At 35.9% G+C, this 72,089-nt stretch overlaps 4 protein-coding genes across 4 annotated transcripts; 2 read left to right on the top strand and 2 right to left on the bottom strand.

Moving 5' to 3' along the window:
* Nucleotides 1-13,329: 13,329 nt before the first annotated feature.
* On the top strand, nt 13,330-14,523 carry LOC126845397 (uncharacterized). The gene has a single exon (XM_050584051.1). It carries the CDS (start codon nt 13,330-13,332, stop codon nt 14,521-14,523), a length of 1,194 nt encoding a protein of 397 aa, XP_050440008.1.
* A 10,674-nt stretch (nt 14,524-25,197) lies between these two features.
* On the bottom strand, nt 25,198-26,145 carry LOC126845355 (elongation of very long chain fatty acids protein AAEL008004-like). Its single transcript, XM_050584012.1, has one exon. The coding sequence runs from the start codon at nt 26,143-26,145 to the stop codon at nt 25,198-25,200; it is 948 nt and encodes a 315-aa protein (XP_050439969.1).
* Nucleotides 26,146-42,299: 16,154 nt separating this feature from the next.
* On the bottom strand, nt 42,300-48,938 carry LOC126845396 (testis-specific serine/threonine-protein kinase 4-like). The gene is made up of 5 exons (XM_050584049.1): nt 48,837-48,938; nt 48,546-48,727; nt 48,294-48,443; nt 47,129-47,405; nt 42,300-42,407 (listed from the first exon to the last, which is right to left on the bottom strand). Exons 1-5 carry the CDS (start codon nt 48,936-48,938, stop codon nt 42,300-42,302), a joined length of 819 nt encoding a protein of 272 aa, XP_050440006.1.
* Nucleotides 48,939-51,478: 2,540 nt separating this feature from the next.
* LOC126845395 (laminin subunit beta-1-like) lies at nt 51,479-59,960 on the top strand. The gene is given in 2 exon segments (XM_050584048.1): nt 51,479-51,511; nt 54,948-59,960. Coding segments are annotated over 2 exon segments (5,046 nt in total).
* The last annotated feature ends 12,129 nt before the right edge of the window (nt 59,961-72,089 follow it).

Below are 72,089 nucleotides of genomic sequence, written 5' to 3'. Positions count from 1 at the left end.
CGGCGAATGCGCTATAAATACCGGCGCTATATATATATATATTGTCTTTCAATAACCGGAAAGTTCATCTTAATACGCACGTTTTCAAACCTAACACACACACACACACACACAGTGAAAATGAATCAGTCTTGTGTTGTATGTAAGTACACGTTTGCTAACCGAAGGAATATGCTACGACATCAAAGACAGTTCAACCATTACTTAGGTATAAACGAATATGGAAATATGATTAAATAGATTAATATCACCCTGACACGTTATTTACAGTTGGACCGCATCAACCCGGATCAATTCAGCAATCCCCCAACGAAGGTAAGGAAAAAAAAATAGATCAGTATTAATTTTAGATATATGATAGAACAATAATAATAAGAAAAGTGAAATATCATTACAGCGACCGCGCCTCAACACACTGATCATCGTCAAGTCCATGTTGATGATGAAGGTAATTAAAAAAGAAATATAATAGTATAGGATGATTCTATTTGTTATTTAATTACAGTATGGATAGACTTGACTACAGAAGAAGAAAATAGGGAAGCAGACAATTTTAGTAACATCGGGGAAACAGGTAAACAAAAAAATTAATGATTTAAGGTAACTAATTCAACTCGGCTAACACGGTCACAATATATATGTATCAGAAAGAGTACCTATTGAATATAATTAATATTGTTTATTTGGTCATGGATAAGTAATAAATATTATATAACCTTATATGGTATTATAAGTGTACACTGAAGAAACCATGAGTAATATTTAAGTTGTTTATACAAGGACCAATTACGACTGTAACCTAGATTGTATAGTATATAAGACATAGTATTAAGGTGTTGGATTTACCATTCTATTACAGCTGCTGTTATAATTGAAACGTACGTTGTATATATATATTATTCTCTATAATGTGTGTGTTTTTTATATTTAATAGTATTGTGTTAAACATATTATTGTTGTGTTTTATTTTCTACTTAAATACTAACTTCCACCAAGATATACAGGCGTATATCGCAATAGGTTATTGGCCCAGACACATAGTCTCAGGCACAACAGTGAAGCATCAGAAGGCTAAGTATTTTATGTAGTTAAAATTCACTTATTCCGATTGTTCAGTAAGTACTATTTTTAAGTACGTTATCTTTTAACTATGGACGAGTCACTGAAGATTACAAAGCTGAGTAACTCGGAAGGCTGGACACTTTGGAAATTTCAAATGAAGGTAATAATTAATTCATTTGAGATAAACGGTATAATTACAGGAGATTATAAAAAGCCAGTATATACAATAGCAACCTCCGAGAAAGAAGAGGATGCCAAGAAAAGGTTTCAGTTAGAACGAATAGCGTGGTCAAGGGCTGATAGTAAATGTCAAAGATTAATCGTCACGTCATTGGAAAATGGACCGTTACAATTTTTGCTAAATTGTAGTACAGCATATGATATGTGGAACAAATTATTAAGTATCTACGAGCAAAAATCTGAAGCAGGTATACATTTATTACAAAATAAATTTTTCAGTTATGTAAAAGAGCCTACAGATGACATTTCGACGCATATCAGTAAACTACAGAATCTTCAAAACCAACTCGCTCTATCGGGAGAGAAAATCTCTGACAATATGTTGCTAACTAAAATTCTTATGACTTTACCGCCATCTTATAAACATTTTTACAGTGCATGGGACAGTGTACCTCAAGCAAGTAAAAATTTAAATGAACTTACATCTCGGTTGTTAATAGAAGAATCGAGAATGTCTCAAGGAGGTTCAGAAGTTGAAGCAGAGGAATCCAATGCTTTGACTGTCAAAAGATTTCAAAAGAAATTTTTTAAGAAGAATGGTGGTAATGTTGGTAATGAACGTAATTTTAGTAATAATAATACTAAAAAGATAGGTCCCTGTTTTTGGTGCAAGAAACTAGGTCATCTCAAGAAAGACTGCAAGAAGTATCAAAAGTACCAGAAGGATCAGGGTGAGGCGAAATCAGATTCGCCAAGTACAAGTTTAACAGGTCAAGCGTTCTATAGTGAATCTTTGGTTACTGATCGCAAAGAGAATCAATGGTATTTGGATTCAGGAGCTACTGAACACATGACAAGCAACAGAGAGTGGTTTGTGAACTATAAAAAATTCAGATCGCCAGTGAAAATAAGGATTGGCGATGGTACAAATTTACAGGCAGAAGGTTCGGGTAATATTAACATAATATGTTATGTGGGAAATAACATGAATACAAATTATTTGTCTAATGTGTTATATGTACCAAATTTAAAGTATAATTTATTTAGTACGGGCAAAGCATTAGATAAAGGTTTGAAATTGGAATCAGATAGTAAAAAGTGTATTTTTTTGAAAAACAATAAGGTCGTTTGCACTGGTGAACGCAAAAACGGGTTATACAATATGAACATTGAGATTGTACAGCAAATAGCCGACGACATGACATTGACCGAGCAAGGTAACGGACAAATGGAAGTGAATGCGGCAATCGCGGATTCCATTCAACTTTGGCATGAACGACTAGGGCATCAATGTAAACAGTACGTAAAATCTTGTTTGCTAAAACATAATATAAATGTAAGCGGTGATTGGAACCAGTTATTTTGCGATGATTGTGTTATTGGGAAGCAAACGAGAAAGCCATTTAAGAGTCGTTCGACTACATCGGGTAAAACCGGAGAATTAATTTATGCAGATTTATGCGGACCGATGGTAAATAAGTCTCTGGGCGGGTCCCAATATTTTTTATTGTTCAAGGATGATTACACACATTATCGGACGGTTTTTTAATTGAAAAATAAAAATGAGGTCAAAAATAAATTAGAGTTATTTATAAGATCTGTTAAAAATGATTCTGGGAATAAAGTAAAAGCTTTAAGAAGTGATAATGGTTTAGAGTTTGTTTCTAAAGAAGTAACAAGTATTTTGCAGAAATATGGCATTCGACATGAAAAAACAATAGCGTACACACCAGAGCAAAATTCTGGGGCGGAACGTGAAATGAGAACTATTGTGGAAGCAGCACGAACATTACTTCATTCAAAGAAGATGGACTTATCATTTTGGGCAGAAGCAGTTAATACATCAGTGTATGTACTCAATCTTACTGGTAAGAGTACTGTTGAAGGTAAAAGTCCATATGAGCTTTATTTTAACAAAGAACCAGATATAAGGCATTTAAGGGTATTTGGAACAGAAATGTATGTTCATATTCCAAAGGCCAAGAGACGAAAATGGGACGCTAAAAGTAAATTGTGTATTTTTGTCGGATATTCTTTAGATAAACGTGGGTATAGGGCTTATTGTCCAAAAACTAAAACTATAAGAGATTATAGAGATGTTGTGTTTAAAAAAGAAATAAATACTAATGAATTAACATTTAGCGAAAGCGTAAGTCAAGATTATAATGTCGACGAGGAAACACCTCAGGCGGTAGAGGTACAACCAGAAAAACAACTCGAAGTCACGCCAACAGAACTACCAAGTTACAATCTTCGCGATCGAGGTCAATTGCGTAAACCGGCCAGATATGCATGTATTACGTCGTGTATTACAGAGCCGATAAACTATAAAGAAGCAGTGAGCTGTCAGAATAAAAATGATTGGATTTTAGCCATGGATGACGAGATAAATTCATTGCATACTAATGACACCTGGACGTTGGTGCCAATTCCAGAAGGAAAGCAAGTATTAAATAATTCATGGGTTTACAAAATCAAGTACAATGGTAACGGGCAGGTTGATCGATTTAAGGCTCGATTAGTTGTTAACGGGTCTCGACAGATACATGGGATAAATTATAACGAAACATTTTCACCTGTAGTTAGATTTGAATCTATTAGAACAATTTTAGCCATTAGTGCGGCTCAGAAATTGGAATTATGCCAATTTGACATTCGTACAGCATTTCTATATGGTATGTTAGAAGACGAACTGTATATGGAACAACCGATCGGATATAACGACAATTCAGGACGGGTCTGCAAATTACGTAAGTCGTTATATGGATTAAAACAATCTCCACGGTGTTGGAATACACGGTTTAAGAATTTCCTTTTGCAATTCAATTTAAATCAAAGTAAATATGATTCGTGTGTTTTCACTAATCATGATAATAATGAAAAATTGATTTTAGCTATTTTTGTTGATGATGGTCTTATTGCGTTAGTCAATAAAACAAAAATACAGGTATTATTGTCTAAATTAGAAAAAGAATTTGAAGTTAAACATGGTAACTTAGATTATTTTCTAGGAATGGGAATTAAGAAATTAGATGATGGATCATTATTTATTAATCAAACTAATTATTCTAGAAATATTATTAAACGATTTAACATGTTAGATGCAAAGGATATCTCAATACCCATTGGTAAATCAACGACATTGGATGTTCACACGGATTCGATAGTACTAAAAGAAGGTCAAGTACCGTATCGAGAAGCAGTGGGAAGTTTATTATTCCTGTCACAATTAACAAGACCAGATTTGGCATTTGCAGTTAATTTTGCATCACGATTTTTGACAAAACCAACTAATGCTCATTGGTCGATGGTCAAACGCATTATACGTTACGTTAAACATACAATTGATTATGGATTGGTGTATAAATCTGATAATAATTTAGATTTAAGAATATTTACAGATTCTGATTATGCTGGAGATTTAGAAACAAGGAGATCAACTTCGGGACATCTATTCATGTTGGGTTCATCTACAATATCTTGGCAAGCTCAACGTCAAGCAACGGTCTCTCTTAGCAGTACGGAAGCGGAGTTCATTGCAGCGTCGGACATTACGAAAGGACTAATTTGGTTTAAAAGTTTCTTACGAGAACTCACTAATAATAATATGTATGATAAACCTACATTATTCATTGATAATCAAAGTACCATTCGTTTAGTTAAAAATCCGGAGTTTCATCGAAAAACCAAGCACATTGATGTACGATATCATTTCATTCGTGAAAAATATGAAGAAGGTCAATTCGAAGTTCAATACATAAACACAGAAGAAATGTTGGCAGATATCTTTACAAAAGCACTTCCAAAGGACAGATTTGGGATGATTCGATCAAGCATCGGAATACAGAAGATATCACAGTAGAATAAGTTAATTTAAGGGAATATTAATTAAGGGGGTGTATTGAATATAATTAATATTGTTTATTTGGTCATGGATAAGTAATAAATATTATATAACCTTATATGGTATTATAAGTGTACACTGAAGAAACCATGAGTAATATTTAAGTTGTTTATACAAGGACCAATTACGACTGTAACCTAGATTGTATAGTATATAAGACATAGTATTAAGGTGTTGGATTTACCATTCTACTACAGCTGCTGTTATAATTGAAACGTACGTTGTATATATATATTATTCTCTATACTGTGTGTGTTTTTTATATTTAATAGTATTGTGTTAAACATATTATTGTTGTGTTTTATTTTCTACTTAAATACTAACTTCCACCAAGATATACAGGCGTATATCGCAATAGTACCGGCTGCAATGAATTCGGTCAACTACAGCAGTGTCTGCGACGACCACAATTACAGCAGTGTCTGCGACGATCAAAATATCGGTAAAAAGAATATTAATAATAATAATATACAAAACAATAACAGGGTTGATCAATTTAGAATATATCGACGTCTGGCCTCCGTCTCCGACACACCACACAGGAACCGCCGCCGACACATCGATAAGAACTGGTGGTGCCATGACAATGACCGGTATAATCAATTACACTAATTAAAATAACGCGTGCGGATAAGTACTAATAAATGGAAACATATAGGTCAAATGGACGCTACCGATGTGCCGAGTAGAATCACAACAACGGCTGCTACAGACGGCCGCAATACCGATAAAATGCAAATACAAAGTCCGAACCGTAAGAATACAACCAATACAATTAATAATATGATAATACGTAAATGATAAATTAATTTAAAATAAGTAGTAACATGATAATTTAGTTATGAATTAATTTAAAATAAATTTTTTTACATGGTATTTATGTTAATGTTGGAATTTAAAATAAATTAACAAACCGTGACACACACACACAAAATTCAAAATCGATTGTCGAAATACGACCACCGACATTAACGAGTTCTTGGTCCGATCGGAAGCTAAGGTGTTGAAGGTGTGGGATAAACAGCTCGTTTGGTACGTAGCGCTGAAAGTGAGTCTGGGTTTGTACGCGGTGTACGAAAAACAGAAGCAGCCGGCTGCTGGCGGCGCCGACGTGTATGACACATGTGTGCACGATCACGCGGCCGGTCCGGTCATACTGACACAGGGACAGGATCAGCACACAGTGTATACACAGCTTGCTGATATTATTCGTACGCGCGCCGACGAATTTGAACGTGGCGATTCGGGGTGGGCGTTTCGCGAGAACGTATACCTCGAAACGTCTACGTACAAGTATAATCCGCTCAGGGCATCGTGCACAATTACTCTGCCTACCTCGCTGTTGCGGAAGAGCGCCGTCCTGAACATCGCGAACACCGATGATGCATGTTTTTTTTGGGCGATCGTGGCGCACATCCACCCTGCACCGGCAGGTGTTGATCCCACGCGTACTACGAGCTATCCCCCCTACAACCGTATACTCCAAACCCGCGGGATCTCGATGCCGGTGGCGTTAAAGTCCATCCCAAAATTCGAAACCGACAACGAGATCAGCGTTAACGTGTACGCTTGGGAGGATAACAAGATCGTAGGGCCGCTTTACTATACGACCGAAAAGCGGGTGCGCCACGTGAACCTGATGTACGTCACATCGGTTAACCGCACCGACGGCCATTATGTGTTGATAACCGACTTGGCGCGCGCCGTGGGGAAACAATTGTCTAGGCGCGGGCACAGAGCGTTTCTGTGTGACGGTTGTCTCCTCACGTTTAGGAACCAAGCGGCGATGGATCAACACGAATGCCGGCGGTGTCGCGTTGTTCTCCCATCGGACGATAAAAATATCGTCGAGTTCATCAATTGGAAAAACATCGTTCCCGTTCCATTCTGTATTTACGCAGACACCGAAGCTATCCTCAAACCGATCGCCCCGCCCCCGAATGCCGGTGGGACCTACGACATCGCGGAGCACGTAGCGTGTACTTTCGCTTACTTTGTCAAGTGCGATTTCGATTCGTCACTTGACAAGTTTGAACTCTACCGGGGCGCGGATTGCATGTCGGTGTTTGTGGAACGGTTGGAACGGGACGTGAAGGCCATAGCTCGACGGTATTTTTCCCCGGTGGATATGACCCCCCTTACCCCCGCGCAGCAGGCAGTGCACGATGCGGCGACCGTGTGCTACGTCTGCCGACCGTACATGCCGTGTTGACGCCGGCCGACAAGGTGCGGGACCATTGTCACCTGAGCGGACGATACAGAGGCCCGGCTCACAGCGCGTGTAACTTAAAACTGCGAGTACCGAACTACGTACCGATCGTGCTCCACAATTTTTCGGGTTACGATAGCCATTTTCTCACCACCGCCCTCGCCGACGACACCAATCAAATCCAAGTCATCGCCAAGACCAAAGAAAAGTATATTTCGTTGTCTAAGTTTCTGCGGTTGGACGACGAAACCGGCGAGAGTCACACAATCGTCATGCGGTTCATCGATTCATACCGGTAAGACTGATAAAAACAAAGCAGTACTTTTGGTCTACAATAACGGTATTTCTGAACAGGTTTCTGCCCTCATCGCTGGACGAAGCCGCGCGGTCGCTGACCGACGTCCAGCTGGTGAACACGAGAACCCGGTTTCCGGACGATGGACAGTTCCGGTTAATGAAAACGAAGGGGTATTTCCCCTACGAATACGTAACGAGCGCAGAGGTGCTTGAGGAAACGTCGTTACCTCCACTCGACGCCTTCCGGAGTCAGTTGACGTTGTCCACCATCACGGACGAACAATACCACCACGCGCAGACCGTGTGGTCAACGTTTAACTGTCAAACACTAGGCCAGTATAGTGACGTATACATGTGCGGCGACATGTACTTACTGGCCGACGTGTTTGAAACGTTCCGGAAGTTTATCCTCGAGCACTACAGACTCGATCCAGCTGCGTATCTGACGACCCCTTCGTTAGCCTGGGATGCGATGAAGCTAATGACAGGGGTCAAAATAGAGCTCATGACGGAGCACGATCAGGTGCAATACGTCATGAAAAACATCCGTGGGGGGTTGGTCCAATGCAATCAACATTATGCAAAGGCCAACAATAAGTATATGGAGGACTTTGACCCGACGGAAGAGCCATCGTACATCATGCAGTTAGACGAAAATAACCTTTACGGATGTGCGATGAGCCTCCCCCTTCCGATTGGTGAGTTCCATTTCTTAACCCCCGCGGAGCTTACCACTTTTGACCCCCTCACCGTTTCGGACGATGCGGAATTCGGCTATTTTGTGGAGGTAGACCTCGAATATCCGCACGCCGTCCACGACCGCCTAGCAGATTTACCGTTCTTTCCGGAGAACATGGTTCCACCCGGAGGCAAACAGCCAAAGCTCATAGCCAACCTGATCAATAAAGAGAAGTAAGAACAACGGGGAAAATGTGTGTGTGTGTGTGTGTGTGTGTGTGTGTGTGTGTGTGTGTGTGTGTGTGTGTGTGTGTGTGTGTGTGTGTGTGTGTGTGTGTGTGTGTGTGTGTGTGTGTGTGTGTGTGTGTGTGTGTGTGTGTGTGTGTGTGTGTGTGCTTTTGAATGCCTTTGACGTACACAGCAGTGTAGCGGCTGTTAATGGCGCCTAGGACGCGCGCCAGCTCCGAATACGGTATGTGACCGTCTGTATAGCGGATACCGTGAAAGTGTGTTTGCAACCAAACGTTTACTTTCGTGCTTTGCGGTGACAGCCGAAAGGTAGGCGGATGTTGAACCAACCAATGCATCACGTGTGTAGCTCTTTGCGCGTCAGCTATGTATATTTCTTTGATGACCATGTGAAGGTCCGAGTCGACCACGCACTGAACGTCAATAACCGCTGAAAGCATATTGTCAAACTGAGCTATCGGTTCGTTTGATCCAAGCATTATACTTGACGGGTAACCCGACGAATTTCACGAACTGCTTGCCCCCCTTCCTCCGGACAATTTTTTCTATTAAATACGTGTTGGGATAACGCGTCCGGTTCATCTCTTGCGCGTAGAACGTTCCGTTAACCGGCGCGCCGCTCTTATCGCGCACTGTATAAACTGTAGGCGCTGTCCGTCGTACCCCGGACACGGTGAAAATTTCGTTTGACCAACTTTGCGCATAACCCTTATCAAATACCGTTTTATGTTTGCTCAGGCGTACGGCATCGCCCACGGCGAATTTAGGTTTGCCGCCTGCCGCCGCCGGTTTCGGCAACCGGTAGAAAACAACACTCCCGGGCTCGCGGGACGCGTCGTTCGGCGTCATTCGGATGGACGTGTGCACGGTTGTGTTGTAAGCGGCGACTAGATCATCAACGAGCGGCACCCATTCGTGGTTGCCGTGCGCTGTAAACGCTTTCCACATCTTTTCTTTAAGCGTTCTGTTCCAGCGTTCGCAAACGCTCGCCTTCAGCGGCGTGTACGTTTGATAATGGTGTATATTATACTGCTCGTACACGCGTCGTGCGTCTTTATTGATAAATTCCAGACCACGATCCGTGTGCAGGTGACGACATCGTCTGCCGCTGGACTTGATTATGTGTTCGAGGGCAGCGGCCACGGTCGGACCAGATTTATTTTTCAACGGTACGGCCCAGCCGTACTTGGTGTACACGTCTATAACTGTCAGGAGGAACGTGTGATTTTTATTTTTTTTTACTTTGGAAAACTTTTTCATGTCTACGAGGTCGGCTTGCCATAAATCGTCTTTGCCATCGGTGCGCACGACCCGTCTGGCAAACCGCCGGATAGCCGGTCTGTGTAGTTCGGTTGCGATGTGCTCGCGAACGGTTATCATCGTCAGCGGATCACACCTATTTCCCTGAGTTCCTCCTCGCACGCGATAATTTCGTTGTGCACGGCGGTATTGCCCGTGGCTTGCGCGGCTCTGAGCAAAGCGAGGCGGTCGACTATTTCGTTGGCGTCGTCCCAGTAAACATATTCTTTGTCCTTCCCCGTAACCGTCAACCGCGTAATCCCGTCACCCGTCTTGGCCGCGGCGCGAACTGCGGTCAGGTCGCGTCCGTTCTCGTTGAACAACTGTTTGATAATGTACTTATACTTGTATCCGCGGTTCGTTTTCGGTCTACCGGACGACAGCAAATGACATCCTGTGTGAATGAGAAAATTGCGATACGTGGTCAGATCGCTTTCGGTGATGAATTGCATGCGGGGTACCGAGCTGCACACCAATTCTTGGAGTCCTTTTGTGAAGGGTGTTTCGGTTAACGTGCCCACTTTTATACGGTTCTTGTTGAACTGTACTGCTTTATCACCCATCACCCATGTTCCGTCTGGTTGTAGATGAATGCCGTACGACGGATTGGTTTCGGTAATACGGAATTCTTCTGCTGCTTCTTCTTCTTCAGACTCATCTTTCCGGGCGCCTCGCGCTTGCGTCCGCTGCGCCGACAACTCGGCTGTTAATTTTGTCAACGGTTCAACGATCGGCGCCGCGTGGGTTCGCACGTATTCGGTCGTCACGGCCAATCCGTGCCGCAGCTCGTCTAGTTTGCGTTTTATGCTTTTCTTAGCACGTATAATTGCTTCCGTCGTAGCCGGCGATTCCATGGTTACATTTTACTGAACGGGCGCGATGCCGTCGCGCCTTTTTATATACACGTCGAAACCCATTCGATAACGTCCGTCGTTTAGATCGAAGTCCTTGACAATTGTTAAAAACGAGTACCGGTCGGTGTTCCAACACTGCGAGCACATGGATTTAAAGTCAGCGAACGTCATATCGGATTGACAGTGTTCCTGGTAAACGTGCCGAACGTTAGTCTCGTCCTGTTTGTACAAAACTATCATCGACGCGTTGTCCCGGATCCCGTGCTTCGGCGCTTTGACATACGTTTGCGTCAGGTAAAAGCTATCGATCCCGTTGTGCCGTCCGCGGCAAAAGTATTCGGCGATGTTTCTTTGTTTTTCAAATGCGACATCGTCAAAAACAAACACCGAATTAGTCTGTACTTGTTCGGGTGGAGGCACATGATCCCCGTCGGTGTACACGTGCATTTGCGCGCCGTCAACGCCCTCCATCACCTTCTTTAACATTATATATTTTGGCTGATCAGGTGTCTTCGTGTACAGGTATATGTGTTCGAAGCGCAGCCCGTTTTCGTCTGTCAAAAGGTTTACCATCGCCGTCGTCTTGCCGACGTTACTGGGCCCCGCGATAATACATCTGATTGAGGAGGGTAGGAGGGGACCGTGACGGCTGTGGTGGTCGTCAGCAGCGGCTGGGTCGTCGTCGAGCCGCAGAACGGTTAATTTGTGTTCTTGCGGTTCGAAAAACATTATAAAGGTGGTGTCGCAGACCAATGCCGTGTCCAAACGTAAACGGTGCGTCGTCGTCGAAGGTTCTCAGCGAACAAGATCGGTCGGGTTATCGTCACTGCGGTTATAAGCTCACTACTGTAATGCCCCGTGTCAACCGACGTAAACGGAAGGGACGGCGGTCTGCACCGAAAACCGGAGGCGGGCTGCGCTTCGGCAGTCTCGTAGCTGCCGCTCGTGCTGCGATGCGCAAAGCGAAACCGCTAACCGTCGCTGCGGCAGCGCGGAAGGCGTTATCCGCCGTCAACCAGGTCCGTCGGAAAGCCAGGGGAAAACCGGTTCTCCGACCGCGCACGTTGGCCGTGCCGAAAATCGGCGGCGCGTTCGCGCTTGTGCCTTTTCTCTCAGCCCTGTCAGCGATCGGCTCACTGCTCGGCGGTGCGTCCGGAATCGTGCGTGCGGTTAACGACATCCGCAATAACAAAAACGCGAAAGCCCTGGTGAAAATCGGAAGTGGCTATTTGTTGCACCGCAAGCGAAACGGATCCGGATTCTACCTCAAACCGTACCAGCCAAAAAACTGATAACCACGCTGCCCAGATCGCGGGCGCTGAGCGACGTGGATATTATAAATTACGCGACAAAGTTGGGCATATCTCATTTCCGCGGTGTGTTTATGCGCGACACGTTACCGGCTGCGCCCTTGCGGTTTGAGTGCGGCGTCGTTAATCTTGACGTCTCTACCGGAAGTGGTACACACTGGTGCTGTTACCACAAGCGCAACGATACCGTCTTGTTTTTCGATCCGTTCGGTAACCTCCCGCCGCCGCTAGAACTTCAGCGTTATTTCAGCGGTTGTCTCGTCCAATATACCTACGACCGTGTGCAACGATTCGCAACATCCGTTTGCGGCCAGCTATGTCTCAAGTTTCTGTACGCTCAATGTCGTCCGCGCACCGCTCGTTCACGTTAACCTTTCAAGGTACCGCGAGCGAGCTGGTCAGAACGTTTTTCCCCCCTATCCCGTTGCGGACCGGCGCGGAGATCGCGTTGCTCGACGTCATAGTGTGCAATTCCCGTCCCAACGTCGACGCGTCTAACAACACTTTGCGCGTGCGACGGTTGCCAGGTGTTCAAAAACGCGGTGCCAACATCGATATGTACGATGACACTGTCGCCACCGGTACCGGTTCAGTGCAGATCAAATCGGACGCGCCGTCGCCGTTACCAGACGATGCCTATGACGACGTCGTGATACCCGTCGGGTCGTACGAGGTGTCCGCTTTGGCTCGCGTGCTCAAGTCACTAGTCGAAAACCTAAATCCCGATTACCGGTTCGCGCTTCATCCCAACGTCAACACGTTTGAATCGGAACTCCTGTGTAATCGCGACATCAGCTTCGCGGCCCCCAACAGCGTCGGCCTTCTATTGGGGTTTGAGCGGGTCGAGCTGCCGGCGAACACTTTGCACCGATCCGGTCGTCTGATCACCATCGATCCGCTTACGTGTATAAGAATCACATGCAACGTCGCGGCAGGTGCATTCGTCAACGGCGTTCGTAGTCGCGCGATCTATGACTTTTTCCCATCCGTCCCGCCCGGGTTTCAGATCGCAGAATCACCGCGTAATCTGATTTATTATCCAATAGCGACGGATCGTCTCGACCGCGTGCGGGTCACGATTACCGATCAGAACTCGAAGCTGGTCGACTTCCGCGGTGAACCAATCACAGTACGTTTACACGTGCGCGATGGGGTTGGTGTTTAAAAGCGTCCACACGCGTCCGGTTCGGTACATTCAGCCGTCGACACGTTCCAGGTTAACTCGGCAGAGCTTGCAAACGTTATCGGCGCTCGGCTACAAACTCGCCGCGAATCAAACCACCGTCAATGGACGTCGACGTTTTGGACATCACTCGGCGAGTCGAATTCGACGATCGCATCACTAAATACGAGTTTCACACTTATCAACCGTTCTCCAGCAACAGTCTAACGAACAACGATGAGATCCGCATCGCGATTCAACACCAGGACCTCTACACACTCCCTAGCGAATCACTGCTATGTCTGCAGGGATCCGTTGTCGTCACCCCGGCCACTGACACATCCGACGTGACCATCGTCACCAACGGATTGATGTTTTTGTTCGACGAGATTCGCTATGAGCTGAATTCAGTCGAAATCGATCGGGTGAGACAACCCGGCGTTGCTAGCACGCTCAAGGGGTACGTAACGATGCAGAAGACGGTACACGGTCGGTACGCGAACGCTGGTTGGTCGGCGAACACAACAAAAAAGTTTGATGTCGTTATACCGCTCAGGTTGATATTGGGATTTTGTGAAGATCACAGAAAACTCATAATTAACGCGCGACAAGAACTCGTTTTGCACCGTGCGAGCACCGACAGTGATGCTCTTACAACGAACGCGGCCGCCGCAAGCGTTGTGTTGGATCACGTTACGTGGACAGTGCCGCACGTCAATGTAAACGATTCTGTTAGATTGCAGTTGCTCAAAGCGTTGGACGCGAAAAAACCGTTATCCATCGCTTTCCGTAGCTGGGAGCTATTCTCTTATCCGTCGCTCCCCCGGTCGAACAAACATTCCTGGGCGGTTAAGACGAGCACGCACACGGAAAAGCCGCGATACGTGATAGTAGCCTTGCAGACCGATCGGAAAAATAAACTCGCGACGAACTCCAGTCAGTTCGACGGATGCGGGTTGACCACGTTGAAAGTATATCTCAACTCTGAATCGTATCCGTACGATACGTTAAAAATCGATTATGCCGGTGATAAATTTTCGTTTTTGTACAACATGTATGCGAGTTTTCAAGAATCGTATTACGGCGTTCCGGTCGGAGAACCGTTGTTCACCGCAGCAGAGTTTAAGTCGACATCCCCCATCGTCGTTGTAGATTGTTCGAAACAGAATGATTTTGTTAAGAACGCACCGATTGACTTACGTATAGATTTTGAAACGGCTAGCAACGTGGCTGACAACACCGCTGCTTATTGTTTAATCGTACACGATAAAATTTTTGAATATAACGCTTTGACTAGCGAAGTGCACAAAATTTTGTAATACCAATTGATATAACAATACCTGTTTTTTTTTTTGTATATATATTTTTTTAAATTTAATATTCCTTTATGATTGTAAATATTTTTTAAAAATAAATAATCATTGCGTTAAAAATTTTTTTTTTTTTTTCCTTTCCTTTCTTCGCTCTCAGTTATCAACCTTTTTCTTTTAACCATTGATTGGACGGGTAACATACAAAATGAATACACAGTTTTTTTTTTTTTTTTAGGTACATTACACATATTCATTTATTTTTATCGTTCGTCAAGATGATATATAGTATAACAAACACACATAATATTAATCATATAAAAACTGAATTCGTTGTTACATTTTTTATTTTTTTTATTTATGTGCCTGCGAAGCACAGGTCCGTCCGCCCGCCGTTTAATGCTGCTGTTGCTGCTGCTAGCGTCGTCATTTTCTTCTTCTTCTTCTTCTCCCTCATAATCGTCATCGTCGTAGTCAGTGTTGTCGTCGTCATCGGCACTACTACTACTACTACTACTATTACTACTTTCAGTCTCTTCGACTGTGCTCTCCGCGTCGCTGTCGGGTAGTTCCATCACACTTGACGTGGACGACGATCTGCTCTCCTCCTCCTCCGAAGACATCGTTAGATCTGGTGATAATGTAATTGGTAAATTTAGTTTTATACACTCACACACACACACACACACACACACACACACACACACCCAAGGTCGATGTACTTACCCACTACGTCGGTTAACGAGAACACCCTTTCTATTCGCAGCTGTATTCGTCTCACAGCTTCCGCTGCTGCCGCGTCTACCACCTGTTTCACATTTTTTTTACTATACGCTCCTTATATATATATATATATATATATAATTATTCCCTTAATATAAAATCGACTTACGCTCATCGGTAGTAACTCTGGCAACCCGTTGTCATCATCATCGTCGTCGACGTTATGCACCCAATTGGTACTAAACGGTGGCGGCGAATTTGGCGGCGATGGTGGTGAATATCTGTAGTGCATTTTGATTTGGTTGTATGTGTGAATGTGATTAAATGGTTTAGCGTGTTCGTTTATATATGGTGTGTGTGGTTATTTCGTCCCTTCATTTTCTTTGTGTTATCATTGTACGCGGTCTAACGGGAAATAACCTTATCAGGTTTCGACCGTCATGTCATCCACACTATCGCACGGTGGTGGTGGTGGTGGTGAAGCAATGCTCCCACCGTCTGACTTGGTTACTGGTGTAGTACTCGTCTTCTCCTCCTCCTCCTCCTCCACCTCCACCACGTCGTTCCTGTTATAATTACTATGTACTAAAATATAATCAATAGGTTTTTTTTTATTTTACTTACTTATCTGTGTAACCGTCAAGTAACTCTGCTAAATTCCATTGTGAGTTAGGCATCATCATCATCGTATTAACATTTTCTTCCCATATTTCGTCGCACAGCCGTTTGTATTCTATGAACGCGATTTCTTTGTAATAACTTGGTTCTCGCGGTGGTAATCCGTGTACAGGATGATTCATCATTGCGGTGTACACCTCATCGACCGACATTGTTGCGTATCGATTTATCACCTCCACCGTCATCGCATTCTTCATCGTGCCGTATTGCTCCGTCAGGGCTGTACATATTTTCGCGTTATCATCAAGTGCCCGTACGATTGCTTCGCGATTCCACTCCAACGTTAACAAATTTTCTTCGGTCAGCGTAAGGCGGGTGTGCGCGTCGTTGATGATCAGGTATGACTTTGAAAAACATCTGGTTTTTTTAATGATATTACCGCGGTTGTACGTGGAACGCCGCGCGTTGATTGCTGCCCACGAACCGCGTGAGATCATTAATACCCGTTACCAGTCCGACGATTTGATTTAAGCTCAAGTTCATAAATCCGTTGGAACACACAATCATCGCTGCCGGAGCATATCCCGTCTCCGTCCACGCGCATCCTATGTGTAAGAATTTTCTCTCCTTAAAACTTATCGTTATCACTTTGACCGCCAAGAGTTTCGTTTTCGGCTCTTCGCACGTCCGCTTACGTCTGCTGCTGTTGCTCATGCGTATACCTTTCCCCTTTCCGACCATTGTCGCTGTGGCAGTTCACTACTGTGTCCGTCGAGCGTTGACGCTATACTAGCGCGGTTCCGTCACCGCGTTCACCCGTCCCCACCATGTGTGTTTGTGTGTGATACCAGTAGTGATAACAGGATTGTGATACCAGTAGTGAAAACAGGATTGTGATAACAGAATCGTGATATGGCCGTATCGAATCCGGTTATCACGACTCTGTTATCACGCCCTGCTATCACGCCCTGTTATCACGCCCTACTTAAAAAAAAAAACAATTTTATAGTTAATTGTTTTTGACATTTTCATGTCTTAGCTCCGACACATAACCCTGGCAAATAACCGAAAAAAGCGTTACCTAAAAAGCGTTATTTACTTAGTGTTACCAAAAAAGCGTTACTTTTGGTCAGATAATAAACACTACAATTTTAGCCAGAAACTTGACGTTTTAATATACTGGCTTGTTACCGCTCGTTAATATACTATATCATTATCTATAATTCCACCACTACTCTACATTTATTCGGTACTTCAACGAGACATGAAAATGCTCTATCATAGTTGCAGGCTCGGCTGAAAAATGGCTGATTTTTTTAGCCCTAACTATGTCTTCAACTAACACTTGCAGGTGGTGTAGAGTGTTGAAGTTCGTATTAAATGAGTTGATAGAAGACACTGTATTCATTTGAAGAAATCCAATAATAATAAAGAAACCTACCCAAATAAAACCTTATCATCGATCTAAAAGATTATTAAAGCATAACAAATGTATGCTAAACAACTGTAACGCTAAATGGTGGAAATAAAAAGAAATCATAGAGTCTAAATGTTTTTGTTTAAATTAAATATAATTTTATCTTATAAAATTGTTTTTATATTATTGAAAATTCGTTTTTCATAATTATAATGTGATTATGTGAATGTCTCGTTGGTTTTATGTGGGCTGTGAATGATCATTAGATAAAAGATTACTGTGAATGACCTTATTACTACTACTTACAAGCACATACAAAATATTGTGGTGCAATTTGAAGATATCAAAACTTTAATGTTATACCATCTAATATATACTTCACACCAGATGCCTATCATAATGTAAAGTTGGCTAAAAATGCTTTGGAAACATTTGGAGCATTTCAAGATGAAGATGGCAACCTTATAGAGTGAAAATATATTTATAAACTGTAACAGGTACAAATAATGTAGGCTTTAAATTAGGGAATAAGTTTAGCACTGCTCAAGTGAATTGGAAATCTAATAGTATGAAGGTAAAACTCGCAGCTCAGTAGTAGAGTTATTTCTTCACCTGTCCCAATCTTCAAACGACTTCGGGAACTGCGGTGCAACAATAAAATTCATAAGAGTAATAAACGAAATTTTCAATTTTTTAACTACAAAAATCCATTTGCCAGAGGATTTAAACAGGCCATTAGAACCCATCATTTTAAATTTATTAAATATGATAAAAAGACAAATAATATAAAGTACCTATTTATGTTCTGCATTTATATTCCATACACAATACACATTATTATTGTATTACATTATTCAGCTTTGGTCATTTGACATTCGAACATTATAATTCATATTAATATATTATAAATAAGTAACAACACGATGGATTCCGTTTTAATAAACTTGCGGGCGGGTGAATTCGAAATCCGTTCTAGATTGGAAACTGACAACTAGGTAGGATATTAAATTTTCGTTGTAAATTATCAAAAAAATTTAGAAAAAAACCTTATACAGAGCGGTATGTCAAACAACTTTCGCTGGGAAATCGGGTAAAAAAATTGGTTGTCGAAATTAAAAATGGATAGGATTGTTGGAGCAATCAACGGCTTATCTACGGCCGTTAACCGCCGCCGCAGTCCGGCTTGCCTCTTCTTTGCCGTCCAAGTTATGTCGCGGTCGCCGCTTGTTTATTCTGCCCGTCGTGTATGCCCACATCGTCGTTCATGCCTGAGTTGGCACTCAGGTCTTACGAAGGGATCCACCAAAGTCGGTATCGTTATTGTTCAGTCGTTTCTAGTTTTGTTAATTATATAAATGCATAATTACACCGTTTGTGTGGATTATTAGTTTTTAAGTTGTCATGTGTAACAAATAGAATTCTGGCCAGATAATTATCGATAGTGATAATTATTCACTTAGAAGAAGTGGACTAAGTCATTATTAGAGGATACACAGGTAATATATAAAAATAATTTATTAAAAATAAAAAACAGTAATTTTGAATTGAAGTAAAATAAAATTGCCTTTATAATTTGGAATTATATTTTTTTATATAAAATAATACAAATATTTAGTTTTTGAATGAAAATTAAAAATCTAGTATTCAAAAGCAACGAAACCTTTTTTAAAAAGATTGCTGCAATTAAAAAAAAATCCTTATGCACTCTCAACTTTAGATGATTCAGACCCAGAAACCAAAATAAAAGAAGTGTATAAGTATTATAAATAAAAAAATAATTTTATACTTTTTTAGATGCCAAAAAAGATTTCTATAAATCTGTTACCCATAAAACGAAAATTCCAACAGCTTTAAAAGAAAATGTAAATAGTGCTGAGTACAGGCAACTCAAGGCATCTATAGGAGGTACCATTGTACAGTCTATGATGACTACTTTCTCTCAGCCGCTCAAGATAATAATCAATTACTTAAAACAATTTTTAAGCAATATGAGTACAAATCCTTAAAACTAGAACAAATGAAACTCTAATATATGTACTGTTGAAAAATCATTTTTGTGATACACAAAAAAAGCTGCTAGCTTTGGAAATAAGCTTGAAAAATGAACCTGAATTTCACAAATTAAGTACAAATCGATAATTTTCTTGTTTCTTTAAATTGCTAGATTTGTATTTAATTAGTAACAGTTTTTTTTTTTTTTTTTTAGTGTAATGGCGTGAAAAATGTCATGGTTACAAAAAAGAGTCTTCATTTAATTATTGCTCGAGTCTTAAAAGAAATTGTTCACTCTCGAGTCCTTGACAAATTTTACGTAGCTCAAGGATTTTCGTAAAACAAAAATAAATTTGTCTTGGCTGACATTTTTAAATGTATGAAAGGTAAATTATCATATTTCTATCAATTTGTCACGTAGTTATATATATATATTATATATATATATATATATATATATTATTATTATTTTATTATTTGGAATTAAAATAAAATACGTTTGTTACAGATGCCATTATTAATGAATTCAAAAGTTCAGGAAAAAATACGCCCATAGATAGATAGAAACAATTTTAAAGCAATATGAGTACAAATCCTTCCACAACTATTACAAGTGAAACTCCAATTTATGTACTGTTGGAAAAAATATTTTTGTGACACACAGGAAAAGCTGCTAGCTTTGGAAACACGCTTGTAAAATGAACCTGGAATTTACAAATTAATTGTAAGTACAAAATATTATTTTCTTGTTTCATTTTATTGCTTGATTTTTAAATAATTGTAACCGTTTTTTTTAAAGTGTAATGGCATAAAAAACTTTATTGATCTAAAAAAAAGTCTTCATTTAATTGATGCTCGAGTTTTGAAAGAAATTGTTCATTCTCGAGTCCTTGACACATATTATGTAGCTCAAGGATTTTGTAAAAATAAAGATAAATTTGTCTTAAATGACATTTTTAGGTGTATCAAAGGTAAATTATCATATTTCTATACATTTGTCACGTGCTTTACATATATACATAAAACAATTACTGTTTGAAATTAAAATTTAATACGTTTGTTACAGATGCATTATTAATGAATTTATAAGATCAGGAAAAGTTACACCCAAAGATAGCGAGTTTAAAACAGCATTGACCCATGCATTTAATCTGTCAAAAAATTGGAAATATCTTGGCGATGGAAATGGTGATGGTGGTGTTTGTCAGAAAAATTAAAGTTAATCTACAAAGCAAATTATTCAACATGATGCTCCTGAGAATTGAGAAATGAACTTTATTAATATTTTAATTTTTGTAAATAAAACTATAATATATAATTCTTATTCTAATTTAATATACATTTAACTGTATAAAACCAATTCCTAAGTTTTTTTTATACTTCTTTATTTATTTTTTTATCCATAATGAAAAATAGTGAGAGTGAAAACAGCGTAAAAATAATGTCTGTTTGTTTTCTCATTACCAAATTTGTGTTTGCCAATGTTATAATTTGTTTTTTTTGTATTTATTATTTGACAATTTAGATGGAAATAATGTTGCGTATAATGATCAGTCTGTATTTCCATTTGTACATATAAATTTAAAATATAAGAAGACCCATTATTCATGTTTTAATAACATTATATTTTTATTATTTTTTTTTTTCGCCACTTTATACTTGCTATATTTTTCTCTTCTTCGACTATTTCTAGTTATTGTGTATTATATTTTATTATTATGTATTATGCACACATATGTAAACCTGGGTTATGCCCGTAAATTATAATAAATAAATAAATAAAATATACAAAATTATTTTTATATTTTCATTCGGATTTTGATATGACTTTCTTATATTACTTTGATCCGTTTCCAGTATTTAACTGGATCCAATCTAGGTATTTAATCGGGTCAGATTCGAGTAATTAATCGGACCCATTTCGGATGGTCCCTAATTCGTTCCGGATCCGGTTTGCCTTACAAGGTCCGGAGTCGTGCCGGCGTTACATTTTCAATCCGATTCTGATCCATTCCTGACCGAAATTTCCACTCGTGTTGCGGCGATTTTCGACCCTTTCGGGCTAATAGGTCCCATTATAATCAGACTAAAAATCATAATGCTAAAAGGCGAATGGGACGAACTAGTACCTTCTGAATTTTAGACCTATTGGAAGGAATATCGCGGTTCGTTTGAAGTGATTAACTGTTTGTCGATCGATTGGTTTCTTTTTGTTTCGGTAGAAATAATTGATACTCGATTATATTACATTTTTTACAAGTGATAACAAGTGATTATAATACGCTATTTTTGTTCAAAGTTTTTTAATTCCTTTCCGTGAATGTTGGTCGTGGCCGTTGTAGTACATATCTGTTTTTTTGTGCTCTATCTGCGGTATTGTTTTCCAACTATTTCGCTGAAGGTTGGCTTTACAAAAAATAATTAAAATTCGTGATTCGTATTTTTTGTTTTGGCTTATCAATCGTCTCTTGAGAGCTTCGCCCAAGGTGGATTTATCAGGTGTTAACACTCTGCCGATTTGCAGATTGAAAAAAACGCACCAGTTGAATTCTCCGCTAGATGGCGTTGGATACCCGATAAAGTCTCAAAATACACGAGCTTTTGTTTTGAAAATCATCCCTTTGCGCGCTAATAATGCTGCACACGTTGTTCAATTAAAAATTTTTGTAGACTTAGACTTAGTTACGTTTTTTAACCAAAATTCCCAACAAATGTTTTGTACCCGGGTGCAATACTGGATTGCCCAATGATATTAAATCATACAAAAATGAAAATAAAAAATATCCTTCTATGTCTCATCCTTCGCAGGTATTATGCTAACTCAAATATTTTGTTAACTCGATAATGATTTAGGATGCTTCGGGTTTAATTCTTATGACATGGTATTCGTACAGAACTTTATACTATCTAGTAGTTAGTTTTTAACAATATCCTGTATCTGTGTATTATTACTCTAATTATTATAATTGTAATTGTTATGTTATTTGTGTAAGTTTTAGTTAGATCATAAGTTAATGTTTTCTGTTACGCATATTGTGTGAAGCATTGTAATTGGATAATATCCGTATTAATAATAAAAAAAAAATAATTAAATATGCATACTTTACAGAAAAAATTGTGTATTAATCAACGTTCGTTTTGGTCTTTTGTCAGTAGCCGCCAGATAGGTCACGCCATTCCTGAATAAGTACGCTTGGATGCTGTCAAGGCTTCGGGCAATCAAGTAGCTACTTTGTTTGACTCTTACTTCTCATCTGTATATAAAGCGCCTAGGATTGTTTCAAATACCCTATTAGATAGGTTTACCTCAAGTCAATTTTCCTTCCTTTCGTCCTCTATCTCTATAACCTCGACGAGGTGAATGCTGCTCCTAGCTCGTTGGCTACCACTCGAGGTTCAGGGCCTGACGGAATTGCCCTATTCTTATATCGTTGTCGCGATATTCTTTGTTTACCAACCTACTTAATTTTTAATCAGAAGTTTAAAAACGGGTGATCCGACTGACGTTAGAAATTATCAACCCATTTCTGGTTTGCCCTTTTTAGGTAAAATATTTGAGTTAGTTGTTTTAAAAAAAACATTGACCGATCTCTTTTGTCAACCATTTCCACTGATTAACATGGTTTCTTTCCAGGTCCCAGGTTTATTTCTTTGTTTCATGCCGTGTTCTACTTTTTGCTGACCATGCCAAGATTTTTTATGCAATTTAACTACATTTTAGGGCAGGATGCCTTATGCTACAAGCTGTTTTAGATAAATTTTCAATCTGGTGTAATTCGTTAGGTATTATCCCTGAATAACGACAAATGTAAAATCATGTCCTATTACCATATGCGGGCGATGTTGACATTTAACTATTCTCTAAACGGGATGCCTGTCGTACGAGTTGGCCAAGTAAAAGATCTTGAACTTCTTTATGTCCCTTCCCTAGTTTTGCGATCCCATACAGATTTTGTTAGGTATCAGTAGAGGGTTACAAGCTCTTGGGTTTATTAGGAGACATTCGTCAGATTTTAATTATTCCGGATTCCTGTCTGCTCTTTATAGCTCTATAGCTCGTTCTAACTTAGAGTATGGCGCTGTCATTTGGGCGCCATATACTGCATGTGACAGACAAAGAATTAATCGTGTGCAGAATAGATTTTTGAGTTTTGTTGGTTACTGCCTAAAAATCTTACACCCACCTCATGACTACAGCCCCATTAATAACGTTCTTAGACTACAATCACTAGAACAACGGCGCAATGTCCTCAGCTCTCGCTTTATTTTGGGTTTGTTAGAAGGCCGAATTGACGCCCCTCGCCTTTTGCAACAGCTGAGTATTCGCGTCCCGACCAACACCAGGCTCAAACATTTTTTTTTACCTTCCAATTACCAGATCCAATTTTACCAAAAATGCACCTCTAAATCGCATGATGGAAATTTATAATAACACAATTATAAAAAGCCGTTTGGCGCATATTACTAAAATAAAATATGGCTCTTCAGATGCGTCAGTGGAAGCATACGGTGCTTGTTTATACGTACGAACAGTAAATATGGCCACATAGATTGCTGTTCGATTGTTATGTGCCAAGTCACGCGTCGCCACGCTAAAGATAATTACTATTCCACGTTTAGAGCTCTTAGCGGCACTACTTCTTACCCGGTTGTTTTCGAACTATGCTTCAATATTAGGAGTAACAACTTTGCGAATGAATCGCAAGACAAGTGCACGAGGAAATAGTAGAGACTACTAGGTGTTAAATGAACGAACTCTCGAACTTCAACCTTGTAGACGGACAGCGACAACCGAGTACTCTTGACTGACATGTGATTACGGTAAAGTCGACTGACAAAATATCATTGAATTTAAATGTCTTATATTGTTTTACATTTTGCAACTAAGCTTTAAGTTAATTTAATTGTTTAGTTATCAGTCTCGAGTCGTCGGAAGCACTGCTCATATTTATTTTTATAAATTTAGAGTTAAAAAAATGGAGTTGCACTTCCGGTGTCTAGCTGCTCTCCAGAAAGAACTTTTTCCAAATTAAAACTTGTCAAAACACTATTAAGAAGTACGATGGGCGAAACAAGATTAGAAGATTTACCACGCATAAGTTGTGAATCGGATATTCAAATAGATAACGAAAAATGTAATTGATGAATTTACTGCAAAAACTGTCATTCTAACTAAACCTTTGAAATATTAGTTTATTTTATAATAATCATTATTCGAATTTTTTTATTATTATTATTATTATTAAAATAATGTGATTATATACCAATATATTACAAGCCAATACGATTATAATTCACAAGAAGAATATAACTTTTTCATTTATTAACAATAGAAATCATCCAATAAAATGTATTTTGAAGAAAACTACAAGACGCAGGTTTTGTTTTTATGTATTTTATTAAATATCGATGAATAATAGGTACCTATTATTATTATTATTATTATCCAATTATTATTATTAATCGAGTTTAAAAATAATTATGTTACTATACTGCAATTTATAAAATTAATATTTAAAAAAAAAACTAAATGAATAAAGTAGTATAGACAATAAAATAAAAAATGTTTAATCTGATAGTTAATAGGTATTTTGAGGGGCATGTGGTTGGTTATACAATTTTAGTCTGTTAGCGTATTTTAAAACGACTTCGGCGCTAACTTATCAATGACCTCGTTCTCATCAAACCAATAATTGCTTAGCAAGTTTAAATGACTAGCTAGAAGAATTTGTTTTTTGTAAGATTTTATAAATCTTCCGAACAGATTAACATAAATTATTATGTATTTATTTTTATTATATATTATTATTTTGTATTATAGTTAATTATTATTTTTTATTATCTTATGTGACTGCTTGTTTGCTGATTGAGTTAATTAACTATTTTCTATTGTTTAGGAACGTTGTGTATAACTCGATTGGGGTCGGTGTTAACTACTTGGTCTTGGTGTCCTCGGTAGGCTTTAAGCCGTTGTTTATACCGTTCGAATAGTACACCACGATCTCGTGATTGTTGGACGAATACTTGCTGTAGTTGTTTTCGATTGGCATGCAAGCTTGCATCTTCGATTGGCCTGCATTAGATGATCTGGGTTCGCCGTCTTTGGTGTACTTGGATTTGTAGAAGTCTGAGAACAGAAGCAAGAACATGACGCCGTGCAGGCCGATCCAGATCATGAAGCTCTTTGGATAGTTGCACTCGACGAACAACAGTTGGAACTGATGGACGAAGATGCACACGAACTGTAACATTTGGAACGAGGTGAGGTACTTCTTCCACCAAATGTATTTGTGGTATTGGGGTCCCATTGCCGACACCATGTAGTAGAAGTACATGAATATGTGCACGAAAGTGTTGAGCAACGCAAAGAAAGTACTATGCCCGCCTGGTGCGAATTTCATTCCCAGCCAAACACTCATGGGCATGCACCCGTGGTGAATGACGTGCAAAGTCGACACCTGTTGATTTTTTTTTCTCAAAATGAAAAACAACGTGTCGAAGAATTCGGTGAACTTGGAAATGTAGTACCACCAGCACGTGCGAGCCATCCGCAATGCCATCGGGTCGTTGGAATAGTCGACAGGTTGGCATTTTAGACTGTACGAACCTCCCCATCCGCTCATTATGTACTCGTAGAATATCCAAGCGCTGAACGCAGCCTGTATGGAGTTGTATACTATGAGTATGGTTCTCATCTGAAACGGTTTTCGGTTCTCCATCAGTCTGGGTCCGAGCACCATGGCGAAGTACACGTAAAACAGGCATACGAACAGCGTTGGGAACGGACTGGATAACATGGGCCAACCGTTCACTCTGGAATCACTCTTGTTGTCCATTATATCATGGTAGTGATCGATAATGTTTAAAACTAGTTGTGCCATTTTGTAGCTTTAGATTAAAGTCCTTCGTTTCGTTGAAAATCGCTAGTCTCGTCTCTTCGAATTCGACAATTGCTGTTGGACTCGATTTTGAAATGGTTTTTAGATCCGACAAGAGATCCTGAAGATGACTTGAAATCCTCGGGATCGGCCTAAGATGACGCTGTTACGGCTACAGGCATGGTCGTGGTCGTCCAAAATTTGCCGGATCCACAGAAGTTCCTTTAAACGGCCAAGTAAAAAAGCGGGGGGTGTGGTGGTGATAGTTTCGGTCGCCGTTCAGGCACGAAAAGTTATGATTTAATGATTAAATTGCATGTAGCCGAACGTTTTAAAAAAAAAACTTCCAAATCAAAGTAAATAAAATTATGAGAGGACCATTTTGCACAAGTTTCAGACACAGTTAATCAGTAGTCTAATAAGTACGTTAAAATTCTTATAATTTAGTAACTATGTGTAAGGAATTAAATTAAAAAAACAAATTCTATACTAATTTTCTAAACATAGTGACCGTTGCTTATATAAATCTTTGTTTATTATTTTTGATTAGTAATGCTATATTTATAACCCTTTTTTTTACAATTTCGTTTAGAACCTTTGGAACTACACAACTAAACCTAAACACTACATGCTGGGTAGGGTATATTTATGTAAACATTTAAATTTTAAAAAAAGATTCATATTAATAAATTAATAATCAATTTCCTATATATAACTAAAGTTGCACAATTTTTTTCTAGATTATTAATCAATTGCCTTTTAAAAATGATCTTCTTCAAAGCATTAATACCATTCTTCGTCATATATCAAATTTTCGACTGGTGACTGGGTGTATTACAAGGCTCATAATTTATCGAACGCTGACAAAGGTTTCTATGCGGGGTTCGCGCAGATATAGCTAGGACCTGTCCGACTGGTGGAACGCTTAAGCTCAGGTGTTTACCTCACTGACCAGCGACCACCCCGGAAACTTCACGTTTCGTGTCTGAAATCGTCTCATCTGGTGGGTAAGGAGGACCTTAACAGGCCTCATTAGCTTACTCATTGCAGAAGATATTGAGACTGCGTCAATTAATATTTTGTGCAATTTTCAGTATGTCTCAACCAATACGACCAAACAACAGCAGCAACCTCCTTTATTCCATGGTGCAGCATCACCTTCGTGGGCAACAGCTGCTGCAGTCGTTTGGGGCGACCATACCCAGCTCGACTTTAACGTCGAACCAAGTACTCACAGCTCCCCAAAGCGAGCTACAGAAGCACCCCGCTTTGTGGGCGGCCTTCACCCGTGGGTGGCAAGCCTGCATGACAAGCGTCCCGGCACCACCTCCACTGATCAATTAGCCGCCAACGCGACCTACGGTACGTCAGCCCACGCCCTACGCTGGCAGGTCCCCGTGGCAACAAACCGCGCCAGGCCACAAGACGTCTCCAACTTTTCGGTAACACCACCCAACTCCGCCGTCCAGAACACTGGAGCTGTGTCCACGGCGAATCAGTCTGCCGGAACTACGACCACGGTCAGCACTGAACTGGACAGCAACACGGTATCGGCGAGATGGAAGAGGATAATCCGTCTCAACGAGTACCGGAAGGCGATGGGGAAGGTGAAGCGGGAAGAAATGAGTCGAATATCCCAGCAACACTGGTTGGAAAAACCGACGCCACTGACCGACCCAGGGAAGACCTCGGCGAAGAGGAAACCAATCCCCACACCGAGGACACATGCCCCGGTAACAACAACGGCAGAGGAGGAAAAGAATGCAGCGATGGACGTCACCGTCGATGGTCAACTTGACCATACGATCGAGGAAATCGATATCTTCCTCCAACCACCGTCAGACACCACCTCCTAACTCTTTTCCTTTCCCTGTCCCCTCCTTCTCAGTTCTACTACGCCCGCCCTTGACCACCAGGTCACCGGTGCGATGCGAGTGCTCTGATGGCCCGCTTGCCTGAAAAGATTTCAGCGATATCACTCGAGGAGATGTGAAAGACAGGGAGGAACAGACACCGATTAAGTTCACCGGTTGGACCGTTTAGTGGGGGAGGGTTGACACGGCCTGCAAGTGCATGTTTCCGTTATTAGCGATTAAATGTGCGCCCGGTCGTGTTATCAACTGTCCACCGTCTCACCGCAGGTGGGAACGATTAACTACTACATCGGCCCGAACCGGCCGTCGGTGTATGAAGAGGTCCGGGGGGTGTCATTTTTACAGCGAAACACGGCGGCGAGGACCACTGTAGGCGATCCGACAATCAGTTATTGATTTAACATTGGTCCGCGATTGCCATCCGCCGCCGTCCCGCGTATCCACGTATTAAATTTCCACATTGTTTTCTAAGTTAATAAGAAAAAACCTTAACCTTTTGATTCGGGTTTTTATATCTACTTCAACCCCCTTTCTACCGTGTCAATGACTAAGACTGGAGTGTACACGTTGTCTACCTGAATGCCTCCAGGACGCCCTCTCAGCCGTTCAGCCTGCCACGCGTCTGGGGTATGTTTAGTAATCAAAGTATAATATAAAAACTGTTAAACTGTTTACTTTTGTTATTTGTATGTAACTTTTACCTAAATTGTACATCGTTTGTAGTAGAGTTGCCGAGGCCTAACGTGCTTCAGTAGTTAGGTAAGCAACATTATTTTTTTTTCTTTCGTACGCCACATTTATAAAATATAAAAACTGGGTTTAAACAGTTTCAAAGAAAGGGAATTTTGAAAAAGCCTATTATTTAATCATTTAAATTAAACATTATTTTAAAATAACTTAAGCCACAATTTTGATTAAATAAAAAAAAAACAACAAATTACACTCACATTATAGGCATTAACAACTAAAATAGCAGCTTTAATTTATAAAAAAAAATAAACAAAAATGCTTAACAATCAATCAGTTGAACAAGACTCGATTGAGTCCGTCCGTTTGCACTCTGACGATGGCCTGGTTTTACAAGTGTCAGTGTAGCCATATATCTGCCGATAACATATTCTTATAGCCCAAATAAATAAACAAGAGAACAAACTGACGCATAAAAAGGAACAAACTGGTTTCGACAACCACAAGTACCAATCAATGTCACCGAAATACGTTTTCTTGTCGTCGTCGGACTCCTCTACGTATTCGTTCTTCCAGTGTCTAATCACGTTTGTCTGGTTCATCATACTGGTGGCGTTCACGCCGTCCGGTAACTCTGTGAACAAGTGATAAAACCCCTTGCTCAGTGTCAGCACTACTAATGATAAAAAGGAAACTAATACTAATGAAATGGGGAAATCAATAATTTCAGGATAACTAATACGAAATGAATGTTACGATAGAAATTTAGTGTACCTAACAACAGTAAAAAATCAGCAGATCATTCGAAATATTTATGATTTAATGTATTTCCTTCAAAGGAAAATGTGTTTAAAGTAAAAATTATTTTTTTTTTATTTATTATATTTTAATTGTTTCAACATAATCTTGTTTTTACAATAAAAGTAAAAATTAATATTTATTAAATATAATTATCGAGAAATGAAAGTTATAGTTCAATAAATATATTTTGCATTAGAGGAACTCAAAAAATCATTCTTGTTTATTGAAAACTATAATAAAAATTGAGTCAAGCCAAAATAACAGGTAAAAGAGACAGAGAAAAAATGTATGTTGTGAGTAATTTAAATCTAGGCGGAAATGGAGAGATGGAGAAACTAAATATATAAATTTTAAAGTATAACATCTGATTTATGAAGTATCAGAGGTTGAATAACCACTAATTCATCATAGACCACTCACTTTCAATAGTTGTCGGAATATATTGCGCGTGTGTGTATTTTATATGTTTCATAAATAACATTTAAGATTAAAATAAGTGGTAATTTTACTGTCAATAATAATTTGAATCATTTTGGAGTAGAGGCTTCAATTATTTACTGGGGTCTTAGAATCCATCAAATAAAACATAAATTAAGAGGGACACGTTCAGTTAAAAGTAAAAAAAATATAGCTTTGAGGTTGGAAAAGAGTTTGTGTATCTTGGATCCTCCCTTAATAACAGTAACAACATGTCGGAAGAGATTAAAAAAATAATTATGGCCGTTTTAATTTAATTATAAACGTTTTAATGAAAAAAATAGTTCTGCCCATCTAGGGTATTTTTACAAGTGGCCTTCATATATACCACATTATGGATAATTTCTAAACAATTACAATAATTCTGCGCGTCTGCCGTACGAATAAAAGTGGTTTTCATAGTGGCCACTAACACATAAAGGTTTTAAAAGACTTCAGTAGTGAAATACAATGTTTATAACATCAATATAACAGCCACATTAAAATTGTAATATAATAAGTGTCGTTATACGCTTTAATCCACGTCCTCGGTGATTATGGTTATAATTTAAATGGCAGTTATATTTAATATAACATATTAGTATGTTATATTAAGTCATAATCATAGTATATATCATATTTAAAAAAGGTAAAAATATTATTTTTAGGCCCAAGTAAAGGAACGCATTAAATGCTTTTATCATGGTTATAATGTTGTATAGCGTCAACTATGTGTGTTGCTATACAACATATGACAGCGGTGTAGGTATATACATACAGTTAAAAACTTTTTTTTTATTCTATAAGTTACTATTTGTTGTATATCAATATGTCTATATGTAATTTAAGTTTAAAAAAAATGATTAAGCATGTATGCTACATATTGCCAACAGAATTTTGACAAAGCAGTAGACAGTAGACACAGTCGAGCATTTTGTCACAGTAAATGAAAAGTAAAGTAAACAAGAATTACAAGTTAATTAAATACTTTTTTATTATGTAGGACTCATATTACAACCTCATTTCAACAAAATTGACACGATATTAGAATACTAATTCGTTTGTAGCCAATAGTAAAAATACATGCACCTATTACTCTATATTGACATTTTCATGACTTAGCTCTGGCACATAACCGAAAAAAGCGTTACCAAAAGAGCGTAACGAAAAAAGCGAAAGGGTTGGGGACGGGAGTGGAATAGGGGGTAGGAGATAAGGGTGAGATTTAGCCGGTAAATAACCGAAAAAAAGTGTTACCAAAAAAGCGTTACGCTGTTACGCGCCGCAATGTAACAAAAACTACGAAGCGACGACGAAAAACAATTATCGGAATGACCATTTCGGATCTATTTTGAATGTTTATCTGTTACGCTGTTATCTGATTTGAGATAAGAAATATGTTGTACGTTCAACGTTCAAATTAGAACTAAATAATAAATTCAAAACAGTTTAAGAGCCCAATTTCTCTATGAATTGTTTTAAGCCAGCAATAAACACTACAATTTTAGCCAGAAACTTGACGTTTTATTATACTAGCTTGTTACCGCTCGTTATTATACTATATCATTAACTATAATTAATACTCTAAATTTATTCGGTACTTCAACGAGACATGAAAATGATCTTTCGTGGTTGCAGACTCGGCTGAAAAACTGTCTTTTTACATGATTTGTGTGTACACAATCATTAGAACTGAATAAATCAACGAAATAGCAAATTAAGCAAGACAAAATGGAACCTGCAAAAATAATGCTTGTGATATTGCCATAACGTTTAGCTATGCCTTTGATTACTATTAACATGTCATGTTGAGTAATAATTAACAGAGTTTTCATGTGATTAGATGATTATATGGGCTACATTTTCAGGACTTATTGGCGTAGGCTACAAATTTAGTTATTAAGCAACACTAATTAGTAATTGTCACTTATGTTTAAATAAATAAAGTGTAATAACACAGAATTATTAACATTTTATTTCGAGAAAATAATAATATTCTTTATCAATTTAGTAGGTAGTGTATAATAAACAAAATAATGATAGCCGGTAAGTATGAAATGGTCAACCGCAAATAATAGGTACGTTATTTCATTATCTATGATAACTTTATTATGTGGGGACCTATGACCATGGGAACTTATAACCGATCTCCCAATAGCATCTACGTAAAAGCGTATACGCGGAACGCCCTCCGCCCCTCCAATCCATAATATTCAAATGTATGTAGTTATGTAACTTACACATCCAAAATTAAAAATTCAAGTATATGTTTTAATATACAATAGCTCTTGATAATTTTAACAAAAAAAATAATGTTGATATTTGAAAATCAAAAGTTGCTATCAAAAACTAATTTGGGAAGGGGATTAAAACAAAAAAAATTGCGAAAAATTGAGATCACTTTGTATAAAAACACTAAAAAATCAAAATTAAATTATTAATAAAACCTGGTGAGATATTGAGTGGTTCACGATAAGTGTATCACCCTGTATATATGAATATTTTGTATTTGTATATAAAATTAATTATATTAATTCGTTTCATACCTTTTTCCAAGTACGTTCCCGACATTATGAACCGAGTCATTATGTTGTTCTCCAACTGAGTCTTTTCAATTACCATTCCGGTGTTGGTGACGATCGTGTGACCCAACCGCTTGGGACATCCTGTTATTAAGAACAATTAAAAATTCAAATGAATACACGGCGCGACGGTAACGTACACTACATACATTAAAATTGGGTAAAGGTCTTTGCAAAGCCGAAATCCTAACACAATATTTGAACGGAAAGAATAACCTACTTTGAATTAATACTGAGAATATTTAGTATTTTTTTCCGAAAATGTATTATTTTTTAAGTAGGCGCTCTTGATGAATTCCTTCCCCAAGAAAAAAAAGAAAATAAGACAAAATCAAATATCTTAGTCTAAAGTTAGTCAAATATCTTGCTCTAAACACTCAATTAATTCAATTAAGTGCAATAAGTGCAACTAATTGGTTATAAAATAATCATTTATTTATTAAGGAAAATATTTTGAGTTAATCAAACTAGGTCAACCGCCAAATTGTACACAAAACTTGCGACGTCGTATCGTATAAAATTAATAATATCAATGTTAACGCAAATTTTAATTATATAAATAAACATATTATAATATAATATTTACAAAAAAAAAGTACGAATGAATTGGCAAATGCTGTTGGTCAACTCTGAGAAGTTATAATTGAATAGTTTTATACTTTTATAGCGTTCAATGTACATATGCATAGTATTTTTAAAAAAATCTTCATTTAAATTTAAACTAAAGTTGTAGGGTTGCCGAGATCACAAGTTGTATTCGAATCAAGCAAATGCAAAAAACCATGTTTGTTTGAGTAAATAAGACAATTTAATTTCCTGTCTATCTTCTGATCACTTATTTCAAATGATACTTGTTATAATCAGACTCACTTGGTTGTATGGGCAACATGACAGAAACCATAATTGTACCAATTGTGATAGCTACGAGAAATACGACCATACAATAAGAGATTAAATTACAGGTTACTCCAGGCAATATATATTTCTTTAACATTTCCATTTTTTTATTGTATATTTTACCATTGAAGAAATCATTGAAATATTAAAAAATAAAAATAAACCTAACACACTTCGACAAAATTTCATTATAATAAATTTATATCTTTCTTGTAACCATAGAAAACATTATAAAGAGTGATGGCGGTCAAGTATTTTCAAGCAAGTTTCCATTTTTTTTAAATTTGTATCAATACATACTAAGTATAAATCACTTATTTATTCAAACCAGAAATTTGAAACAACATTATAGAATGCATGAGTAGTCCAGTCGACAGGTTTGAAAAAGTGGGGTTAGGTGGAAAAAGGTCCGAAGTTAATGAAACTGGGATGTTGTTCAGGGATGGTTAATTAAAATTTTCTTAAGTTTTGGAACTCGAGGACCCTGTGCTAAAAGTGGGAGAGGGGAAAACTGAAAAATGTTCGACCTTTTTCCGGTTTATCCTCAATAACTTTTTTCCCTTACGTCAAAAGGCAAAATCATAGTTTTTTGTAGAGCGTTACATTTCCTACAATTTTATCCATTCAAACATGTTTGTATCTTTACTCGTTATCGAGATATGGCGCTTCAAAAATAAGGTCATTTTTTAAATTTTGCTAAAAAATGCAGAAGTCCACCTTATTTGTTCTGTTATACGCGAATTATGATGAAATCTTGTTGTAATTACGGTTCCTGGTTAAAATAATCAACTTTTGCCACTCCTCCCCACCCCCCATTAAATATGCCTGGTAAGTCCTCGTTCAATTCAGTTGCGGGGGCGCTTTCGCAGGAGTGGCCTGTGCAGTGCTTGCACATTGCTGAGCACTGGAGGCCTGCTTTCTTGCAGCTGCAAGCTCCGGTGCTACAACCTTAGCTGCACTTACTGGAAACAATCTGGAGGATGTCATCCGGCAGATAGAGTTATCATTCTCTTATAGGCGTAATTAGGGTCAATTTTTTGAGGGTGCTGGGGGTCACATAAGAAATAAATATAACAAAATAAATTTAGGGTAAAAAGATCAAGATCTTTTTTTGATTTTTTTAAATATAAAATACAACTTACGTCTTGCTGTTTATGCGTAGTTCGTATTTTATCCATCGTTTAGTTGGAGGGTCGGTGACACGTTTAAGTTAAAAAAATTTTTTATACAACTTGTAACACTTACGCCCCGCAATCTCGCGCCTACCGAATTATTAGAAATTTGGACTACGCGCTCCGTAGAACGGATCAATTGCAGGTGTCGATAGAGAGCGCGCAGCATATCGCTGTATTGAAAGTGATAAATCAATAAGGACATTATTATCGATTAGGGTAGTGCATAGTTGACTAAATTAATAAAATAGATTAAAGGTGTGTCGACCATAATTAAACGCCTATTGCATTAGCCACAAGTAACAATTAACGATCTTATATAATGTGGCTAATATTAGCCATATGGGCATTACTACATATATAGGAGTGGACGGCACAGTACAAATCATCAATCGGTTTAGACAACTATTTAGTGGTCATAGCTAGCCGATAACGTCCCCCCGGACTTCCTAGCCATACGCCGCCGGGAAGAGGAGGAATACGAAGAGGAGTTGAGCCCAGCTGTTACACCAGTCGAACCCGCCGCCGTCGTTGGAAATTGTACCGCCTGCCGCACATTGTGTCGTCCCAGCCGTAATAAAGTATAGGTAGTATTATCCTAATCCCTTAGCCTTAAGCCTTAGTATACTTGTCTATGCCTTAAGCTACTGTGTTTTTTTTATCACGATCTAGACGCCGGTCCGACCGTGATCTCATTCCCGATACATACGTAAATACTACATACTTCAATATCATTATTATTATTTTTATTATTATTCTCTATTTAGAAAGAAATCTACGTTACCCTTCAATAAAATCAATTATTACCATAGCAAACTTTGCATTTATTATTTATTTAAAATTAGTTTAATAAACCTTTCCCCTTAAAAGCGATGCAAGGTAAACTCTTAAACCCCAAAAGAGGGTTAAGCGTTACAAACTATTACATTTTACCGTTTTGAGTTGGAATGAATATTTTATTTGGCAGTTAGTTCTACCTCGTATTAAGTGATAGTTGGTTTTATTTTTTGTTATATTTAAAATAATAACAAAATAATTATTGATCGTGATTATTTTTTCGAATATTCACTTGAAATATAATTACCTAACGTATGAAATCACCAGGTGCAAAAGGTCGTACGTCCAATTTCAGCCAAAATCGATATTTTGCCATTTTATTGTTGTTCACTGGTCATTCATTTTTGTATACAATCTTAAAGTTTCAAAATATAGTATGTCCTATTACATTTTTAATGAGCTACACGATTGTATATTTTAGTAGAAGTTAAGTATTCAAGTGATAATTAATTTACAACTACAATATGATTTAACACAGTACCTACTATAATTAAACATTAAAATACACAGTACAATAATTAACAGCCTTTTAATATTACACTTTCATTTCTATAATATTTGTCCACTATTGAACAGAAGGTTATATTACATTTTTGACTTATGAAATTTACAGATTCCATCACCCAAATACAAAAAAATTATTATAATCAATAATTTTTAAATTTATAATTAAAAGTCGTAATAGAGAAAGCTTTTATAATAACGTATTTCTATAAAATAAACTATTCCAAATTTTACCTATTAAAAAAGTTACAGTGGGCACAGACACAAAAAAGCTCTCATTAATGTAAAACCAAATGTTTCTCAACTCCGCATCAAAGTTCAAAAATTTGTATGGATTTTTGTGTAATAGACTTTAAATCTGGTCAAACTATATTATATTTTCAGGGTTGCTGATTTCAAATTTGATATCAGTTTTCAATTTTACGAGGCCAAAAAAAGTTAAGAAAACTATGAAACCTAATAAAATAACTCTAAATAGGTGTCCATAAAAATATTGATATGGCTTGATAATTGTTTTCGAAGTTATATGGTAAAACTTACAAAATCTTTTAAAACAGCTTTTTGGCAATTAAAAATAATGTTATTAGTTAGTTATAATGATAGACCTGAGCCCCTCCCCTTCTCCGTCTCCACTGTGCCCCTACTTCACTCCACTGACTTACTCGTGTAAAATTACTTTCAGATACACTTTTTGATGCGAATCTGTGGACACTGCACCTCACTTTAATACTTTCTTACTGTGTTGTTAGTTTGGGCTGTACTGATTTGAACTTACCATCCACAGATTCTTAAAGACCTGTGTACATCCCGTCTCTACAGTGCCCCACTGTACTGGCTTTTTTATTTTTCTCTTAAACTTTATTCTTTAGGTTTGATGGAGATTCTTAACTATTCAAATAAATAACAAAAATGTGTTAACTTTAAATTTAAATCATTGATTTTGTTTTTTAACAGCTAAAAATATAATATCTTATAGCTTTAAACATATGGCTGCTAAGAGCTGTATCGACTATAGTTGTTGTAAACAAATATTCTATTGAATTTATTTTTTTTTAATGATCAAATGAATATAATATAAATTATAATAATGGTAATATTGACAGTAATTATTGTTCTTTTGGCAGTAGCTAACTGTTCTCTTGGATATATAGGATGCCAAATTAATGATGAAGATACATATACAGGTATACCACATAATATAGAAAATCTTATAGGCTCCAAATTATGTAATACAGTTGTGCTTTGAACGCTGTATATGCTAACGGTTTGTTTTTAATAATACATTGTATACTACTTCCAACTGATATGTATTGTATTAAATGTATCAAACAAAATCAATGAACATAATTCAACGCATAAATTATGTTAGTTACTTCTAAATAGGTATTGTATCGTTCGAATTCATTTTTATAAATGTTTAAATGTCTTTAGATGCTGTCTGGGTATTCCCTAAGAACGATCTCATTGATAACGAACGCAGTGTTTATCCAAAAGCCCCCGTCGTTTGGAACAATCGCATTTCCTTCGAAAAGTTGAGCAAAAGTTTTAAGAAAAGAAAATCCATCAATTCTAATCCACAGATTCGTGTGGTATTTTGATTCACTACACGCTGGAAACAAATTTTATCACCAATTCATGGATTTTTTCAGTTGCATCGACAGCACCATTAAAGATTTATAAATCCACGTCGATAAGATAGTTACTCAACGAGCCGTTGTATTGATAAAATGTTTACTCCTCAAATGTCCTTTCAAATATCTGTTTACTAGCACTCTAGTGGTGGTTAACACAAGTCTTAATTTCCCGCCAACTTTTGGTGTAGTTTAAATATTATTTTCGATTACTTATTATTGTTGGAAAATCGTCAATGTTTCATGTATTAATTACAATAATAAAGTGTTGTGTTAATTATTTACATTATTTTAATTTTAATAATTATAACTATTTATTTATTTTATTATAATTTGAGTTATTGTAAGTATCTTTCATTTACCCATACCTTTTATATTATATATTATACCTTATATATTAGTTGAATAATATCTTTGATTCAAAAATTATTTAAATTGAAAATAATACCATGAAGCTGTAGTAAACCCACGTATTGCACATGTGTCCCTTGTATTCACACTATGTTATGTAATTCCAAAACCTGTTTGTCTAGATACTAAGTGTGTTTATGTAAAACCTAACCATAATTATTTAGCTATAAGTAAGACGCAATAACTCTACTCTACATACGAGGAATTTGATTTTACTTTTTGCAAACATAGCCGGAGTCTCCTTTTCTGTCCCGAAATAAATCCATTGCATCCTAGGAATGCCAGGCTCATTTGTGAAGTGTCACTGCTACAAGAACCTAAAGAAGTACCGGACAGCTGTAATGAGATTCATTTTCAGTTAGCCACTACAATTTTCTACAAACTCAAGCTCAAGAATGCTTGGTTATATGCTACCAACGGGGAACACATTTTTATAGCATGCGACAACGAAGAAGAGTCCGAAAATCATTTGTTGGACAACGTGGGATTATTTACGTTAAACGAAACTTGCAGAGCTTTCGCCACACGTGATATTCTCATACCAAGCAAAATAGAATCGCCAGAAAACTATAAAGATTGTGTTCCAAGGTCCATTCTAAAAGAAATGGGAAACTCATCAACAAGCAACATGGAAACTAACATACTGGAATCGAAACATTTAAGAACAAAACAGATGTCGGACCTACATGCCGTGGCCATTCCCAGTAAGAAATTGCAAGCTGACACAAGACAGCAATGAGAGTCGCTGTTTTAACAAAGGTACAAAAACGGCATGATGTCCTACTATATGTCACCAGCGTCATCGCGGTGGTGGTACTCGTAGCGGGCATTGTGGACTTCATAAAAGGCAAGTCAAGGTACATACTTTCCAAGTGCCGGTCACAAGAAGAAGAGGGCTCTCCACAGCCGCTATTTCAACTTCAGGCGACGGCCCCTTCTGATACAGTGTCCGACGTACTGTTGTCAACCCATATGGACAGGTCTGAGCATTCCACTTCTATAATATATCCCAAACTAAAAACCAATTTCTAACTTACTCCGGGGACGTTTATCTTATGGGAGAGGAACGTAGTAAACCCACGTGTGTTCCTATAAGGGCATGTCCTCCTTGCGTCTATGCATTGTTAGAGTGGCGGTGTCGTGCAGTCAGTAGTCGATTACCGACCGATCATTGTACTACTCAGTTTTTATTATTATATGAACTTCAAATTTATTAAATACTTATTATATTACTAATGTATTGGATTACTTATTATAATATTAACCAATTACTCTATGATACTTTTCTTTTAATTATTATATATATATTACAGTTAACTAAAAGGTGTTCAACTTCATTCAACAAAACCTACTCCTAGTTTTCCGTTACAAACGTTGGTCGTTTACAGTGTTTTGCACACGGTTATTCGACAGGTGTACTATAAAGCTTATACAAATTAACAGGTAAATTAATTGACATAGTCGAAATTTAGCATGTACAGACATAAGTTTCGTTGAAGCTTTACACTAGGTAGTACGTTTAGCAATTTTGCATAAATTTATTTTTTAATAATATTCATTATTAAAGTTATAATTAACTGTATAATAAATATTAACTTGTAAGTTTTTTTTAAAAAAACATACTTTAATTTAGTTAACTATAAAAGTATGAACAGTGAACACATGGCATAATGTTATAATAATATAACAAATCACAACTATGCTGTAAGCTTCCATTTTACTATTTAGACAAAGATTGCCATACCCATCTTCAAGTTTTTTTAGTATAATACAATTAATCATTTTAAGAAAATGCGTGATTTCGTAATTAACACTACAACAATCATTATTCTATATATTTTCATGTATAAATATATACAGTTTCGCTTAATGAATCTGTGAAATGAACTAAAGCGATTGAACTACATAAAAGTTTTTTTCAAACAAACACTATAATAGTTTTTATAAACGTCGCATAAATTAATATTTTATAATTTACACTATTATTTAAAATTGACCGGCGTTGTAAATGAAATAATAATTGAAATGTACAGTAGTCGGGTTACAAAAATCTAATATTGATAATGATTGAAATGTTTGTGATAAAAATTAATTTATCCATGGAAATTCATGGAGTATAACATTATCAGACTCAAAATGGTAGCGGTTCGACCCGGCAACGCTACAGTTGGTTCACAGCGGCCGCCGTCTCAGATTGTCGGTTTATCAGTATAAAAAAAAATACACATTTTTATGAATTTTGCAGCGTCGTGACTTGTCGTTTGTCATTTGTTAAATAGTAATAGTAACTATTAAGTTCGCGTGTATCTCTGTACACACTTCGTAACTTTAAAAATAATAATTTGCGTTCGTCTTTTGTGTGTTAACGAGAGGTTTTTCGATTAGACGATTTACCGGTGTTGTACTTGACGAATTGATCGTAATTGATGTTGTAATATTGGAAACGTAGAACGGCCAAAGTGTCGTTTGTGCTATTATTATAATGTTCATGGCCGCAGTGCCGTTCTAAATATTTTCGAGTGTGTTTAGGGTTTCACCGTTTGGCGTACACTCACGGCGGCTTGGCCGGACACAGTTTCTCGTTTCTGTGTACCGATTATATATTTTGTATTACTTATGAACTTGACCGGAGTATAAAATGGTCGTTTTTTGGTTTGAGTTGTGGAAAGTTACACAACGGGGTATTATGAAGTATGTGTTACTTTGTTGGTCAAATAGTTTTTAACATAAAAACCAATTAGTTTATACAACAAAAAACACTGTTGTTAACAAGTACACGTCTGCGCAATAATATATTTTGTAATTTACAAAAACTGGTAGAGCGTTTATTGATACATCTGTAAATATATATAACCACTCGTGTAGAGATTTTAAAATTATTCTTTTAATTATATAAAGAGCCTGCGACGGGTGATGTTAGGGAGGCTCACAGAAATGTGATTCCCCTAACACACGTTGTTTTAATCGAATGTTACTTTAGTAAGTAGACCGGTATTTTAGCCCTTTTTATTTTCCTGCATCTAAATTAACTATTGAAATAACAAATTAAAAAAAAAAAAAATATATATATATATATATAGATATTACTTACAAATGAATGAACTTAGTAAAATTGTATTCATTAATAAAGTAAATATGTTTTTTTTTTTAATATAAATTAAAATCCTTAGATGCTCCGCCAAAGACTAGGGCTCGACCCTAAGGTTGGTGAACCTTTTTTTGTAATTGCCAGTAAGGTCGGTTGTTTCTCCGCCGGAACACATACCATTTACCTTACACTGGCTTAAAATGACATGAAGCAAATAAATCATATGCTCATATCATAAATTATATACATTAATATTACAAAAATTGTAGTGAAGGTAATTTCTATTTATTTGCCTGAGCAGATAAAAAACATTTAAGATAATGCTAAAAGCTTTTCAGTTTTTAGTATAACAATAGTCAATAGTTATAATAGAAAACTATTTATTCAAATTGTTTCATGTTTAAAAGTATGTAATTATCTTAAAAATATTTAGTCATTATATTGGAGATAAAACCTAAGGTTTTTTGGGCCAAATGCACTAATAACCATTAACAAATTAACGGGAAATCTCTTATTGAGCTCAACATTTATTTTATCTATAATAGGCAGATAAATGTTAATTTTTAAATCAGTTTTAGAATCTAAAATTGTATTTTCTAAATTACCTTCAGCTAAATATTTTTCTAATTGTTTAAAAGTAGGTACCTTGTCTAGTATTGGTCGTAGTCTTTGTAAAACAGTTTTAAAATTTCGGCCGCCATTTCTCTAGGCACACGAAATACATATTCCTGATTACAGAAGTCGCATACTCCTTGAGGGTTAATCCAGTTGCTCTTGTTGCCTAACCTAACCTCACTTCTCCAGCTTCATTTTGTTCAAGATGGACTAGCTTTCCCATGGCACCATAAAATACTATGGCAACTAAAATGCCTTACTAGAACAATAAAAGAAAACTAATTATTAAATCACAATTATTTAAATAAGCAGTTACTATCTTATAGTAGATTGAGACCCTATGTCTGACTAGTTAATACTATGACAATATGATTACGACCCTAATATATTTTGTATTCACAATGTTTAAAATACAAATGTATAATAAATTCAATAATTTAAGGGGCCAAATTCTCTATGAATTGTTTTAGGCCAGATATTATGAAAACACTAAAATATTAGCTAGAAACTTGATATGTTTACTAGCCACTTTAGATACATAAAAATGTATCCCGTGGTGTTGCGGACTCGTACGCAAGCTGTTAAAATATAATATGTAATACCTATGTGAAAACCTTTAATGGCTTAAGTTGAATGTCAGTTTCCTCGTTGGGTTCTTGGTCAGCTTCTACATCAGTTTCCATGTCAGATGGTTCTTTAATTTTTTTGTTCTAATAATTCACAAATAGTACACCGATAACACATAGAAATACAGAACTTATATTTATAGATGTAAAATATAATAATATAGTGATGTAAAATTCAACAGTCTCACAGAACGAAGAACGACAAACTGCTGGCCAGGGTTGAGGGCTGCTAAAACAAAAATACTAAAAACACAAATCAATGCGGTTAACAAAAATGAGATGTACGTGGCACTTTTATTTACATAGTGTGTGTGTGTGGTTCTTATAGATGTTGTAAAACCGATGGGGACGGTCAAACTTGCACGGTATCGGCCTCAACAGCCTCCGTGATAGCCGACCGTTACCTGCAATAATCTTTTTTTTTTCGTACCCTCTGTAAATACATTTTACTTCAATAATTTTGATTAATGATTAAAAAACAAATAATTGTTATATTATGACTTTTTATGTTAACAAATTTTTGACTACAGATTTTTGAGGAAATTCTATATGCTATAACCCCATTCTAGATATACCATTGGCCTAAATTTCATACATAAACCACTAAAACTTTGCATGAAAAAACGAAAGAAAGAAAAAAATTCCACCACTTCCAGGAGAAAGGGTGTACGATAATTGTTTAGGTTGTCAACGTTTGTCGGTAGCACGATGTATTAAAGAATATTCTGTACAAATTTGCAACTAATTGGACTGTTTAGAAAAAAAATATAGAGCGCTGTAATTATAAGTTGAAAAAAGCTGCTATACGAAGAAATTGGTTCAGTGGCTTAAAAGATATCGTTAGTACAGACACAAAATATAAAAACATCATTGTAAATACAATACCTTCTCAGCTATCTCATCGAAGCTAATAACATGTTAATGTTAGATTAAAGTTTTGGAAAAATAAATAAATTGTTTATACAACTTATAGAATGATTCAAAAACTGGTTAATTAACTGACTCGACAGATCTTTACATTAGTTTGTTGTTTAATTTTAGAAACTAGTAAACTAATGTTCAAACTATAATGACAGTACAGTGGAAAAAGCAGCTAACAGTAAATAAACATAAAATATAATAATATATGCTCTTTATTATTGGATGAAAAATAAGTTATTCAGATTTAAATTCTAATAATGCTCATAAATATATATTGCACGTATTGCATATTACAATGACGCTATTTTATTTATTTCCTAAGTGTGCATTATATTAAATACAATGCGGCGTGCCAGTCAGTGGTAACTGTTTTATGACTGGAAAATTCAATAATATATATACATAAATATTTATGTATATTTCATGTCTAATCAGTGTTTCTTTCAAAAAATTTTCTCCGGGGGGGTCTTTATATTACATTTAAAAATAATTATCTCTGTTATTATGATTGTGAACAATATAATAAAATACACAAAATTTCATAGTTTAACATACACACATAGTATTATAATATATAAATGTTATTTTTAAAAACACAATTAAATTAAATATACATAAACAAAATAGCCAATAAACCTTATTTTTAGTTCTACATTTTCAAAGGAACCGAATTCGGCGATTTTTTTTAGCTGCATACAAATCTACCATTTTGTCCAAGAAATCTTCTGTTGGAACTTCAGGCCCTTCAATACTAATCAACATGCTATACTTTAAAGTTCCCGGTAGCATTTTTTTTCTTGTCTCCGTAAGAACTCTGTTCATTGTACTGAACGATCTTTCAACCGAAGCTGTCGTAACAGGAATGACAAGAAGAATTTCACAAAGGTGTTGTAACTCGGTATATCCCATATCAGCTTCCATGATTTTATTCAATGGACTTTCATGTGCCTTGTATATACCACTATGAAGCATAGTTTTTATAAAAAAAATTAAATGACTTCATGTCCACCAGTACAGCTTCCGCATTAAGCATTGGAAAATAACCACAAATTTTTTTTAATTCAATACAAATTTTTGTATATCAATAAAACACTGGAAGCTCTCAAAGTGACTAGCAAATGTCACAATATCAATAGATTTGACGTTGAATCTGTTTTCAATTCTCTGATTACACTTTCACAATACTCCTTCATTTTTTTCAATGTTGTTTTTGCATCTTCATCAGCAGTCAAATTTATGGGTACTTAAAATTTAAAAATATACTGAAATAGAAATAAACCATTTGAAGCGCACAGCAGGAAAGAACGGTAGTAGTCCATTTATGAAATTTTTTTTTTCAATATATTCCATTAATTTGTTTTATTTATATTACTAGATTGTTTAAATAAATACATTTTTTATTAGAATAGCACTTAATGTGAATTTTTTTGTTCTTATGTAAGAGAGAGAAGAATTCACGAACTTTGTTTTTGCTATACTCTAAAATTTTCATAAATAGACTACTACCGTTCTTCCCCTGTGCCCTTCATTTTGTTGAGTAATAATCTATAACATACCTAAAGGTTGGAGTTATTGCAGTAGATAGATACTTGTCAATTAATTAAAATTAAAAAAAAAATACAATTATAATTTGATTTTCTATTGTTTAGTACAAATTGCAATCAGATACACAAACACAATACCTAGTCAACACACTTCACCGTTAAAAAGATATGCCTGAAAGAAACACTGTGTCTAATATAAAAAATCCAGTACTGTGGGGACGGGGAGATCACAGGCCTACAAGTATTATTACAACTTAATGTGATGAAATCACCTTCAAATAAAGGCTTCGATGCAAATCTGTGGATAGTAAGTTCAACTCGGTACAGTCGAAACCAAGCACAGTATAAACCAGTACAGTAAGAAACAGTAATACCAAATAACTCATTGTAATATATTATTTTTTATTTATTACATAATATATTATAATAAAATGGCATTCTGGCAATTTATAATATTATAAATTAGACAGTATATTTGTATCTCGACGGATCTCGTTTGTTTAAAACTCTGAAGTCTTAGGTTTTGTCCACTGTTTTTTGTACTTTTTCCGCATCCAAGAATTGGTTCTGACTTCCTCTAAGGTCAATCGGTGTTCCAAAGGTACGAATATCTGCATCAAAAGTTTTTTGCACTTTTTCGACACTTTTGGCTTCACTGGGAACTGAACTCCACGTTCAATATCCTTGTAGACAAACAAAACAAAAAAACGTTAAACATGCATTAATTCCAAGTACTATAATAAAAATACTTTTAAGAAAATATTATAATATTTATTAAAATGTTACATATAAAATTATTGTGGCATAAAATAGTTGGAATGTGAAGCCTATACAACTGGTAAGTGGTAAATAACGCTTAATATTTTGCTAGTGCTGAATTTCATGAACTGACAATAACATATTAATCTACATAACAAGTAGAGTTCTGACTGGAGTAGCTAAGTTTTAAACTTTCTATTATAGTTACATAAAAATAATATGAAAAAAAACTCGTTAAAATAAAATAAAAATATAGATTTTTAGGAAAACTGACACAGTTTAGATGTTTCATTATTATTATTGACCTTATTTATTAAAGAGTTAAGTGTATTGTTAGAGTTAGGGGCGTTAAGAGGGCGTCGCACCGCCCATTTTTAAGGAGTAAAGTATAGGCAATTTTTTACAAAATATTATTTAAAGGTTATACTGTGATGTGTAATTATGAGTTCAATAACTAGGACTCTATTTTGGTAGTTAATTTATTTTTTGGACTTTCACAGCATCCTTGGAAGCGATTTAAAAATGTTTTTTCATCTCTACTTGTTTAAGCAGACTGAAAATAACTCGCTTAATTTTGGATTTGGAGTAAAAGCACCGATTATGAAATTAAAAGAGAACAATATTTCGGAGGGCAATACATAGTTTAGAAATAACGACTATTTTAACATTTTTTAATGACTGTAACTTTTCAAATATTTAATTTTTTTAAAAAACGCACCGTCTTGCCCTCCGGAATATTGTTCTCTTTTAATTGTATAATGGGTGCTTTTACTCTAAAACCAAAATCAAGCGAGTTATTTTCAGTCCGCTTAAACATGTTTTTACCACTGAACATCACCGGTGCGACGCCCTCTTAATACTTATTGAGGATAAGAAATTAAGAGATTTGATCATATAATTTTATTAAAGGGCACATTAATATAAATCATTTTTTCTCATGCTATTTTTTTCTTAAGACAGTTCTAATAACAGATTTTCTGTAAAGTAGACACTTTTTCGCGGTTTCTTTTCATCGGACGATTGTCGCCCAGCAAACGGAGCGCCCGTGACCGGCGACAGTGAGCGCTAACACACTGCCACCTTACCTACTAGGCCACTCCTCCTTCTGAAAAGGAACCGCCATTCCCCTCTGGCGGTGGACTGATGACCAGTTCCAAAGAGTGAATTCGTCAAGAAACCATCTCATGATGGCTGCGTTGGGCCTTCATGGTCCGTTAAGCTACATAGTGATGATTTTTTTCTCGCGAAAAGGGATAACTTGGTACAGTAATTAATACTTGTTTTTAATAAACAAAACCACGTGATAATAAATCGTCATAAAAAATTCTTGTTCGCAATAATAAATTAATAAAATATAATAAACTTCGTAGCTTGAAATCACTAGCATATCCTGTACATACCATAGAATAACCAATACATAACATAATCTTGTATTTTTATATTAAGCTGTATAATATAGTTTACTGTGAATTTAGTAGTATTCCTCCTGATTAAATGTATAAAAAATATGTTCATTTTATTGGGAACACTTTTACGATACTTAGTAAATATTATTGTACGATATTTTTGTGGAGATCTTACTTGTATTTCGATATTGGGATTATCGTCCCGGAATGGTAACTGTCCGTAAAGCATGGCGTACATGACTACCGAGGCGGCCCACAGGTCAGACATGTTCTGTCGATGGGGCAGACCTCGCAAGAGCTCTGGTGACGAATATGCAAAACTACCGCAAAACGTAGAGCTTTTTATGAATTGTTTGTTCGAGTCCAACATCTTATCCCTGGCCAAGCCGAAGTCCACTAGTTTAACGTTCTGACCCAAATCGTCCAACATGACGTTTTCGCATTTTATGTCTCTAAAAGGATATATTATTCCTTAATCTATTTTAAGTGGCCTCGTAGTTGTATTACTAAATATTTCATCCCTGGTTTCTTTGTGCACACACCTTCTCATTTTGTTCTTTCATGTGTTTTCTGCTATTGGCCCAACTCATAAAAATCTATTCTATATTCATTCTTTTCTGCAAACGTCCATTTCGTCATTTTATTTTACACTACAACCTTTTTTTCGCCATTATTAAACACTCACTTCTATACGTCATAGCTAGCTTTACTATAATTTCGAGTTTATGTAGTGACCCCCATATGGAATGTTCTAGATACACCGGCGACAGTATAAAAGCTAACATTACCGCTGTTATCAGTTCGCACATTCATTCATCTCACTCAATGTAAATATTCGATGCAAAAATATCAAGAAAAGCCTTCAAATTTTCTTTCACTTTATTTTCCACATTCTAGTCGTACGCCTGTTGCCTCTTCCACTTCACTTGACCGATTTTTAACACTTTTTAATGTTTCCTCATTCTTCTTATTTTGTAGCTAAATAAGAGCTTAAAGGCCCTTTGACGCAACCACCCCACCTCTCTGTCTTCTACTGCCATCTGCTGCTTTTTCGTCATTTTATGTTTAGTTGCGAATTGCTCTTGACTATTCACCAACCATTCTCCCAGAGGCTCCTTATGTCAGTGATCAATTATCAAGCGTCTTAAAAGGGCCATGGGATCGCTATTTATGCTCTACCCAACTTAAACATTTGTCCTCATCCGTCGCCACAATGCCTTCCTCAATACTAAACTTGAATTCTACGTACTCAGCTGTACTAGATCTAATTAATCCTGAGTCATTATTTCCCACCGTCTCCTAATAATCTAGTTGAATCCAATACGTGTATACGTGTATACCTGTGAACTATTCCACGTTTGTGTATGTACGACAACGCGTCCAAAATCTGACCAAACCATTTTCGCGCTGTATCCTCCGACACGTTGATTTCACGCCTTAGTAAGTCCAATAAACTTCCCTTGCCCATGTATTCCATGACGATACATACCCTATAATGCAACACGTGTGCAAAATAAATGATCGTTAATATTATTACCTAATTCTAATACGGTTGGTTGGTTATCGAGGGGGATATTCTTGGCCGCGTTCACCTGGTCGTGGTCTCGATGGCTTCGTAGTATCTGACAATGTTCGGATGTTTCAATCCTTTGACCGTGTACACTTCCCGTTTGATCATTGCCGTTGTCCGGTCGTCTTTGTTGTACAGGTCGCAGTTTTTCTTGGACAATACTTTGATGGCCACCTTCTGGTTTCTTTTGGTGCATATTGCTAACTAGATATTCAGGACAGGTAACTACTCTAGTATGAATTTGCGATAAATTCCGTGAGAACACTTATATTTTCAGGGCAAAACGCATGTTAGCTACGCGTGGGGTCTTTACCTTGACTTTCGCGAACGTGCCCTCGCCAATTGTCTCTCTGAGCAAATACCCGCGTCGTTCCAACACCGACACTGTGTTGATATTATCCGAGTTCTTTTTCATTATAATTTATTCAGGAATTTTTTTAAATGTGTACGTTAAATAATAAAATTAAACATTGGGTAATTTTGCGTTCGGTCGTCAAATCGTTTATTTACAAACACTGCGTCTAATCACATAGCATACCTACCTGTACATATTTGTAAGCAACATTTGAAATCTGTATGTAACTGTAGTTACAGTATGTTTATTTTTTACCACCGTCGCGTCGCGCCGTCGTAATCTATATTTATATAATATATAAATCCTAAATATAAATGTCAATTTGTCCGGACTAATCTTCGAAACGGATAAACCGATATTAGTGTGATTTTCACAGGCAGGTAGAGGACTTTGCAAGGAGCGATCTAAACTTCTTATTATCACAGAAATGTTTATTTGCAAATTAAAAACATATTGAATCTAAACATACCTATATGCATACATATTACATACATTTCAATAAAATAATTGTTTATCCTGGCTAATCTTCCAAACATGTGAACCAACTTTGACAGGATTTTCACAGGCATAGAGTGATCTAGGCTACTTTTAATCCCGGTAAAATGTAGTACTCAAATTTTCAGTCATACAACATATATGTGTACAGTGGCGTATTCAGATATTTTTTTTAGGGGGGGGGGGGTTAAAAAAATGTAACTTTAAATTATTTTATTTTTATGAGTATGGGCTAAAAGCCCAATGGTTACATTACAAAAATATAACTCATGTGTAAATAAAGTTTTAACATATAAATGATTACAAATAAAGGACATATTTAAAAATAATTAAAACGGTATGACTAATATATTTGAAGAAGAAAAAGATAGATCTAAATTGGCATTCCGCATTAGGTTCATTAGAAGCACAGTTAGTGGTGAATAAAGGACTATAGAATGTATAGTTATTATGAGAAGAAAAAGAAGAAACTTTAAAACTAATGCGACTAAGGAGAAAAAGTGAGTAAATTTTACATGAGAGTAATAGAAATTCTTTAATAAGTTATTAAGAAAATTTATATTCGCTTGGAGTCATCTATCGGCTAGTGAGGACAATTGCTAAGGAAAAACAACCGGACAATAATCATGGGGCATGTGATCAATTTTTAATATAAACCTGGCAAAATAAAAAAAAATACGCTGAACACGCTCTAAAAGATATCTGTGATGGATAGTGTTTGGGTCTCATAAGACCGATGCATGTTCCAGGAAAGAACGTTCTAGGGCACAGTATAATGACTTAATTAGTGTAACTAATTTAAACTGAGCACAAACGCGTTTAACAAAGTCGAGAATTTTTAGCGCCTTACAGCAAGACGATTCTACATGCGAATAAAATGTTGATTTCGAATACAAAAAATACGCCTAATTCAGTGTCCGTGTTTTCTGCGCGTTCAAGCTTAGAACCACAGTTATTATAATCAAAGATAATCGAATGACGAGATCTATAGAACGACATGTACTGCATTTTTTAATGTTGAGTGATAATCCCATGGTCGAAGCCCATAGAACATTTGCTTCAAGATCATCATTCAATTGTTTGCAATCATCAATAGAACTGACTTTTATAAAAAGTTTCAAGTCGTCAGCGAACAATAGAAAATCACATCAACGTACAACACCTTTAATGCTGTTAATAAAAAGTGAAAAAAGCATAGAAGAGAGGTCCCTTGTGGAACGCCAGAAGGGACGTCGGTAACATTAGAACGTATTCCATGAACTTTTACAAGTTGCTTTCTATTTGATAAGTACGACCTAAACCAAGACAATAACTGCTCACCAAATCCAACGTTGTTCAAGACGCATATTAGAGATTTGAGGTTCACTGTATCAAAGGCCATCGAGAAGTCTAAATAAATAACATCTACCTGAGCACGGTCAAAAAATGCAACCATTATGTATTTCGAAAAAAATATGTCGCATGTCAACGTAGAACGTCCAGGACGGAAGCCATGTTGTTCGTCACATGTTTTATAAAAAATACCAAAAAAACAATTGGAGTGACTTTACTTTATTTATTAATATACAATCATCTCCAACAATAATATGGAACAAAATAAACTCAATAAAAGTAAATCAAGGAGAAGTTGAACTAGGTTCTCTTGTCTTTGATTGTTTGTTTAATCGTTTAAATAAATATGCCCTTAGGAAAAACTTGTAGTATATGAGAATATAAATATTTAAAAGTTTAAAATGAAAAATTTGGTGATTAATTTTTTTGAGGGAAACATTAATAATAAAGTCTCTAATTTGAAGGGATTGCAAATAGTTATTTCTGCCACTATTCCACTCACACGCAGTATAGAAATATATACTGATTTTTATCAAGCAGTAATTGCGAAAAGTAAATTCTACTTTCTATTTCAATAAAAGTATTGAACAGAAGTATTGAAATAGCGGTAAAATGTTACTAAATACAGTGTAGCCGAATTACAAATCCAAACAATATTAGATTAACACTAAATAGCTGTTACAAAGCGTTTGTTTTGTAATAATTGTAATATTCTAACCTAACCGTTCCATTCAAAACTTTATACTATTCGTTGGTAAGACCTATTTTAGAATATGGGAGTATCATTTGGAATCCCTCACAAGTTGGTTCGATAGAACTGCTAGAGCGGGTTCAAATTACTATTTATAATTCAAAACAATACAATTTAATAATAACAGTAACGTTGTACCTAACACTCATCAATTTAACTTTAACTTAGATTCCCTAACTATAAGACGGCGGTACTTTAATGCATACTTTATGTACAAGCTATTAAATGGTCTCACCTCTTGTCCAGAACTTTTAAGTCTCGTCCCAATCCATATTCCTCAATACTTTTCCCGTTCCTGTCCAACTTTTTCAATATCGTCTCATAGAACTACTTTCGGCTTTAATACTCCTCTAAATAGAATGGCTATTGAAAGTAATAAATTAACTTCTTTTGATTTTTTTAAACCCGATAGTCCGGCATCACTGAAAAGCTTCTAAAAATAATAACTGTTATTTGAAAATTGTTAACTTTGCTATAAAACACTTTATATTCTAATTTTGTCTTGTTAGTATAAATTCGATTGTTTATTTTATGCTGTAATAATGTATGTTCTCTTTTCTATCTTGTAATTTAATTTATCACTATAATTAATTATTTAATTACTGTATTTGAGCCTTGGCGTAAAATCAATAAAAAAAAAAAAATAACATTTATGAATTGTGATTGTAATATTAATAATTATTCTTATATCGACAGTATACTGTTAACTGTTTTGTGCGTTGAGGTTGATCCATCAGCCGCGCAGCGTAATGCGGACTATTTTTTTAAGAGATGGTGTATTTATATGATTTGATACAATTATAATGGGGATAATTTTTTTATAAATAATTATGATAATTGTATAAAAATATTTTTTGTAATATTACCTTGTTTTTACGCATTTTGCGAATGACGTTTTTATTATGCTACATTGATGGCGGAGAAAAAAAATTAGATCGTATTCGTAATTATCCATTACGTTTTTAATAAAAACATAGTATTGAAAGAAAATCATATAGTCATAACTCGTCAAGTATGTACAACATTAATTATTAAAATTATTAATATTAAAAAATGAACACGATTATAAAAAAATTTTTATTAAAAATTATTACTCTGATTCTGAATGTGAAGATTCGTCTGTTATGGTGAGAACACAGGGTTCTAAATTATCAATTATGTTGTCCACTCGCCACATTTTATCTTCCTCTCGATTGCGTGCTTAATACAATTTTTCCAATTCTGGCTGTGCCATAACATCGTCGACTTTAAAAGTTGTATTGTGCTGTTTCACATACCCTTTTACCATTGCCCCGTCAATTCAATGGGGTTGAATTTGCAATGGTAGGGCGGTAGCCAAAGTACATATTATCGACGAAATATAACGTATATCTAGATCTGATTTCACGAACCTTTACTAGTAGTTGTGCTTTTATCATTGGTCTATTTATGGTTATGCCTTTTGAAGTTAACCACGTCAAAATTTCATCTTTTTTCCAAGCGGATGTTGGTATTTTTTCGGGATTTACCGAATGATAAGGGGCGTTGTCCATAACAATACTTAAATTTGGGTCGAGACGTGGGATGATGGACTCAAACCATTCACGGAAGTTATCCTCATTCATTTCGTCATGGTAATCTGAACTGTCTAAGAATCCTTTGTCCGACCCAATGTGCAGAATAATCAACCGCTTCCCCTTACCAGTTAGGTTCTTTGCTCCGGTTGTCAAACCTCTGTTGAACGCATCGTGTTTTGATTTTATTGTTTAATCAACCCACAATTGATCGACACAGTCACCGGCGTTTAACCACGTTTCGTCGAGATAATAAATAGAACGTTCTTCTTTTCGATATTTCCGAATATCATATAAGTAGTTATGACGCCATACGAGTAAGTCTTCTCTTTCTGTAAGTACACTGCACCTTTTTCTTTTAGTAAAGACGAAGTACAATTTTTTTATAGCCAAATATAGCGAGGTTAGTTTGAAAGTAGGAAGGCCGGAACATCGTTGACTACTTGCAGGATCTTGCCGATCGTGGGCAATTCCTTCCTTAACCAAAAGTCATGTACTTTTTGTCGTAGCGCATTCCTGTCCAAATCATCCATTCGGTCGAACAAACATTTCTTAGTGCGTGACTTATTAGGGGATGCTATATTATGCTATTGGTCTATAGGACGGTGTATCTTAGGTCTTCCTACGTTCAAGTTTATTTAGAAATCCCAAAACCATGTATAATTTGCACTGTAATGTGATGAAGCCTAAGTATGGTCGGAATATTAGATTATGTTATTTTGATATAGATTCATAATTCTACGACATTATTACAGATAAATCACAATTGTCGTGCCGCGTTCGGTATAAACACTAATCATTTGACTGTATTAACGTTTCAACATACAGTTTTTAAAAAGAGCTATCGATATTTTTTAACACACTAAAAAAACATTTAGAGTTATATTTTTGACGTGTAGTTCCACAGAAATAGGAAAATAGTTTTTAAAAAATAATACTAATAAAAGCGGGGATTCGATGTTCAAATAAAGAGGGCGGGGCCCGTTTAACTGTTTGAAACACCAAAACACAAGAGTAAAACGAATGTTCGTTAACGTATTTTGTACCGAGGACGATCGGCTCGAAAAATGCATTGAAATGTTGTACCAGAGACAATGAAACATTCTTAGCTCATTCCCTAAAAAAAACATTTTTTTTAAATTTATGCATATACATTTTATTTTTAAAAAACCTAAAAATTCAATACTCACTTGATAACCAAACTCATTTGTTGTTTTGAATCAATATAATCATTTACCAAATGTGAGGTGGTAAATTTCGACGATCGGTTCGAAAAATGCATTGGAATGTTTTACCAGAGACTATGAAACATTCTTAACTCATTCCCTAAAAAAACATTTTTTTAGTTTATGCATATACATTTTATTTTTAAAAAACCTAAAAATTCAATACTTACTTGATAACCAAACTCATGTGTTGTTTTGAATCAATATAATCTTATACCAATTGTGAGGTGGTAAACTTCGACGATCAGGTCGAAAAATGCATTGAAATGTTGCACCAGAGACAATGATACGTTCTTAGCTCTTTCCCTAAAAAAATATTTTTATAGTTTATGCATATACATTTAATTTTTAAACAAACCTAAAAATTTAATACTCACTCGATTACCAAACTTTTGTGTTGTTTTAAATCAATATAATAGTTTACCAAATGTGAAATGGTAAATTTCGACGATCGGGTCAAAAAATGCATTGAAATGTTGTACCGGAGACAATGATACGTTCTTAGCTCTTTCCTTAAAAAAACATATTTTTAGTTAATACGTATGAATTTAATTATTAAACAAACCTAAAAATGTAATACTCACTCGATTACTAAACTTTTGTGTTGTTTTAAATCAATATAATAATTTACCAAATGTGAGATGGTAAATTTCGACGATCGGGTCGAAAAATGCATTGAAATGTTGTACCGGAGACATTGATACGTTCTTAGCTCTTTCCCTCGTCACAACCGAACACCAAGTTTCCGCTTAGCCATAGAATTGAAAATATCGTCCATACGGGCGGCACCTCCAATCAATGGTGGCAGTCACAAAACGGCGTCGAAAACGTCACCATTCAGCTAAACCTGGAAGCCGAGTTTCATTTTACCCATTTGATCATCACGTTCAAGACATTTCGACCGGCTATCATGCTGGTAGAGAGGTCGTACGATTTCGGTAACACGTGGCAAGTGTATCGGTATTTTGCCTATGACTGCGATTCAGTGTTTCCAAGCGTGCCCAAGGAATCGCCGCGAAACCTCACAGAAGTGGTGTGCGACCAAAGGTATTCGACGGTGATACCGTCCACCAACGGGGAGGTGATTCTGAGAGTCTTGCCACCTAACCTGCATCATATGTACGACGACCCGTACTCGTCCGAGGTGCAAAACCTGCTTAAGATGACCAACTTGAGGATAAACTTCACCAAACTACATACACTCGGCGACGACTTACTGGACAGTCGTGACGAAATATTGGAAAAATATTACTACGCCATCAGCGAGATGGTTGTGCGAGGATCGTGTTCGTGTTACGGACACGCTTCCCGGTGTTTGCCACAAGACGGCACTATCAGCAAACCGGACATGGTGCACGGCCAGTGCGAGTGTACGCACAACACCAAAGGGCTCAATTGCGAGGCTTGCGAAGACTTCTTCAACGACTTCCCGTGGAAACCCGCAATCGGCCGACAGACGAACGCTTGCCGAAGGTGTAATTGTAACAACCACGCCACCAGTTGTCATCACGATCCGGCTGTTTTCGAAATGACCGGACGCACCAGCGGAGGTGTGTGCGACGGATGTACAGACAACACTATGGGCCGGAACTGCGAACAGTGCAAGCAATATTTTTACCAGGATCCCACGAAACCGTTTACGGACCGCGACGTCTGTCTGCCGTGCGACTGCGATCCCAGCGGTTCGTTAGACGACGGTATATGCGACTCCAAGACCGATCCTGTTAATGGACTGGAATCCGGACGCTGTCAATGCAAGACCAACGTGGAAGGCAGACGATGTGACGTCTGCAAAAACGGATTTTGGGCTTTTAGCGAACAAAACCCCGACGGGTGCCAAGCTTGCACTTGCAATACCCAAGGAACCATAGACAATCAGGGATGCGATAAAGTGACGGGAGAATGTACGTGCAAACGAAACGTCATCGGTAGGGATTGCAATCAGTGTATGCCAGGTCATTGGGGATTGTCCGAAGGCCAAGACGGATGCAAGCCCTGCGACTGTGACATCGGTGGAGCATATGATAACATGTGTGACGTGATCACTGGACAGTGCAAGTGTCGACCGCACTTGACTGGACGTACATGTAGTTCTCCAGAACAGAATTTCTTTGTCGGTCCTGTGGACATACTAGTCAGCGAAGCCGAACTGGCCAACTGCACTGACAACTGCCAAGTGCACATCCGAGAACCGTTCAGAGACGGCAGGGATAACACGTGGACCGGTACGGGTTTCATGAAAATCTACGACGATGCCGAGTTGATTTTTGACGTGAAAAATGTGCCGTTGACGACCAACTACGAGATTGTTCTGAGATACGAACCCCAAGTACCATATGATTGGGACAACGTTAGGGTAACGGTAGAACGTCCGGAGCCTTTAGAACCGAACGGGACGTGTGCCATTTACGAGCAAAACTACAATGCTGGAGACATCAGGGACGTAGTGTTGTCGCCAGCTTCTCAGGTGGTCATAGCGTCGCCACCGGTGTGTTTAGAAGCCACAAAAGACTACAAGATCCGGATAAACTTCCAGAGGACCAACAACAAGACACAGAATCCGTCGGCTTCGATACTGGTGGATTCGCTGGTGCTGATACCGCACGTGGAAGCCATACCGTTCTTCGAAGGTACTCCGGCCAATGAGCAGCGATTAGCTGAGTATAAACACTATAGATGTAATGAAGCATACTACACGGTTCTTAGGGGACGCATACCCGACGTTTGCCAGAAATTCCATTATAGTGTCGGCTTTTACTACTTGAATGGAGCTTTCTCGTGTCAATGTGATCCAACCGGATCTCTCAGTACTATCTGCGATTCACTCGGAGGCCAGTGCCCGTGCAAACCTAACGTGGTCGGCAGGAAATGCGACCGTTGTGCGCCAGGAACTTATGGTTTCAATCCTGAAGGTTGCAAGGCGTGTGACTGCAACAGTGTCGGAGCATTGGATAATCTGTGTGACGTGGTAACTGGACAGTGCAAGTGTCGGGCGTAGACCTACGGCAGAGAATGTGATCAATGCGAACCTGGATCATGGAATTATCCCAACTGCCAGCGGTGTATGTGCCACGGCCACACCGATGTGTGCGACTCTCACACTGGAACGTGTTTGAACTGTCAAGGGTTCACAGAAGGAACAAACTGCGACAGATGCATCAAAGGGTACTATGGAGATCCACGATTGGGTGTTGACATACCATGCAGGCCATGTCCGTGTCCTGGTACAGCGGAATCGGGTCACTCGTACGCTCAACAGTGTGCTCTCGATCCGAAGACCCAGGACGTTTACTGCGAGTGCCAGGAAGGTTACAAAGGTGCTAGGTGTGATGTCTGCGACGAAAACTATTACGGCAACCCCGAGGTTCCCGGCGGATCTTGTAAGCAATGCAGCTGTAACAATAACGTGGACATCACCAGACCGGGCAATTGCGACCCTCATACCGGCAAGTGTTTGCAGTGTCTGTTCGACACGGAAGGAGAGAACGGCGACGTATGCAAGACAGGTTTTTACGGTGACGCCATCCACCAGACTTGCAGAGAGTGCGTATGTGACTTCTTGGGATCTCAATCCTCCGTGTGCAACCATACTACCGGCCAGTGTCCGTGTCTGAACAACGTGATAGGACTTTCGTGTGACCAATGCAAACCGGACCATTGGAAAATAGCCAGCGGAACGGGATGCGAACCTTGCAACTGCGACCCGGTAGGATCGCTGTCTGAGAAGTGCAATCAATTCGATGGACAGTGTCAGTGTAAGCCAGGTTTTGGCGGTACTCAGTGTAACCAGTGCCAGACCAACTACTGGGGTGACCCCAACAAGGAGTGTTACCCTTGCGAATGTAACCCGGAAGGGTCGGCCACCCAACAGTGTAACCAAACCACCGGCTTCTGTAACTGTGTGCTGGGCATAGGCGGCGAGAAATGCGACATTTGCGCTAGAGGATACTTGGGGACGGCACCAAACTGCAGCCCGTGCGGAGAGTGTTTCGAAAACTGGGACCAGACACAAAAGACCCTGATCGAACAAACCGACAACGTCATCAAGTCGGCTTCGGAAATAAAGGCCACCGGAGCATCGGGCGCCTACACCGTAGAGTTTGAGAACATGGAAAAGAAGATAACGGACGTGAAAAATATTCTACACTCTACCACTAAGAGCTCGATTGACCTGCAAACGTTGAACGAAGTTATCGATCAGCTCAGAGTCAACCAGACCACAATGGACCAGCTGAATGCCGTTACCAAGACATTGGATAACACTACGCAAAAAGTGCTCTTGGCAAATCTGACGTTGGAAAATCTCAAGGCTAAAACGATGGCACTGAAAGAAACTGCGCTTAACCTAAAACAAAACTCAACGAAACTACAAGAGCGCAACGTTGAAGGTGCGTTAAACTTAACCAAGGACGCTTTTGATAGGGTTCGAATGTTGAAAAACAAAGAAAACCTTCAAGACGGTCTTCTGGCTGATGCTGAACGTCAGTGCAAGAGAACCGAGGCGTTCTTCGGCCGTAACGTGAACACCTTCAATCAGGGAATCAAGGACAATGAACGCACGTTGGAGAGACTGAGTCAAGAGATGAACGATTTCAACAAATCAATTCCGATATTGAATCATCAAATATGCGCCAGAGAAACCGAGGGATGCGATACAGTGTGTGGAGGCGCAGGTTGCGGTTTTTGTGGCGGTATAGATTGCGAGGAAGGTGCCATGACCAAAGCCGATAGTGCCTACAGTTACGCCAAAAAAGCAGAAAAAGAGGCTAAAGCTGAAGAACTTTACAGGGGTCTTTCACAAGCCAACCAGGAAATTAATTCTGTGCTTGCCAACTCTAAGAGCGTTGGCGACTTGGCCAACACCACAAAAATTCAGTCTCAAAACATACTCAACGAGAGTTATTCACTGATCGATAGGCACGACAAGTTCTTGCATCCCACGGACGGAGTCCAGGCTACGGACGTGGCTACCAAAGTGGACGAGATCTTGCGCATAAATATTCAACTAAAACCAGAACAACTGAGTCAATTGTTCGATGACATTAACAAAACCCTGTCCACGCCCAAGAACATCGACAAAATCATCGCAGACACGAAGGGCGATTTGCATTTAGCCAAAGCGTTAAACGAGGACGCCGAGAGTAAACAGATGGACGCCAAAAACATTCTGCAAGTAGCCGAACGGGTGGAAATAGCTCTTGCCGAAACGCAAGAAATTCAAAAAAACGTAGAAGACGGGATAGTAGTCACCAACAAAAACATAATGGACGCTACTGAAAGCCTGAACAATATAAAATCCGACTCGGCGAACGCTCAAGTAAACGTGCAAAAAGCCATGGACGATATTGTGTCGATCGAAGGTAAACTCAAAACCCTACAGACTGGCTTCTTGAAGAACAGTCTCGACGCTACCAATGTCAGATCGGAAGCGAAGAATCTCACCATTGAAGTGGACGAGACTGAAAAAAAAGCGGACCAGCTGTTGGCTGACTACAAAAACGCAAACAACACACTTGAAAATCGCGTTAAGAATTCAAAAACCACCAGGAACAATTCTCAGTACTTGCTAGAACGAGCCAGTCAGCTGTCGGCTAACACTACTTTGAAATTGAAGGAACTCGGAGATGCTGAGAAAATGTTCGAGGAACAAGAAAAATTGATTTTAATACTCATCAATAATCCTACCGACTGCGCCAATTGTCGTGGCCGTAGACGTTCGGAGTAATTAAACCCTAAGTAATAATTAAAATAACAACACTTGTTTACGTTAGTCACCGTTTATTCTATTACGCTATAGTACTACACGACAATAATAATACTATTGATGCCCGGCGGTCCGGTGACGGCCGTATTTATGTTATCGGCGGCGGTCAACATTGCTGATAAGCTGCGCCGGGGTTTTGCTTAATGGGCAATTAGGGAAGCACGGCCCGGCCGGGTATTGTCATCGCGGTCCGGGTAATAGTCCAGACCGCGGTGATGGCAATACCCGACCGTGTCAAATACTCACTTAATAACCAAACTGATGTGTTGTTTTAAATCAATATATTCTTTTACCAATTGTGAGATGGTAAATTTCGACGATCGGGTCGAAAAATGCATTGAAATGTTGTACCAGAGACAATGATACGTTTTTAGCTCTTTCCCTAAAAAAATATTTTTATAGTTTATGCATATACATTTTATTTTTAAACAAACCTAAAAATGTAATACTCACTCGATTACTAAACTTTTGTGTTGTTTTGAATCAATATAATCATTTACCAAATGTCATATGGTAAATTTCAACGATCTGGTAAAAAATTCATTAAAATGTTGTACCGGAGACAATGATACGTTCTTAGCTCTTTCTCTAAAAAAAACATTTATTTAGTTTATGCATATACAATTTATTTTTAAACAAACCTAAAAATTTAATAATCACTCGATTACCAAACTTTTGTGTTATTTTGAATCAATATAATCATTTACCAAATGTGAGATGGTAAATTTCGTCGATCGGGTCGTAAAATGCATTAAAATGTTGCACCAGAGACAATGATACATTCTTAGCTCTTTCCCTAAAAAAAACATTTTTTTTAGTTTACGCATATACATTTAATTTTTAAACAAACCTAATAATTTAGTACTCACTTGATAACCAAACTCATGTGTTGTTTTGAATCAATATATTCTTTTACCGATTGTGAGGTGGTAAATTTCGACGATCGGGTCGAAAAATGCATTGAAATGTTGCACCAGAGACAATGATACGTTCTTAGCTCTTTTCCTAAAAAAACATATTTTTAGTTAATACGTATACATTTAATTATTAAACAAACCTAAAAATGTAATTCTCACTCGATTACTAAACTTTTGTGTTGTTTTGAATCAATATAATCATTTACCAAATGTCATATGGTAAATTTCGACGATCTGGTAAAAAATTCATTGAAATGTTGTACCGGAGACAATGATACGTTCTTAGCTCTTTCCCTAAAAAAACATATTTTTAGTTTATGCATATACATTTTATTTTTAAACAAACCTAAAAATTTTATACTCACTCGATTACCAAACTTTTGTGTTGTTTTGAATCAATATAATCATTTACCGAATGTGAGGTGGTAAATTTCGACGATCGGGTCGAAAAATGCATTGAAATGTTGCACCAGAGACAATGATACGTTCTTTAGCTCTTTCCCTAAAAAACATATTTTTAGTTAATACGTATATATTTAATTATAAAACAAACCTAAAAATGTAGTACTCACTCGATTACTAAACTTTTGTGTTGTTTTGAATCAATATAGTCATTTACCAAATGTGAGATGGTAAATTTCGACGATTGGGTCGAAAAATGCATTGAAATGTTGTACCGGAGACATTGATACGTCCTTAGCTCTTTCCCTAAACAAATACTTTTTTAGTTTATGCATATACATTTTATTTTTAAACAAACCTAAAAATTTTATACTCACTCGATTACCAAACTTTTGTGTTGTTTTGAATCAATATAATCATTTACCAAATGTGAGATGGTAAATTTCGACGATCGGGTCGAAAAATGCATTGAAACGTTGCACCAGAGACAATGATACGTTCTTAGCTCTTTCCCTAAAAAAACATTTATTTTTAGTTTACGCAAATACATTTAATTTTTAAACAAACCTAAAAATTTAATAATCACTCGATTCCCAAATATTTGTGTTGTTTTGAATTAATATAGTCATTTACCAAATGTGAGATGGTAAATTTCGACGATTGGGTCGAAAAATGCATTGAAATGTTGTACCGGAGACATTGATACGTCCTTAGCTCTTTCCCTAAAAAAACATTTTTTTAGTTTATGCATATACATTTAATTTTTAAACAAACCTAAAAATTCAATACTCACTTGATTACCAAACTGTTGTGTTGTTTTAAATCAATATATTCTTTTACCAATTGTGAGATGGTAAATTTCGATGATCGGGTCGAAAAATGCATTGAAATGTTGTACCAGAGACAATGATACGTTTTTAGCTCTTTCCCTAAAAAAACATTTATTTAGTTTATGCATATACATTTTATTTTTAAACAAACCTAAAAATTTTATAATCACTCGATTACTAAACTTTTGTGTTGTTTTGAATCAATATAATCATTTACCAAATGTGAGATGGTAAATTTCGACGAACGGGTCGAAAAATGCATTAAAATGTTGCACCAGAGACAATGATACGTTCTTAGCTCTTTCCCTAAAAAAACATTTTTTAGTTTATGCATATACATTTTATTTTTAAACAAACCTAAAAATTTTATACTCACTCGATTACCAAACTTTTGTGTTGTTTTGAATCAATATAATCATTTACCAAATGTGAGATGGTAAATTTCGACGATCGGGTCGAAAAATGCATTGAAATGTTGCACCAGAGACAATGATACGTTCTTAGCTCTTTCCCTAAAAAAACATTTATTTAGTTTATGCATATACATTTTATTTTTAAACAAACCAAAAATTTAATACTCACTCGATTACCAAACTTTTGTGTTGTTTTGAATCAATATAATTAATTACCAAATGTGAGATGGTAAATTTCGACGATCGGGTCGAAAAATGCATTAAAACGTTGCACCAGAGACAATGATACGTTCTTAGCTCTTTCCCTAAAAAAACATTTATTTTTAGTTTACGCATATACATTTAATTTTTAAACAAACCTAAAAATTTAATAATCACTCGATTCCCAAATATTTGTGTTGTTTTGAATTAATATAATCATTTACCAAATGTGAGATGGTAAATTTCGACGATTGGGTCAAAAAATGCATTGAAATGTTGTACCAAAAACAATGATACATTCTTAGCTCTTTTCCTAAAAAAACATTTTTTTAGTTTATGCATATACATTTAATTTTTAAACAAACCTAAAAATTCAATACTCACTTGATAACCAAACTGATGTGTTGTTTTAAATCAATATATTCTTTTACCAATTGTGAGGTGGTAAATTTCGACGATCGGGTCGAAAATTGCATTGAAATGTTGCACCAGAGACAATGATACGTTCTTAGCTCTTTTCCTAAAAAAACATATTTTTAGTTAATACGTATACATTTAATTATTAAACAAACCTAAAAATGTAATACTCACTCGATTACTAACCTTTTGTGTTGTTTTGAATCAATATAATCATTTACCAAATGTCATATGGTAAATTTCGACGATCTGGTAAAAAATTCATTGAAATGTTGTACCGGAGACAATGATACGTTCTTAGCTCTTTCCCTAAAAAAAACATTTATTTAGTTTATGCATATACAATTTATTTTTAAACAAACCTAAAAATTTAATAATCACTCGATCACCAAACTTTTGTGTTGTTTTGAATCAATATAATCATTTACCAAATGTGAGATGGTAAATTTCGACGAACGGGTCGTAAAATGCATTAAAATGTTGCACTAGAGACAATAATACATTCTTAGCTCTTTCCCTAAAAAAAACATTTTTTTTTTAGTTTACGCATATACTTTTAATTTTTAAACATACCTAATAATTTAGTACTCACTTGATAACCAAACTCATGTGTTGTTTTGAATCAATATATTCTTTTACCAATTGTGAGGTGGTAAATGTCGACGATCGGGTCGAAAAATGCATTGAAATGTTGCACCAGAGACAATGATACGTTCTTAGCTCTTTCCCTAAAAAAACATATTTTTAGTTAATACGTATACATTTAATTATTAATAAAACCTAAAAATGTAATACTCACTCGATTACTAAACTTTTGTGTTGTTTTGAATCAATATAGTCATTTACCAAATGTGAGATGGTAAATTTCGACGATTGGGTCGAAAAATGCATTGAAATGTTGTACCGGAGACATTGATACGTCCTTAGCTCTTTCCCTAAACAAATACTTTTTTAGTTTATGCATATACATTTTATTTTTAAACAAACCTAAAAATTTTATACTCACTCGATTACCAAACTTTTGTGTTGTTTTGAATCAATATAATCATTTACCAAATGTGAGATGGTAAATTTCGACGATTGGGTCGAAAAATGCATTGAAACGTTGCACCAGAGACAATGATACATTCTTAGCTCTTTCCCTAAAAAAACATTTTTTTTAGTTTACGCATATACATTTAATTTTTAAACAAACCTAATAATTTAGTACTCACTTGATAACCAAACTCATGTGTGGTTTTGAATCAATATATTTTTTTACCAATTGTGAGGTGGTAAATTTCGACGATCGGGTCGAAAAATGCATTGAAATGTTGCACCAGAGACAATGATACGTTCTTAGCTCTTTCCTAAAAAAACATATTTTTAGTTAATACGTATACATTTAATTATTAAACAAACCTAAAAATGTAATACTCACTCGATTACTAAACTTTTGTATTGTTTTGAATCAATATAATCATTTCTCAAATGTCATATGGTAAATTTCGACGATCTGGTAAAAAATTCATTGAAATGTTGTACCGGAGACAATGATACGTTCTTAGCTCTTTCCCTAAAAAAACATATTTTTAGTTTATGCATATACATTTTATTTTTAAACAAACCTAAAAATTTTATACTCACTCGATTACCAAACTTTTGTGTTGTTTTGAATCAATATAATCATTTACCAAATGTGAGATGGTAAATTTCGACGATCGGGTCGAAAAATGCATTGAAATGTTGCACCAGAGACAATGATACGTTCTTAGCTCTTTCCCTAAAAAAACATATTTTTAGTTAATACGTATAAATTTAATTATTAAACAAACCTAAAAATATAGTACTCACTCGATTATTAAACTTTTGTGTTGTTTTGAATCAATATAATCATTTACCAAATGTGAGATGGTAAATTTCGACGATTGGGTCAAAAAATGCATTGAAATGTTGTACCAAAAACAATGATACATTCTTAGCTCTTTTCCTAAAAAAACATTTTTTTAGTTTATGCATATACATTTAATTTTTAAACAAACCTAAAAATTCAATACTCACTTGATAACCAAACTGATGTGTTGTTTTAAATCAATATATTCTTTTACCAATTGTGAGGTGGTAAATTTCGACGATCGGGTCGAAAAATGCATTGAAATGTTGCACCAGAGACAATGATACGTTCTTAGCTCTTTCCCTAAAAAAACATATTTTTAGTTAATACGTATACATTTAATTATTAAACAAACCTAAAAATGTAATACTCACTCGATTACTAAACTTTTGTGTTGTTTTGAATCAATATAATCATTTACCAAATGTCATATGGTAAATTTCGACGATCTGGTAAAAAATTCATTGAAATGTTGTACCGGAGACAATGATACGTTCTTAGCTCTTTCCCTAAAAAAAACATTTATTTAGTTTATGCATATACAATTTATTTTTAAACAAACCTAAAAATTTAATAATCACTCGATCACCAAACTTTTGTGTTGTTTTGAATCAATATAATCATTTACCAAATGTGAGATGGTAAATTTCGACGAACGGGTCGTAAAATGCATTAAAATGTTGCACTAGAGACAAAAATACATTCTTAGCTCTTTCCCTAAAAAAAACATTTTTTTTTAGTTTACGCAAATACATTTAATTTTTAAACAAACCTAAAAATTTAATAATCAATCGATTACCAAACTTTTGTGTTGTTTTGAATCAATATATTCTTTTACCAATTGTGAGGTGGTAAATGTCGACGATCGGGTCGAAAAATGCATTGAAATGTTGCACCAGAGACAATGATACGTTCTTAGCTCTTTCCCTAAAAAAACATATTTTTAGTTAATACGTATACATTTAATTATTAATAAAACCTAAAAATGTAATACTCACTCGATTACTAAACTTTTGTGTTGTTTTGAATCAATATAGTCATTTACCAAATGTGAGATGGTAAATTTCGACGATTGGGTCGAAAAATGCATTGAAATGTTGTACCGGAGACATTGATACGTCCTTAGCTCTTTCCCTAAACAAATACTTTTTTAGTTTATGCATATACATTTTATTTTTAAACAAACCTAAAAATTTTATACTCACTCGATTACCAAACTTTTGTGTTGTTTTGAATCAATATAATCATTTACCAAATGTGAGATGGTAAATTTCGACGATTGGGTCGAAAAATGCATTGAAACGTTGCACCAGAGACAATGATACATTCTTAGCTCTTTCCCTAAAAAAACTATTTTTTTTAGTTTACGCATATACATTTAATTTTTAAACAAACCTAATAATTTAGTACTCACTTGATAACCAAACTCATGTGTGGTTTTGAATCAATTTATTTTTTTACCAATTGTGAGGTGGTAAATTTCGACGATCGGGTCGAAAAATGCATTGAAATGTTGCACCAGAGACAATGATACGTTCTTAGCTCTTTTCCTAAAAAAACATATTTTTAGTTAATACGTATACATTTAATTATTAAACAAACCTAAAAATGTAATACTCACTCGATTACTAAACTTTTGTGTTGTTTTGAATCAATATAATCATTTCTCAAATGTCATATGGTAAATTTCGACGATCTGGTAAAAAATTCATTGAAATGTTGTACCGGAGACAATGATACGTTCTTAGCTCTTTCCCTAAAAAAACATATTTTTAGTTTATGCATATACATTTTATTTTTAAACAAACCTAAAAATTTAATACTCACTCGATTACCAAACTTTTGTGTTGTTTTGAATCAATATAATCATTTACCAAATGTGAGATGGTAAATTTCGACGATCGGGTCGAAAAATGCATTGAAATGTTGCACCAGAGACAATAATACGTTCTTAGCTCTTTCCCTAAAAAACATATTTTTAGTTAATACGTATAAATTTAATTATTAAACAAACCTAAAAATATAGTACTCACTCGATTATTAAACTTTTGTGTTGTTTTGAATCAATATAGTCATTTACCAAATGTGAGATGGTAAATTTCGACGATTGGGTCAAAAAATGCATTGAAATGTTGTACCAAAAACAATGATACATTCTTAGCTCTTTTCCTAAAAAAACATTTTTTTAGTTTATGCATATACATTTAATTTTTAAACAAACCTAAAAATTCAATACTCACTTGATAACCAAACTGATGTGTTGTTTTGAATCAATATATTCTTTTACCAATTGTGAGGTGGTAAATTTCGACGATCGGGTCGAAAAATGCATTGAAATGTTGCACCAGAGACAATGATACGTTCTTAGCTCTTTTCCTAAAAAAACATATTTTTAGTTAATACGTATACATTTAATTATTAAACAAACCTAAAAATGTAATACTCACTCGATTACTAAACTTTTGTGTTGTTTTGAATCAATATAATCATTTACCAAATGTCATATGGTAAATTTCGACGATCTGGTAAAAAATTCATTGAAATGTTGTACCGGAGACAATGATACGTTCTTAGCTCTTTCCCTAAAAAAAACATTTATTTAGTTTATGCATATACAATTTATTTTTAAACAAACCTAAAAATTTAATAATCACTCGATCACCAAACTTTTGTGTTGTTTTGAATCAATATAATCATTTACCAAATGTGAGATGGTAAATTTCGACGAACGGGTCGTAAAATGCATTAAAATGTTGCACCAGAGACAATAATACATTCTTAGCTCTTTCCCTAAAAAAACATTTTTTTTTTAGTTTACGCATATACATTTAATTTTTAAACAAACCTAAAAATTTAATAATCAATCGATTACCAAACTTTTGTGTTGTTTTGAATCAATATAATCATTTACCAAATGTGAAATGGTAAATTTCGACGATCGGGTCGAAAAATGCATTGAAATGTTGTACCGGAGACAATGATACGTTCTTAGCTCTTTCCCTAAAAAAACATATTTTTAGTTAATACGTATACATTTAATTATTAAACAAACCTAAAAATGTAATACTCACTCGATTACCAAACTTTTGTGTTGTTTTGAATCAATATAATCATTTACCAAATGTGAGATGGTAAATTTCGACGAACGGGTCGTAAAATGCATTGAAATGTTGCACCAGAGACAATGATTCGTTCTTAGCTCTTTCCCTAAAAAAATATATTTTTAGTTTATGCATATACATTTTATTTTTAAACAAATCTAATAATTTAGTACTCACTCGATTACCAAACTTTTGTGTTGTTTTGAATCAATATAATCATTTACCAAATGTGAGATGGTAAATTTCGACGATCGGGTCGAAAAATGCATTGAAATGTTGCACCAGAGACAATGATACGTTCTTAGCTCTTTCCCTAAAAAAACATTTATTTAGTTTATGCATATACAATTTATTTTTAAACAAACCAAAAAATTTAATACTCACTCGATCACCAAACTTTTGTGTTGTTTTGAATCAATATAATCATTTACCAAATGTGAGATGGTAAATTTCGACGAACGGGTCGTAAAATGCATTGAAATGTTGCACTAGAGACAATAATACATTCTTAGCTCTTTCCCTAAAAAAAACATTTTTTTTTAGTTTACGCATATACTTTAATTTTTAAACAAACCTAATAATTTAGTACTCACTTAATAACCAAACTCATGTGTTGTTTTGAATCAATATATTCTTTTACCAATTGTGAGGTGGTAAATGTCGACGATCGGGTCGAAAAATGCATTGAAATGTTGCACCAGAGACAATGATACGTTTTTAGCTCTTTCCCTAAAAAAACATTTATTTTTAGTTTACGCAAATACATTTAATTTTTAAACAAACCTAAAAATTTAATAATCAATCGATTACCAAACTTTTGTGTTGTTTTGAATCAATATAATCATTTACCAAATGTGAGATGGTAAATTTCGTCGATCGGGTCGTAAAATGCATTAAAATGTTGCACCAGAGACAATGATACATTCTTAGCTCTTTCCCTAAAAAAACTATTTTTTTTAGTTTACGCATATACATTTAATTTTTAAACAAACCTAATAATTTAGTACTCACTTGATAACCAAACTCATGTGTGGTTTTGAATCAATATATTTTTTTACCAATTGTGAGGTGGTAAATTTCGACGATCGGGTCGAAAAATGCATTGAAATGTTGCACCAGAGACAATGATACGTTCTTAGCTCTTTCCCTAAAAAAACATATTTTTAGTTAATACGTATACATTTAATTATTAAACAAACCTAAAAATGTAATACTCACTCGATTACTAAACTTTTGTGTTGTTTTGAATCAATATAATTATTTCCAAATGTGAGATGGTAAATTTCGACGATCTGGTAAAAAATTCATTGAAATGTTGTACCGGAGACAATGATACGTTCTTAGCTCTTTCCCTAAAAAAACATATTTTTAGTTTATGCATATACATTTTATTTTTAAACAAACCTAAAAATTTTATACTCACTCGATTACCAAACTTTTGTGTTGTTTTGAATCAATATAATCATTTACCAAATGTGAGATGGTAAATTTCGACGATCGGGTCGAAAAATGCATTGAAATGTTGCACCAGAGACAATGATACGTTCTTAGCTCTTTCCCTAAAAAAACATTTATTTAGTTTATGCATATACATTTTATTTTTAAACAAACCAAAAAATTTAATACTCACTCGATTACCAAACTTTTGTGTTGTTTTGAATCAATATAATTATTTACCAAATGTGAGATGGTAAATTTCGACGATCGGGTCGAAAAATGCATTGAAATGTTGCACCAGAGACAATAATACGTTCTTTAGCTCTTTCCCTAAAAAACATATTTTTAGTTAATACGTATAAATTTAATTATTAAACAAACCTAAAAATATAGTACTCACTCGATTATTAAACTTTTGTGTTGTTTTGAATCAATATAGTCATTTACCAAATGTGAGATGGTAAATTTCGACGATCGGGTCGAAAAATGCATTGAAACGTTGCACCAGAGACAATGATACGTTCTTAGCTCTTTCCCTAAAAAAACATTTATTTTTAGTTTACGCAAATACATTTAATTTTTAAACAAACCTAAAAATTTAATAATCACTCGATTCCCAAACTTTTGTGTTGTTTTGAATTAATATAATCATTTACCAAATGTGAGATGGTAAATTTCGTCGATCGGGTCGTAAAATGCATTAAAATGTTGCACCAGAGACAATGATACATTCTTAGCTCTTTCCCTAAAAAAACTATTTTTTTTAGTTTACGCATATACATTTAATTTTTAAACAAACCTAATAATTTAGTACTCACTTGATAACCAAACTCATGTGTGGTTTTGAATCAATATATTTTTTTACCAATTGTGAGGTGGTAAATTTCGACGATCGGGTCGAAAAATGCATTAAAATGTTGCACCAGAGACAATGATACATTCTTAGCTCTTTCCCTAAAAAAACTATTTTTTTTAGTTTACGCATATACATTTCATTTTTAAACAAACCTAATAATTTAGTACTCACTTGATAACCAAACTCATGTGTGGTTTTGAATCAATATATTTTTTTACCAATTGTGAGGTGGTAAATTTCGACGATCTGGTAAAAAATTCATTGAAATGTTGTACCGGAGACAATGATACGTTCTTAGCTCTTTCCCTAAAAAAACATATTTTTAGTTTATGCATATACATTTTATTTTTAAACAAACCTAAAAATTTTATACTCACTCGATTACCAAACTTTTGTGTTGTTTTGAATCAATATAATCATTTACCAAATGTGAGATGGTAAATTTCGACGATCGGGTCGAAAAATGCATTGAAATGTTGCACCAGAGACAATAATACGTTCTTTAGCTCTTTCCCTAAAAAACATATTTTTAGTTAATACGTATAAATTTAATTATTAAACAAACCTAAAAATATAGTACTCACTCGATTATTAAACTTTTGTGTTGTTTTGAATCAATATAGTCATTTACCAAATGTGAGATGGTAAATTTCGACGATTGGGTCAAAAAATGCATTGAAATGTTGTACCAAAAACAATGATACATTCTTAGCTCTTTTCCTAAAAAAACATTTTTTTAGTTTATGCATATACATTTAATTTTTAAACAAACCTAAAAATTCAATACTCACTTGATAACCAAACTGATGTGTTGTTTTAAATCAATATATTCTTTTACCAATTGTGAGGTGGTAAATTTCGACGATCGGGTCGAAAAATGCATTGAAATGTTGCACCAGAGACAATGATACGTTCTTAGCTCTTTTCCTAAAAAAACATATTTTTAGTTAATACGTATACATTTAATTATTAAACAAACCTAAAAATGTAATACTCACTCGATTACTAAACTTTTGTGTTGTTTTGAATCAATATAATCATTTACCAAATGTCATATGGTAAATTTCGACGATCTGGTAAAAAATTCATTGAAATGTTGTACCGGAGACAATGATACGTTCTTAGCTCTTTCCCTAAAAAAAACATTTATTTAGTTTATGCATATACAATTTATTTTTAAACAAACCTAAAAATTTAATAATCACTCGATCACCAAACTTTTGTGTTGTTTTGAATCAATATAATCATTTACCAAATGTGAGATGGTAAATTTCGACGAACGGGTCGTAAAATGCATTAAAATGTTGCACTAGAGACAATAATACATTCTTAGCTCTTTCCCTAAAAAAAACATTTTTTTTTTAGTTTACGCATATACTTTTAATTTTTAAACAGACCTAATAATTTAGTACTCACTTAATAACCAAACTCATGTGTTGTTTTGAATCAATATATTCTTTTACCAATTGTGAGGTGGTAAATGTCGACGATCGGGTCGAAAAATGCATTGAAATGTTGCACCAGAGACAATGATACGTTCTTAGCTCTTTCCCTAAAAAAACATTTATTTTTAGTTTACGCAAATACATTTAATTTTTAAACAAACCTAAAAATTTAATAATCAATCGATTACCAAACTTTTG

Source organism: Adelges cooleyi, unplaced genomic scaffold (genome assembly GCF_023614345.1).
Source record: "Adelges cooleyi isolate 19-005CV unplaced genomic scaffold, UGA_ACOO_1.1 ACOO_flye_CR_arks_rails_tigmint_CR_PRNA_784, whole genome shotgun sequence".
NCBI classification, from domain to species: Eukaryota; Metazoa; Arthropoda; class Insecta; order Hemiptera; family Adelgidae; genus Adelges; species Adelges cooleyi.
This window is presented reverse-complemented; position numbering and strand designations above follow the sequence as displayed.

Bases quoted from the DNA above. Each gene is read 5' to 3' on its own strand.
- LOC126845397 (XM_050584051.1), top strand. From the start codon at position 13,330: ATGGACGTCGACGTTTTGGACATCACTCGGCGAGTCGAATTCGACGAT.
- LOC126845355 (XM_050584012.1), bottom strand. From the start codon at position 26,145: ATGGCACAACTAGTTTTAAACATTATCGATCACTACCATGATATAATG.
- LOC126845396 (XM_050584049.1), bottom strand. From the start codon at position 48,938: ATGAAAAAGAACTCGGATAATATCAACACAGTGTCGGTGTTGGAACGA. The intron at 48,728-48,836 runs GTAAAGACCCCA...CTGAATATCTAG, and splicing joins GCACGTTCGCGAAAGTCAAG to TTAGCAATATGCACCAAAAG. The intron at 48,444-48,545 runs GTGAACGCGGCC...GTTGCATTATAG, and splicing joins GCCATCGAGACCACGACCAG to GGTATGTATCGTCATGGAAT.